The 72089-nt window shown below is 41.3% G+C and overlaps 1 protein-coding gene across 3 annotated transcripts; it reads left to right on the forward strand.

Moving 5' to 3' along the window:
• The first annotated feature begins 16868 nt into the window (after window positions 1–16868).
• On the forward strand, window positions 16869–54665 carry Uap1 (UDP-N-acetylglucosamine pyrophosphorylase 1). 3 transcript variants are annotated; one of them, XM_036202462.1, is made up of 11 exons: window positions 16869–17135; window positions 24654–24976; window positions 33947–34151; window positions 36638–36813; window positions 37146–37318; window positions 43609–43802; window positions 44286–44426; window positions 45253–45441; window positions 46504–46554; window positions 52248–52314; window positions 54100–54665. In XM_036202462.1, exons 2-11 carry the CDS (start codon window positions 24697–24699, stop codon window positions 54190–54192), a joined length of 1569 nt encoding a protein of 522 aa, XP_036058355.1. In that variant the 5' UTR covers window positions 16869–17135; window positions 24654–24696; the 3' UTR covers window positions 54193–54665. The 3 variants fall into 3 exon arrangements, with proteins under 3 accessions (XP_036058355.1, XP_036058356.1, XP_036058357.1); XM_036202463.1 differs by having other exon boundaries at window positions 46507–46554; XM_036202464.1 differs by lacking the exon at window positions 46504–46554.
• The last annotated feature ends 17424 nt before the right edge of the window (window positions 54666–72089 follow it).

The raw sequence follows: 72089 nt of genomic DNA on the forward strand, positions 1-72089 counted from the left end.
GTGGCCCCTTCTGCCCAGTCTGTGTCAGCTCCTGGGGGGGATGGCTCCTCCTCTTCTTGGAGTGAAAGTGATGGAGGAGGGTGGGTACTCCATTCCCAGTTCAGCACCCCTCCCACTGATCAGCCAATGATTTCTCACTGAGTTCACTCCAATGATGAGGACAGGCCTAGACTAAAAAGAATAATTACCCTGCCCAACCCTGCACCCCCGTGGGTTCAAAGGTTAAAGAAACAAAACAAACGTTAAATATCGTTATTAATGTAGTTGCTCTTTGCAAAGTGCATGACCTGATTATTAAAACATTTGGTCTTTCCTAGGTTCATCTTCTATAAATTATGTCCAAGATCTTCCCATAAAGAATAGGAAGCAGCCGGGCAGTGTTGGCGCATGCCTTTAATCCCAGCACTCGGGAGGCAGAGGCAGGTGGATCTTTGTGAGTTCGAGGCCAGCCTGGTGTACAGCGCGAGATCCAGGAAAGGCACAAAGTTACACAGAGAAACCCTGTCTTGAAACACCCCCCCCCCCAAAAAAAAAAAAAAGAATAGGAAGCATGACCTCAAATTAAAATTCTTTTTTGTTCCAAGTTTGCTATCCTACCAGCAGCAATAATCTTTAAACAGACTGTGATGGTGAGTGTCTGTAACCTCAGCATCTGGGAGGCAGAGGCAGGAGGAGCACAAGTCTGAGGTCAGTTGAAGGTCAGTCTGAGAGATACAGCAAGTTCTAGGATACCCATGGTTACATAACAGACAATGTCTAAACACACACACACACACACACACACACACACACACACACACACACATACACACACAGGTGCACACAGATGGGATGGGGAGGGGTAGAGAGAAAAGAGGGAACAGGCAATATGCTAGATGTGTTTCATCTGTCTTTCCCTTGTTGGTGGCAATCTAAAATAGACCCGAATGTTAAACATGTAAATTTTTCTCTGGGGTGCTAGCAATTTAAAATATTTCTGAAGGTGAATTTTTTCCTGTGCTTTTAGAAACTTAAAAAAAAAAAAAAAGCCCTAGGTTGTCTTCGTTATTATCACCATCAGCATTGTCAGATTTCACTCTGTAGCCCAGGCTAGCATGGAACTTGGGGTTAGTCTCCTGCTTTAGCCTCCTACGTATTGAGATTACAAGCATGAGCCATGACTTGGGGCTTTCAAATTTCTATTTTTGAGAGTAATAGTACATAGACAATATGTCACACTCGAAACCCAGCAGATGCTCAGGAAATCTGAGTCCCCTGTGATCTCCAATGTAATTTCCAGCAGAGAAACAACAACAACAACAAAACCTAAAGTGAAATCCTCCAGAGGGATAGGCGTCTGTGACAGACCCAAGCAACTCATATAATCAAGCGTTCGCCAGTCAGTGGCTGCTGCTCTAAGGGTTCAAGCTTTTGAGCACACTTAATCTTCACACACCAGAGCAGTGCCAGTAGGGAGTCCTTCCTCCCAGACTGCTATAAAATCACACATGCATTTAAGAAAAAGCAGTTGTTTATAAGCAAAGACCAAAAGCAAACAACAAATTTCAGAGCATTTACTCTGAGAAACCACTGCACTGTTGACTGAGCCTGGAGCCTGTGGTGTTCTTACCAGGTGTGTGCCCCCACCTCTGCTTCTTCTACTGGTGTCCACTCCCCCCCACACACACACCCTTGCAGACTCACAGTGCAGAACACACGCTTCCCAGCTGGAGGGTGCTGGCTTATTTGGGTGGAAAGTAAGAAACATGTTTCAGCAAAAATATAAAAGTTTATCAGAGAGAAATGGGCGACCTTTATGTTTTGGAAAGCTACACTTTAAAAGCTGAAGGCAAGCTAAATATATTCCTGGATTTAGACATGTGTGAGAGAATTCTTTGCAGCAAGCTGGCTTTCAAGAAACACTGAGGGAAGCGCTTTAGGCTGAAGGAAGTGACCCAGATGGCGTTTTGAGTCCATAGGAAGAAAATCCAGAGCCCCAGAAATGCTAACTGTGTGTGTAAATAAGACGGAGAAATGCATTTTCAACTCTTCATTTCTATTTACTTATTTTTGAGACACAGTTGCATGTATCTTAGGCCCATTGTAAACTCACTGTGTAGCCATGCATGACCTTGAGTTTCCTGATCCCCCTAGGCCTACTTCCTGGGTGCTGGGATTAGAGTGAGCACCTCTACATTCAATGTGTGCAGTGCTAGCGATTGTCTCTGAAGCTCAGGGAGAGGAGATGGTACAGATAAATAGAATGTTCTTCCTGCACATTCAGACTCCACATAAAACTGGTTTGCCCAAGCCTGGTCCAATCCCGTAGTCACTAAATGATAATTGACTATTTGTCAGTAGGAGGATGTTGAAGTGCCAGGTGTTTTAGATGTAGATTTATTTTAGAATTCTCTCTTTTTTTTTTTTCTCTTGTAAGCATCATGCCATTTATTTCTCATCTCTTACCTCTTCTTTCTCCTCCTTCCTCACAACCCCCATTCCATGTGTTTGTGTGTAGCTAAGAAGTCACCCTTGGATGTCCTTTCCCGGGCACTAGTCACTTTGAATTTTGGGGTAGGGTCTCTCACTGTGACCTGGGTATTAGAATTCCTAGCCACCCCCCCCCCCCAGCTACATGACTGCATATGCTCTGTCCAGTAGCCAGGCAAGATGCTTAGTCATCCTAGGGCCTTAGGTCCTAATCCATGCACTTCATTGTCAACGTAATCTATGTGCATGTGTGGCATAGCTATGTAAGGCCATATGCTCATGTGCAAGGGGGAGGGCACCCATAAAAGCGGGTTCTACCTACTCCTTCCCTCTCTTCCTGTACAGTCATTCCACAGGCCTATGCACCCCTTCTGTTCCCTCCCCTTAATAAATTCTTATAGTGGGTTCTGTCGTGCCTCGTGGCTTCTCTCACACGGTAAACAGAGCCGCTTAATAAATAACACTGGGGCTTGATGATTAGGCCAGGCTGGTTGGCCACTGAGCCCCAGGACCTGCCTGTCTCTACTGCCTCAGGGCTGGATACAGGCCTGTATCACTCAGGCTGGAACAGCAAGTACTTGAATCACCTGAGCCACCTCCCCAGCACCCACACTGGTGCTTCTTGAGAGAAATCCTGGCATCATAGAATCACTTCAGAGGGACTTTAGCTTTGTTAGCAAAGTTATGAATTAGACTCAGTGTCTCATAACGTGTGTCTAAGAAATAATAGATGCACATCATTTAAGCCAATTCTGGAATAAAATAAACCTATTTTTTAAACCTCAAAAGTATTATTCTGTGCTTAACAAGTGGCAAGTCAATATAATTAATGATGAAACTCTGGAACCCTTCCTATCTCACAGCAGTAAATTACATTTAGGACACACTTTCTGATAATTTCTAGATGAACTGTGTAGATTTCTAGATTAACTGAGTGATGAAATACTATTAGTTAATTACTAGAAAATGGTATTTTCTGTTTTCCCTTTGATCTCAACTTTGATGGTGAGGAAAAGCTTGAGCACATTCTCTGTTGTCACCTGCTAACACCTTTTTCATGTACCTGTGCCCTCCACCAAGTGCCGCTCGAGAAGTTGCCTTTGTGTGTTTATGTTCTTTAGTAACTTATGAGGAAATTGCTACTTCTGTCTCTTAAACAGTGGCCTCCGGTCCTCTTTTAAGGTCAATAAAATAATTTAAAACACTTATTTAAATAACAGTAGTCATCTATGAATGAAAAAAAATAAAAAAGAAAGGATAGCACATGACTGCTCCTGGGTATAGTGGAGGAGAAAATTCATTATAAATATGTGGGAGAGCATAGTCAGAGGCAGAGATATCTGGGAAAGTCCAGAGTGGACAGGCTGAGCTGGGCCTTGTGGAGAGAGAGGGAGGGGAAGGGTGAGGGGTGAACCAGGTGCAGCAGCCAGGAGGCAAAAGGTACAAAAGGGGCGGGTAACCAAAATGTCTGGATGATACAGGGAAGAGCCTCTGGGGGAAGGGCGGCCCAGCCCCTGGCCTGGAGAGTTCATGGTAGGGGGTGAGGTATGCCAGCCATACCCTGTAATAGGCAGGGACTGAGGGATGCTGGGAGAGCCTGGCAGCCAGGTCCACTTTGATATGTTATATAGGCACCTCAGCCATTTGTCCCAGATTTGAAACTTAGTCTATAAACAAAATGTTGCCATTTTAGTGATTACAGTAGAACCAAATCCAACCTGACATTAATAGGACAGTTTCTATTGAGAAAAGAAAAAACAAAACAAAACACCCCCACCCCCGAAAAAAACAAACAAACTAAAAAACATTAAAAGAAACAATGGAATTCATAAAAACAGATTAAGAGGGAAATTCCTCACGTTGTAATTTAATGAGGATTCTGGTTAAGGGGAAGAAAGTTCGGATGTTAACTCCCCCATCCCACCTCCACTCCACCTTCCCTTCTTTATCTTGGGATAGGAGCTAGCTCAGGCCAACCTTCAAGCTTCCATCCTCCTGCCTCAGCCTCCTGCCTGCTAAGATTACAGACATGTGACATCATATCTGGTTTGTACCTCCTTTTCAATGAAAGGATTTAATCTTTTTTTGTTGGATTCAATCTATTCTGTTTATAGTTTGCCATGCATTTATTTTACTTGCTGGTAATACAGTGCAACAAAATTTCTTTCTCTTTCAAAACAAGAATCTGGACAGCCTTACAGTTGAGAAAGCCTTGTCAGAAATGACTTCAATGAGGTGTTGGGAAAGGTCTGGGCTCACAGACAAAGCAGATCCCAAGTTGTCTTTTCTAAAGCTTGTTGGCTGGAGATGAGCTCAGCTGGGTCAGGGTGTGGTCTGTAAATACCAAGTCAGGTTTTCAAAAAAACATAGTGTTCCTCTCAGTCCCCAGGGGAAGACAGAGGGAGGGGTAGAATGCGGAAAATGATTTGTAAATACGTTCTTTTAAAGTACTTAGAATTTCTAGTCTTTAAGGAAAGAAACTGAAGTGTCCATACAAATCCTTATCTGTGGTAGGCCCATAGGGTTTTCCCTTGCTTTCTTTTTTCCTCTCCTGCTTCTCTTTTATATATTTAAAGTTCTATGTTTATAATGCATATGTGATAAAAAGAAATAGTTAGGCCTAACATGATGATACATGCCTGTAATCTTAGTACTTGAGGCAGGGGGATCGCCCCAAATTCACGGTCAGCTTGGTCTACCCAGTAAGTTCCAGAACAGCCATGGCTACATACTGAGACTATGTCTCAAACCTCCCCCCTGCAAAAATAAATCTGAAAAAAATTAAAGCAAAACAAAACAAACAAAAACCAAAAACAAAAAAAAATCTTCTACTTAGGGCCTTGGGGATGGTTAGATGATAAAATCCTTGCCTTGCAAGCATGAATATCTGAGTTCAATCCCCAGAACTCAGACAAAAAGCCAGGTATGGGGATAGAAGGTTGGATCAGTAAGAGCATTTGCTGCTCTTGCAGGGGGTTGGGGTCCTATCCTCTCATGGCAGCTCACAACCAGTTTTAACACCTATTCCTGAGGCTCACACACCCTGTTCTAGACACTGGGTGTCAAGTACACACATGGTACACATACATGTAGACAAAACACATAAAAGCAAAAATAAATTTAAGAGGAGGAGGAGATGTAGGCAGCATGATGGTATGGTCTTGGAGTCCTAGCATTGGGGAAGTGGGGACAGGAGGGTCACTGGGCTCATTGGCCAGCCAGTCTAGCCTGATTGGTAAATTCCAGGCCCATGAGAGAAAACCTGCCTCAAAAAGAGGTGGGAGGTAGTCCTGAGGATGATACCTGAGGTTGTCCTCTGACCTCTGCATGAATGAACATTCATATACCAGTAGTAGGATTGGACCATTAGGCACTTTATCATGAGCATTTGAAGAAAAAACATAGGCACAGATACAGTAATTGGGTAGATGATGGGAATGTTGTTCTGTATGCTGTGAATGTGTGTTGTTCTAATTGGTTGATAAATAAAGCTATTTGGCAGAATAAGGTTAGGCAGGACATTCCAACTAGAGAGAGAGAGGAAGTAGAAGACAGAACAGAGGAGACATTGCTAATTGCTGCCAGGAGAGGCAAGATGTAAAGTACTGGTAAGCTACAAGCCACTTGGCAAAGTAGAGATTTATAGAAATGAGTTAATTTAAGATGTAAAAGCTAGCTATAGAGAAGATTGAACCATTAGGCCATACAGTTTGAAAATAATATAAGCCTCTGTGTGTTTATTTGGGTCTGAGTGGCTACAGGACCAGGCAGGACACAAACTTCCAGCCACAGGTGGAGTGGTTGTGTCTGTGAAAGCTCTCTTCTGATCATTTCTCAATGAAAGGAAGAACAAGACTCTGTTAAGAGTCAGTATGTGGGAAATAATAGGAGTCTCAGGAAAAAATAGGAGTCACCTAAGAGAATGGCAGAATGAATGGACTAGAGTACTTGCAATGGTTATGGATTTAATTTTAAATGATATTTGTTTATTTATGTAGTCAGATTTTTCTTTGGGCTGCTAGCTCACAAATAACAACACAGAAACTTATTAATTATGAAAGCTTAGCCTTAGCTTAGGCTTGTTTTTAACTAGTTCTTATAACTTAAATTAACCCATTTCTATTAATCTACATTCTGTCAAATACTGCTCATCCTGCTTCCTCGTGTCTCCTCACTTCTCTTTCACACGCCTAGATTCTGCTTCCTACTTTTCTCGCTGTGCTGGGAAGTCCTGCCTATACCTACTGCTTAGCTCTTGGCTGTTCAGCTTTTTATTACACCAGTCACAGAAATACACCCACACAGTGTACAAATATCCAACATTTATCCCTTTTTGTCTATGTAAAAAGGAAAAATTTTAACTCTAACATAGTGAAACTATACAATAAGAACAATTATCAGGTAAAAATTACATTTACAATGTCCAGTCTATCTGTATCTGGAAAATTTAGAGAAATTATTCCATTATCTAACCTATGTTGGTGAGTCCAAAGGTTTTTTTTGTTGTTGTTGTTTTGTTTTTTGTTTTTTTTTTTGTTTGTTTGTTTGTTTTTTGTGGAGCTGAGGATCGAACCCAGGGGCTTAGGCTGGCTAGGCAAGTGCTCTACCACCGAGCTAAATCCCCAGCCCGAGTCCAAAGTACCTAGTATACTTTTTATCCTAACTTGTATTACCACTCCAAAACTATCTTTTAGACCTCAAAACATTTTCTCATATAAACAACTTAAGCTTTTATGTCTCTCAACCTTATATATTTTATACCTCTTTTGTGAGTTTCTTTTCTGAATTTGGTAAGGAGAAAAACTGTAAAACTTTAACTAACTCATCTTCAACCTCATCAGAGACCTGAGAATGATATAGTATTACCTGATTAAACAGGCAGTGAAGAACAAGCAACTTTCAAAACTAAGAAACGACAGAGACATCTGGCTGCCTGGACAGTTACCCCAAGGTTTCTCTGCAACATTGGGGCATCCATCTCTGGCCTACAGGCCTAGAATATCTGGCAGACTTATCAGTGAAGCAGGAATTTTGAAGGACTGTCCTACCTTGTATTGGCAAAATTTGGCAGTTGCCTTCTTTTGTGTCCTGCTTGTCCAGTTTGTCAGCAGTCAGGCAAGGGCAGTTTCTTGCCCAGTGGCTGACTTTGCCACAATAAAAAGCAAGTCCCATATGGAGGTTCTTCAGTGCTCATCATCCTTTTATGAAGTAAATTGATGCTGGCAGAAACAGATGTATCACACTATCATGAAAAGCCTTATGATATTAAAACATTTTAAATGCCATATTCTGTAGGTCTTTCAATTATTTGAAGACCACCTCTCTGTCTAAAATATATGTTTGATCTTGAAACATACCTAACATGACAAGTTTGATTACTATAAATGACTAATTACTAACATGTATTTCTTAATTATCCTTGATAGTTTGTAATAATAACTTTCAAGGACTAGAAATTTACATTACATTGTTAAATGAGCCGCATAGGTACAATACCTTAAACAAGAGTAAAAACATATACAGTATAACAAAAACAACCTTAAATTTGTGTCACTATACAAAAATCCATACCAGTGTAAAGTATTTGAGACTAGGGGTTGTTCAAAAGTAGACTCAACAATCCACCCTTTTATCCCATAATTTTTTACCGTATCTCCCCCTTTTCCCTTCAGACAGAGATCCCTTAATCCAATCTCCTTTGTTTAGGTTTTTTCTGACCATTACCAATACCAACTTGTAACCAACCCCCCTAAACAACAACAAACATCCATAACCCACTAAATGACCAAAACTCACCCACCCCATCTCTTGGGAATGTGGGCATCATGTTCTCTAGATTGTTTCCTGTTGTCTGGGAGCAATGGCATCTTTAAGGGACCCTGAGAAAATTGGGATAATGGTCAAGTCCTGGGAGAGCCTGCTGTATTATTTTTGTTTAGTCTCTGTGTGATGGGAAAATGTCTTATCTGAAGTCCTGGCTAGAGTAGTCTGTGAGACTGGACCATCTCAGGTAGCAGCTTTGAAGTTGTTCCGGATATAGAATATTGAGGAAACTACAACAGAGGCATTCTGAAAGGTTGGCCCACCTGGGCTATGCAGCACAAATTCTAATTGGTTTTAATAAAAACCCAGAGCCAGATATCAGGGTGAAAGCTCAAAGATCAGAGAATCCGAGTAAGCCACAGGCATCACCTTTTACCTTACCAACTCCTTAGCCTGAAAGAGAGAGAGTTCCTGTCTCCTCCTGCCTTATATTCCTTTCTCTGTCTAGCCATATCACTTCCTGTCTCAACCTTCCTAGTGCCTTGATTAAAGTTGTGTGATCCCAAGTGCTAGAATTAAAGGTGTGTGCCACCACTGCCTGGTTTTTCTTTTAGACTGGATTAATCTCATGTAGCCTAGTGTGACTTTGAACTCACAGAAATCCAGACAGATCTCTGCCTCTGCCCCTGATTGCTAGGATTAGACGTGTGTGCCACCACTGCCTGACCTTGCTAGGATTAGAGGTGTGTGCCACCACTGCTTGACTTCTATGGCTAACTGTGGCTGGCTCTGTCCTCTGATCATCAGGCAACCTTTATTTCCTAGATTACAAACAATATATCACCACAGGGCTACTTCTCTTTTTTAGTGTCTGGTCCTTTTTTTCTGATAACACAAACTTTTAAAGGTAATATATATATGCATTAACATAAGTGTGGAATGTGCAATGTGCACAAATAAGTTAAAGATGATTTTTTGTTTTATGTTTGAGCAGGTGAAAGTCATTTGTTAACTTTATAAGTTTGTTTGGACTGTACAACCAAACCTCTATCCATGCCATATGAAAGGATGGTATGTAATAGTAAGTCCAGCAGACTCTGTAGCCAACAAGACTTATCATGCCTTATCAAGTCTCAGAGCTGTTCCCATGTCAAAGGATCAGCATATGTATTACCTGCCTATCCTGTATTCTTTCTTGGCTTTGTCCTTCATGTCTGCAGCCAAGATCCTCAGGAGGTCTCCCTGTGTAGTTGGAGTTTTCCTGCCTGGCCCACAGTCAGGACAAATCTCTCTCACCCGCCAGGCCCATAGATGCTCAGAACCAACCAAGTAAGCACACAGAAACTTACATTGTTTACAAACTGTATGGCCGTGGCAGGCTTCTTGTTATCTACTTCTTCTATCTTAAATTAACCCATTTCTGTAAATCTATACTTTGCCACGTGACTCGTGGCTTACCATTACCTTACATCCTTCTTGCCATGGCGGAGGCTGGCGGTGTCTCCTCCCAGCCTTCCTGTTCCCAGCCTTCTCCTCTTCCTTGTCCCGCCTACCCTATCCTTCCTGCCTGGCTACTCGCCAATCAGCACTTTATTTAGACAGAGTGATATCCACAGTACTTCCCCTTTTCTTTTTTGTTAAAAAAGGAGGGTTAACTTTTACATAGTAAAATTACATATAACAATTATCAAGCAAGAATTATAGTAACTTGGTAACTTGGAGAAAGCAACTGATGACCTTAGGAAAATCCTAGCTGCAGCCCCCCCAAAAAATGTGCAACCCAATAGGAGCTGGGGACAGTGGTCATTTAGGGAAAGAAATGGGATGCAGTGCCAAGTTAAACGAGAGAGAGAGAGAGAGAGAGAGAGAGAGAGAGAGAGAGAGAGAGAGAGAGAGAGAGAGTTATTTCCTTCTACCATGTGGGGCCTGGGGATTGAACTCCAGTTGTCAGACTTGGTGGCAAGCACTTTACCTAATGAGAGATCAAGCTTGTCTCTGTTGTGAACTGAAATTCAGAAAGTCAGACCAGACAGCATGGTTGGATGGTTTTCTCCAGGCTGCTCTTGTAGTCATGTCTTCTGTTTGAAGATTGCTCACAAGGCTGCAATCAAGGTATCAGATCTGAGGCTTCCTACCCTGGAGTCTCCACCAGAGAGGAATGCACTATCGATCTGTTTCCTTGTGTTTTCAGGATTGAAAACTACAGGCTTGTTGTTTATATTTTCATTGGTAGTAGTGTTGTCTTGAGTTAGCATCCCACTATGTAGCCCAGGAATTGGAACTGAAGCTTGTGATCTTGCCTCCTGTGTGCAGCATGCCTGCACCTCATTTTTATTTATGTTGTCTGGAGGCTACTCTCGCATCTAGAAGTTATAAGCAATTCTTTGTCATGCAGTTCAATCCATAGCTATTGACTAGCAGAATAATGAAGGTAAGTCCACTAGAAAGAAGTCTTGCACAAAAGAACATGATCTTGGGACATTCCATCCCTTTTGCCATATCACATAATTCTGTTTATTTTATATTGCTATAACTTAGCACTACAGACTGGGTTGCTTGTAAATATAAATAAATAGAGGTTTGTTTAGCTCACAATTCTAGAGGCTAAGAGGTCCAAGATCAATGGGTAGGAACATTGCAGAGTCCCCAGGCAACAGGAGGTATCACAAAGCAAGAAGTGTGCACACAAGAGCAGAACCAAGCTTTTTATAACAGACTTGTTCTAAAACTAATCCATTAAGCCATTAAACTAGCTTTTTAAACCATTCCCGAGTCCTAATGATCTAACTTTGTGTGTGTGTGTGTGGGGGGGGGGGGTTTGGAGACAGGGTTTCTCTGTGTAACAGCCAAGCCTGTCCTGGAACTCAATTTGTAGACCAGGCTGGCCTCGAACTCACTGAGCTCATTGTCTCTGCCTCCGGAGTGCTAGGATTAAAGGCGTGTGTCACCATACCCAGTGAGTCCTCATGATTTAATCAACTCTTCTGTGTCCCATTTAGTTTTTTCATTAATACTCTATAATGGAGATTAAGTTTCAGTGAGTTTTGGTGGGAACATTCAAACCATAGCAATATCCCATCACCTTTTGCAAACTGTATTTATTAGAAAAGAGTCCTGTTCAAACTCAAAGAGAGGGGAGTAAACAAACTCTCTCCAAACTCATATTCCATTTCCTGACGCCCCGTGAAGTTCAGGAAATACTATTTTTCAAGCAAAGATTTGCAATTTTTATTGTGTTAGAAATTTCTCTTAAGTATTATAAAAATAATAATCCTCACAGCAACCCTAAGAGGTAGGTCTTATTATTATCCCTGATGGAGCCCGAAGATACTAAGTAACTTGTTAACAACGTTAAACTGGTGACTACAGACAGAACCACAATCCAAACTCATTCTGTCTGGCATTGGAGTTCCCGTTCTCATCTATTATGCTGAGTTGTCTAGAATAAGTCAAGTGAACAAGCCAATGCTGTGGGGGCACAGACGCTAATTAGACAATGACTCTGAGAATCCCAGTAAACCTTCCCTCTGAGTTTTCCTTTACAGTGTTTATGAAGCCAGCCTGGTCTGCAACTTGAGATACTCAGACTCTTCCTCCAAGCAAGCTTCAAAACCATACTTCTATAAGTTTAATCCTGACGTAAAGCCAACTGGCATTGCTTGAGACTTTCATTGTGACCTAGGTCTTGTCTTCCTTGACTAATATTAAGTGACACAGACCAAGAGAAGATATGGTGCCTAGAACAACAACAACAAAAAATCCTTAGGAATTTCTTGCTATGTCTGAGATTTTGTAGAGGGTAGTACAGATTTTTTTTTTAATAAAAATCCTTTCTTTATTTAAAGATATTACCTGTAGAGGCTGAAGAGATGGTTCAGCAGTAACAGCACAGGTACTCTTCCAAAGGACCCGAGTTCAATACCTATCACCCAAACAACAGCTTATAAACATCTGTAACTCCAGTCTCAGGGCATCTGATGCTCTCTTCTGGCCTCTGCAGGCACCAGGCATGAAAGTGGTGCATAGACATATATGTAGAAAAAAACATACATACACAGAAAATAAAGAGATATTACGTGAAACAATATAAAAGCAAATTTAGTAGGGATTCCTAAAGACAAAATATGAGACTAAAAGATATCTCCAGCAGAAATAACTTGTGATAACCTTATGTACATCATTCATGTTGAGCTGAGAAGCCTCCAAGGTAGAATGTACAATAAATCCAAACTACATTTTGAGAAACATTTACCTCTGAGAGACAGTATTCTGGACAGTTGTGTAGCAATGCAGAGGTGGGTGGCTGAACAGCCACTGCATCTGTGGGAAGGCAGGTTTGTAACAAAATAGATCTCTATTCTAGTCCCATCCACAGGCCAGATGTCATCCCCTGGAGACCACAGCACAATGAGGCTGTCTGCATTAGACGTTCCAGACTATAACTTCCCAAGCATAAGCATTCAGTGTTTGACCTGGAATTCACAATGTCCCATTGTTGAGACAAAAACATTTGATAGCAGAAGCTTAAAGAAGGAAGGATGTGCCTTGGCTCACAGTTTGAGGGGATGTGGTCTATCAAGGCAGGAGCAGCAGGTAGCTGATCATATTGTGTGTCCATAGTCAGGAAGCGGGGGGTAGGGGGGTGGGGGGGTTGGGAGGGGAGAGAAAGAGAGAGAGAGAAATGCTGCTTTTTGGCTGCCCTGACCCCTGTTATTCTGGTGGCACCCTGGCCTATGGAATGGTGCTTCCTACATTAAGGTTGAGTCTTCCAACTTAATCTAAAAAAAAAATCTCTCACCAAAAAAAAAAAAGCCCAGAGATTTCTTTCCATGGTGATTCTAAATCTTATCAAGTTGACAAAGAAGAATAACTATCACAGTATGAGCCACTTAGTTTTTAAGAGAAAAAAATATTGGAGCAATTTATTATGATGATTGAACTTTTTAATTATTGGATTATTTTCATACTCATTACTTGCAAAAGAATGCTGCTATTTAGTAATAGCTTGACTTTGAACATTACTTTTATGCCTTCCCATCAATTTAATCCTTAAGTAAATCACTTCACTTTTGACAAAGCTGTGTCTTTATTAAGGGACAGACCTGACGGCCAACACCACTGGATGGAATGCAGTCTCCTACCATACAAACCCTTGCCTCCTTGTGAGTCCTCCTCGGTCTTGCACTCCCCGGAGTCATCACACCAACACTCTTTTTTTACTTTCTAGTCTATTTCATTCAGTGACGTATGTGCTTCTGAGGTTAGAGTCAGTTATGAAGGACTGTGTATTTACCCACTCTTGTGTATCACTCCTAGCATCCTACATATTCTAGATAAACTGTCTAGCTCAAAATCCTAGAGGACTGTGTAAATGTTAGGAAGGCATAGAAAATACTGGATGAAAAAAATCTGACATTTAACAGGGTGTTTGCTTCATTTCACAATATTCCAAAAACACATCCTGAACTACAGGAAATTAAAGTGTGGGAGGAGTGGTGAGCTAAGCCCATATCATCTCCCAAGAGAATAAATTCCTTACGTCCTAGGAAACTGTCATAAGAAAGTCAAAATGCTAATCAGTTCACCACCCACTTGTCTGCTCCCTCCTGGAAACAGTGATGTCATAAGTGCTTAGGCCTGGCCCTGACCCAGTCTGAGCCTCGACTCTCCTGGTGCTTTGTGAATCTTGCTGGTAGAAATCTCTATGAACCAGCTGCAGCCATCATGTTCAGGACAAGGGAGGGAAGACTCCTCTGGTGTGGCAGCCCAAGTACCAGCATGCTTAAAAAAAAAATAGGTGGGTCATAATGGATTATGAGGAACCAGAAAATGTAGGCAGACTGACACATACCGGACACATCACTGGGAAAGTCAGTCAAGCCAAGTGGCTGTTTTTGTTGTTAAGTAACTTTTCACAAAATTGAAATAATTTACAATTTCGCAAAATATGTCCACCCAAAACAATGTAAACATTACCATAATCTCATTGTCTTCATATAAAAAAACATAAAACCTATTATTGATATATGACATTTTCAAATTTTAAATTGTTTCACAATAATGGTTCATTTAAAACATCTTTTTTCAGAAGGTATTAAGGAGGGTGGACACACACACACACACATACACACACACACACACACCTTCATCTATATTGATATACATGGAATGATATATATGGAAAATCAATGAAACTCCTTAATATGTATAACTAATATGCAATAACAATTACAATACATATTAAAGCATCTCACATCCCAATAATACTTTGTGTGTGTGTTTCTGGGGACTGAGCTTATATACCCTAGGGTAACTGCTCCTATCATTGAGCTGTGTCCCCAGCCTTATTCTGTTCTGCCGTTTTACCGTATAACTATTCTACTTCTCTCTTCTTCTTCCCGTTATCCTTTTCTTACTTAACATTTCTCATCCAACTACTGTAGGCTAGCACTTTCTCCTTTCCATTCCCAACTCTGTAAAACTTATATTATTTTTCTCAATTTTGTATGAATTGAAGTTCAGGGTGATCTTTTCTTTCCAGATCTCATAATTTCCATCTAACTATCGTCCACTCATTCATCTACCCACCCATCCATCTAATAGATGAAAGTATTACCCATTTCTTGTTATGTTTAACCGAGCTGAGCTCATATTACTAAAAATATGTAACTTTTGGGAAGTATTTTTTGGGGGGAGGGCTTTGAGAGACAGATTCTCTGTGTAGTTCTGGCTGTCCTGGAATTTACTCTGTAGACCGGGCTACCTTTGAACCCAAGGACCTACCTGCCTCTTCCTTCTGAGTGCTGGGATTAAAGTCTTGTGCCACTACTGCCCAACTAAGTATTCTGTTTTGATACTTCCAACTTCAGAGTGTATTGATGGATATAGCAACTCTTAGGTAGATATTTCCCTTCCCAATTAAAAAAAAATTATGGACAAATTTCCTTGTCTTAAAAAATTATTAGTATCAAGGGGGTAACAGGAGTTAGCAAAGGTATTAAGGTTGCCAAATGGAAAATATACAAAAGCCTCTATCACAGAGGCTGAGTACCAAAGAGCGGCCTTCAGAAGCACGAGGTTGTCCCTCACGAAACTATGGGCCTATTCTGGAGCTCTCTCGGAGCTCTGAGGCTCATTATTTGAGCATTTGCTGTTCCCCTCATGGCTCTCCATTTTGAAAAAGGAGCATCTGCACCCCCCCCTCTGCCCCCCACGTCTTACCGTACTCGAAGAAACACTCTTGATCCCCATGGTATCTATCCTAAGGTCTAGCATAGACTAACTCAATAAATGCAGTTTGAACAATATGGTCTTTATTATGCAACTGCCAGGCTGAGCTTAATAGTTCAATCAAAGGGACATGCCTATGTAAAGATCAAGGGATTCTGGGCAATGCCCACTGTGTACAGGGTCTGTGTTCTTCATTTAAGTGCTTTTAAAACGGGAAGTATGAAAACCAGAGAACACACCCCCATTGTTATTCTTGCTCTAAGAAAGTACATCTGGCACTATCAACATCATTGTAAGTGGCATTTACAGCTTCTTAGGTGACGTGGCATATGGCAGGATGCCATAGGGTGTGCAAGCGTAAGGCCAAGCAAATACTGCTAACATACCACACCCCTGTCCTTGATCCGTTTCCACAAAGCCGTGTTTAACTCTCTGGCCACCCATTCATCTATCCATATAACTTCTGGAGGTTAAAGATTTCCTTGAGTTGTCTGGGCAGTTGTCTAAATGCCCCAAAGCCACAAAAGTTCCTTATCAAATGAAAAACTATCCTTTAATTTACAAATGACACCCCTCGTTAAATGATAAAATTTCTAAATGTCATCAATTGAAAGTAAAGTCTGAATGAAAAATGAATAGGCAAGAATGACTAAGAAAACGTTCGAAAATCTAACCAAGGAAGGCTATCTACAAGATATGTTAGATTTAGGTGTTTTTGACATCTCAACAAATTGGACTCTCTTTTAGAACCTGCAAAACCCAACGTAACTTTAAATATGAATGCAACTTCGTAACATTGAGAACACTCGCTGCACGTGCACATCCGCTGCTGACGGTGTAACAGGGTATTGCACATTGACTCTTCCCTCTGAGGACCTCGAGTTATCCAATCCCTTTTGCTTGCTTTTGTTCTATCACTTGTGTCTGTGCAAAAGGCAACCCGGCTTCACACTCGTGAGACTCAGAAGACAATAATGAGAGAGGAAGCCTGAGGCACTGACTGGCATCCAGGTATCTGGAGAATCGGAGAGGAAACCAGCTAGCCTAAGGTCACAGGCCCGCCCCGGAGGGATCTCTGCCCAGAAACCGGCGGGTCTTTCCCAGCCACACGCGTGGGTGTTCGGAAATCCGTCAGCTGAAGACACCGTGCCCGCGCCCCCCTCCACCCGGGCACCGGGCACAACGACCCACCCCGAGGTGACTCCGAGGCCCCGCCTAGCAGCTTGTCCCCAGGGCAGCACCTCCGCCAGGCCTTATTACCCTCCCCCAGGCCGCGCGCGCAGAGGGTCCCGCCCCCCGCCAGTGCGTGAGGGGGCGGTACCTCAGACTGACAGGACTCCAAGCCATCCCATTGGTCAGAAGTCTGAGTGACGTAAGGCTCCGCCTTCCCTTCGCCAGGTGTCCGCCCCTTTGGCCAGCTCTAGGTAGTTGACGTGTCGGGCCGGCAGGCTTCCGCTCCGCCCAGTGGCCGCAGCTAGTCACTACGGCGAGAGGGGCGGGGTGGCTGGGGCCCGCGCTCCTCATCGCTGCCGCTAGCGGCCCGCCCCGCCGCCCCGGCCCCCCCCGGATGACGGTATATATTCCACGCGGGCGCGGGACGCCGGCGAGTAGTAAAGCCGAAGAAGCCGGAGCCGGAGCCGGAGCGGGGCGGAGCCGCCGGAGCGCCGAGGGAGGTAGGGCCCCCCTCCAACGCGCGGTCCCATGCCTAGCGCGCGGACCGTCCACGCGTCGCCGCACCGTGCACCGCGCCGGCTGTCCGCAGCTCCGGAGGGGCGTGGGCTGTGTCACGACGGGGCTGGGACGTGCAGAAGGACTCGGGGGGACCCGGGAGAGGAGTCTGGGGCGCTGATGGAGTCCCCGGCGCGTGTCAGCGCTGTTGCGAGTGGGCCCTCACCTGGATGGGGAAGAAGAACCACGAGGATCTCAAGCCCGGGCTCGGGAAGAGTTGTGCCGTACCTGGGGGTCCCCGATGGGAATAAGTGGGCGCTAGAACTGTCCGGGGAAAGAGTTGGGGTGTTTTGGACGAACGAGAGCAAGAATTGAGAGCTCAGACAAGGACAGGGGATCGCAATGGGGGATGTGGCTAGCTAGCACTGGACCGGCTTTCCACTTCCCTGCCTCGCTTGATATTGATAGTGGGAGAGGGTTCAGATTTCAAGGTTTCCCCTCTATTGGCCTGGTAGAAGAAGCATGGGCCTGGAGGGCTAGCTCACATATGCTCTTGAAGATTTTTTTAAAGTTTGGCCTGATGAAATCTGAAATCGGGTAGTAGTGATTATGCTAATATGTGTGTATTTATGTGAGGCAAAAGTTTAGGTACTTGGAGGTGAAGTTCACTGGGCGTGGACCCAAGGGTTTGCTAGGAACTGAAGGCATTTGTCTATTTCACAGTTTGTTGACTCACTTGGCTTGGGGGAAAAAGACTTCATAGTCTGTGCTGTTAGTTAGTGGTTAGGACTCAGTCTCCTTACTGTTTTTTTTTTTTGTTTTTTTTTTCTGTTCTTTCTTTTTTTGGGGGGAGGAGAGCGAGGTTGCAAGACAGGGTGTCTCAGTGTAGCCCCGGCTGTTCTGCAACTAGCTTTGTAGACCAGGCTGGCCTCGAACTCACAGAGATCCACCTGCCTGCCTCTGCTTCTTCCCAAGTGCTGGGATTAAAGTCATGTGCCACTACTGTTGGCTTGGTACCCTTTTTACAAAAGGGGTTTACTAACCCATTTTTTAGGACATTTAACAACAGAGGTGGGGGGAAAGGGGAGGAAATGGGAAATACTGGACTTCTTTAATATGGCATTTAAATTCTAATAAAGGCGTGTTTGATAACGGTTTGTCATTTGTGTTCATCCAGATGTGTTATTGGCATATGCCAAATTTAGTCATAATTTCTAATGTAGATTTTTAGCTCTTAGATATTTGTTGTCAGTTCAGTATAAAAATCCATATCTTGCCGGGCATTGGTGGTGCATGCCCTTAATCCCAGCACTTGGGAGGCAGAGGCAGGAGGATCTTTGTGAGTTCGAGGCCAGCCTGGTCTCCAAAGCGAGTTCCAGGAAAGGCGCAAAGCTACACAGAGAAACCCTGTCTTGAAAAAAAAAAAAAAAAAATCCATGTCTTTATTTCTTTTCTCTGTTGCTGTATACCATTTACTTACCCAGCCCTCTTACCAGTATTAGTAGGAAATATGGTACTATACTGATGGTTATAGCTGTATCAGATAAACATAAATCATGCTTGTGAGTGTTACATAACATGTGAATGAGCTGATAGGATTTGATAACCTTTGTAGACTGCTGGTGTTCTGGGCTCAGATATCAAAGTTTACCATGAGTTGTTTTATTTGCATAAATACATTTTTTTAAGCACCTAAAGGGGAAGGGTGTTGAGTGACTGTTGTTGTTTTCAAGACAAGATTTCTCTGTGTAGCCTTGGCTGTCCTAGAACTTGCCCTGTAGACCAAGCTGGACTTGAACTCACAGAGATTGGCTTGCTTCTGCCTCCCAAGTTCTGGGATTAAAGACTCGCCCAGCTTTGAATGACTTTGAAGGAACAGTTCTACTTAACATTTGTCATAGTATGTTTGTATATGTACTTAGTAGACAGAGCCCTCTTTGTTTTCGACCCTTAAGGATATATGAAAAAGGCTGGGTTGTCTCATGAGGAGATGCATACATCAGGAAGTGAAATTATTTGCACAGGGTCAAATGTTGGTGGGGAGGGGCGACTAAAGGGAGGAGCCAAGAACTAGGACCCCTTCTTTGGTTACACGTGTCTCCACTGATCTTCTGACTACAACATGCTCCTTCAAGTCTTGACAAAAACATGGCTGTACATGAGACCCCAGCAATCATTCTTTGGAAAATAATACAAATCTACCTCTCCCCTACTGTCTTATTTTTTTATTTAATTATTTTTTAAAAAAATATTCTTTGAGAATTCTAAACATGTACCAACTATCTTATTACATGCTTTTAAAAAAATAAGTGGTATGACTCTTGAAACTTAGACATCAATTGAAATACTTTTTTTTTTTTTTTTCTTTTGAGACAGGATTTCTCTGTGTAGCCCTGGCTGTACTGGAACTCATTCTATAGACCAGGCTGCCCTTGAACTCACAGAGATCCACCTGCCTCTGCCTGGGATTAAAGGTGTGTGCCACCACCACCTGGCTGAAAAGCAACTTTTATGTGTAACCTATTCACATAGTGAGGGGGGGACTGGGGACCAACACAACTCACTGTAGTTTTGTACCACAAACAGCAAACCATGCCGGGCCCATAGATTGTGCTATGAGTGAAAAATTTCTAATGAAGCCATTGCCCTTGTAATGGAGCAGGATATTTTGCTACGTACTTGGTGATTATTACAAGTAAACTTGTAAAAGTTTACTGTGAAACAGTTGGTGTTTCGTTAGCAACAGCCCATTCATCTTGTGTTTCCTATGGGTCTTGTTTCCATCAAGAAGCCAAGCAGAGTGATCGACCTACCCATGTTTGTGCTCACTGTGTTGTGATGTTCATGTGATGAAATCACTGAAGGATTTGATTCTCCGAATCTGTCCCCTTGTAGAAGACTGCAGTAGCCTTTAGACAACTGCTGCCATCCATGTCCTGATCTTCTTGGAATGTATTATTCTGGGAGGTACCTTTTTTTTTTTTTTTTTAATTTTTTTATTGCTCCTATTGAGTAGATCTTTTCTTGTGTCTGATAAACTTTTTAGCTTTGTCCAACTCACATAATAGCTCTCTCATGTTCAATGGGTTGGGACTTAGTGCTGTGGAGTGCAGATTTCATGTCTTTAACAGTAGCATTTTATAGACACTTTTAAAAGTGCTTTCCAATCATAGTAAGTCACAAATACCCTTAACTTTAGAGGTAAGCACTCCTCTTTTTGTTTGTTTGTTTGTTTCTATGCCTTTGAGACAGGGTTGTGCTTTGTAGCTTGGACACATCCTCACTCTATAGCCTAAAGGACCCTCAGATTCTCCATCTTGCTTCATCCTCACAAATGCTAAGATTATGTCATTCACTATTCCATCTGGCTAAGAACTGTCTCTTCCATTTTGTAGACATGAAAAAATTAGGGCATTGGAAGGTTAATTAACCAGATCAAAATCACAAACTTGGACCATGGTAGAGTTGAGGTAAGAACCTACCCAGTCTGATTCTTAAACTCAGTGATGGTTGACATCAAATTCTAAAGCCTGTATTTAAGTGAGGCCTCTCCTTGGATTCTTTGTATCTCCTGCTTTTGTGAGGAGAAGGAAAGAAGATAGACTTGGAGGAGTCATATTAGGTGTGGTAGTGTGCATCTTTAATCCTAGCACCCAGGAGGTGGAGGTAGGCAGAGCTCAATGAGTTCAAGGCCAGCCTCGTCTATAAATCGAGTTCCAGGACAGCCAGAGATGATATACAAAGAAACCCTGTCTTGAAAAATAAAACAAAAAATTCTCATCAGAAGGTATTAGTAATATAGCCTGAGGAAAATTATATAACTTCTTTGAGCCTCATTTTTTCATTGATTGTGAAGATTATTTAAGTTAGGCCTCAGCATTGAATGAAAAACTTATTCCCATTTTATAGATACCAGTGTTGAAAGTATTTATGACTTAGTGTAAGCAATAAAATTAGGAGAATATCTGTTGGCAGAAATTTCTGTCCCACCCGCCAGTTCCCAAATAACCAACACAGAGGCTTAGTATTAATTATAAATGCTTGGCTGATAGCTCAGACTTGTTACTACCTAGCTGTTACATTTAAATTAACCCATATTTCTTATCTATGCTTTGCCACATGACTCATGGTTACCTCATTTTCTACATGTCCTGCTTCCTCGGTGGCTAGCTGGCATCTCTCTGACTCTGCCCTTCTTTTTCCCATCATTCTCCTAGTTTGGTTGCCTTGCCTATAATTCCTACCTGGCTACCAGCTTTTTTTTTTTTTTTTTTCTTGAGACAGGGTTTCTCTGTGTAGCTTTGCGCCTTTCCTGGAACTCACTTGGTAGCCCAGGCTGGCCTCGAACTCACAGAGATCCACCTAGCTCTGCCTCCCGAGTGCTGGGATTAAAGGCGTGCGCCACCACTGCCTGGCCCAGCTTTTTATTAAACCAGTCTGTATGTCAAATCTTCATAGTGTACAAAAGGATTATTCCACAGCAAATGTCTGACTGTTCCCAAGTTATTCTAGGTATGCCTAGTACAAGGGGTGGCTCTGGTGTGGCAGCATGGTTTGTTTTCATGTTGCAAGACTTCTGATGGTTGCAGGAGATGCAGGTGACTTGGGTCTCCCAGATGTCTGCCACCTTCTTCCTGTAGGGTTGAGTCCTTTGACTTTTTGTGTCTGGAGTTTCAGTGGGTGAGCCTGCACCTGCTGCCTTTTATCGCAGTAGCCATAGTGCCTTGGTGGACACAAGGTGTGGGCTCTCTCCCGAGTTTGTAAACTGTGTTTGTTGCTAAATGGTTGTGATGAGGTAGAAACTGTTTATCGGTAAGGGACCTGAGGCATGGGGAAGTTCAGTGATGCAGATGGACTGTGGAATGCTCTGCACTACTTTTCACTGTCCTATAAAAGCAGAATAGGTTGCTTGTTTGATGCCTCCTTCCCTCCAACCCCTGTATCTAAGCAGTTGGAATGCAATGGTTCTTCATAGTGAGCCTCAAATTTATCCCTTTCATTCTCTGCCCCCTGCCAACTAGTCTGGTTCATACTCTTGTTTTTTCTCTAGTCTTTCTTTTTTTAGTTAGCGTACAAAATAATGGATTTCATTATGGCATTTTTAGATGTATCATTATACCTAATTCATGTTTGTTTCCCTTCTGCCTTCGTAGTCCCCTTTTCTCCAGTAGTCTCCCTTCAGTGTTCATGTTGTATATACATATAAATAGATATCTACTTAAGTCTAGATTCTGCATAAAGAGACATATATGTTTGGTCTTTCATCCCTATATTCTACTCCCTTTAGACCTTTAGTGCATGTGTGTATGTGTGTGTGTTTTAGGTCTAGGTTCTGCATCTGAGAGAAAAATGCAATATTTGTCTGAATTTAGCTCTCTTCACTGATGGTCTTTAGTTCTATCCATTTTCTGGAAAATGACATTGCAATATTTATGACTGAATAAAATCCCATTGGTCTAGATAGCATATTTCCTTTATCAGTGTGTATGTTGATGGGTGTCTAAGATGGTTCTCTACCTTGGCTATTCTGACAGAGCAGCAAGAACTGTGGATGTGCAGGTAGGTATCCCTGCATGCTGACTTAGATACCCAGAAGTGCTGACAGCTAGGTCCTGTTTTAGTTCTACTTTTAGTTTTTGAGAAACCTCCATCCTGATTTCTATAGCATCATACAGGGTTTTTTTACATTTAATCTTGTCTGTGTGTGTGCATGTGCATGCGTGTGTGTGCACACCCACACACATGCCACAGAGAATGTGTGGAGACTAGAGAACATCTTAGGGCAGCCAGCTGTCTCTTCTCACCACGTGAGTCCTGGGGATAGACCTCAGGTCCTCCGACTTGGAGGCAAGTGCCTTTACCTGCTGAGCCACTTCTGTTTGCTTTTTGATGATAGCCATTCTAATTGGGTCCTCTTGCTTTTCATATCCACAGTTGTGTTTTAGCTTGCTTTCCTTCTTCTGGCTGTCTTTCTTTGCCGTGTATTCTCTACCATTGCTTCTTTCTCTCATCTTTTTTTTTTTTTTCCCTGAGACAGGGTTTCTCAGTGTAATAGTCCTGGCTGTCCTGGAACTCACTTTGTAGACCAGGCTGGTCTCAAGCTCACAGAGATCCTCCTACCTCTGTGTGTGTGCTACCACCACCTGCTCTTTCTCTCATCTTTTAAAGCACGTTGTGACAGTGCCCTGTGTACCATTCCACTGTTGACTTCCTCTTGCTTTCTCTTTGATCTACAGTCCATTGCTTGGTTTTCTATGGGATAGCGATGCCCTGTACCGTATCTCGTCCCTGTGCTTAAGCCTTCCCTTCCCGACCCTGTTTGTCTTCTTCATGCTCATTCCCTAGGGCCATCAAGGTCCCCCCTTTTTCCTACTCTTATCTGTACAGTGTGTTTGACCCTGGAGATACAACTAGATCGTGAACTTTTTCTAGCCAGTATCTATCTCAGATCTTGCATTCATCAGTACTAGGTGTGTGGTAGACTAAATATTTCTTCATTCTCATACTTTTTAGCACTGTGCAGTTTAAGAGTTTGCCTTGTGCCAGGAGGTGCTGATGTACACCTTTAATCCCAGTACTCGGGAGGCAGAGGCAGGCAGATCTCAGTGAGTTCGAGACCAGCCTGGACTACAGAGTGAGATACAGGGCAGGCATCAAAACTACATAGAGAAACCCTGTCTCGACACCTCTCCCCCAAAAAGCAATTGCCTTGTGATCATAGAATACTCACGTTCGTGACTAACAGGCTTCTTCCCTGATTGTTAAGTGTGCATCACTTTTCTTTGCAGTTAGAGATAATGCACATGCTCTCACTGTTTTCCTGTGTGAGGTGCAATTGGAATGCACTTTTCATGGTTATAGGTAGTCCCCTAACCACCCCACTGAAGATTGCTGTACTCTGAATACTATAGTTACTTTGATCATCGAGGCCAAGGAGAAGAGTTGAAATATGAAGTGGTAGCTTAGTGTTCTAAGGTAGTGCAGCAGCAATGATGTGAAGGGTGACAGTGAGTAAGATGCCTGGGATCACGTGCCGCTCCACGGGCCATGCTGAGTGTTGTGCTAGAGTCTCCTCGATGTGAGTAGTGATGACAATTCCAGGTAATGGAGAGTGGTGGGAAGTTAGATGAGACCTGGCAGTAAAGTACTTCATAGAGTACTGTCACACAGTGCTAATTATTGTCTTCTAAGTCTGAGCGTTCACAGATATTGAGTGTCAGGAAGGCAGAAGCTCATTTCTAAATCTTGAGTTCTTAAAAACATAGGCATACATAGCTTAATGATGGGGCTGTGGTCTGAGAAATGTGTTATTAGTCTATTTCATTACTAAGCAGGCATCACAGCATATATAACCTAATGCAGCTAGGATGGGGTGATATGATCTCAGGGGACCACTGTCAAACAAATGGTCTTGTTGACCAAAATGTCATTATGCTGTGCATGATTTTTTAGTAGAAAAATCCCTGCGGTTTGGAGTTGGACTTCTGCCTGTCCTTAAGTCCTCTTCTCTTTTTGGTTCACAGCTCTTACCACTCGGTTTTTACAAAGCTTCACTACCAGACCACTATGAATGTGAATGACCTCAAACTTAGGTTGTCCAAAGCCGGGCAAGAGCACCTGCTGCAGTTTTGGAATGAGCTGGAGGAAGCCCAGCAGGTAGACCTTTATATGGAGCTCCAGGCCATGAACTTTGAAGAGCTGAACTTATTTTTCCAGAAGGCTAACGGAGGATTTGATCATTCCTCTCACCAAGAAAAGGTGGATGCACGGATGGAGCCTGTGCCCCGAGAGGTGCTGGGCAGTGCCACCAGAGATCAAGACCAGCTGCAGGCCTGGGAGAGTGAAGGTACTGAGCATGGCTCGTGTCTTACACAGACCTTGTGAGATACGCTGAAATTACTCAAGTTGCTGCCTCGTATAGCTAACACTGTGCCTGTCAACACTAGAAGCCAGGTGACCCGCTGGCAAGTGACAAACAGCCTTGCCGAGGCGGCCGCAGTGTCTGCCATTGCTGATCTGTGATCCGCTTGAATTATTGATGCTTGGCTTCAAAGCTCTTCTCATACTAGTCTTTACTTGGCCTCAGTCTCTTTTTGTCTTTAATTCTGTTCCTTTGCAGGCTTATTTCCCCTGAAATTTTGTGGCACAAGTTAAATGTTCCAATTTAAGCTGCTTTCATCTGAACCTGCCTTAAACTGGCTCATGCCTGAATTTCCAGTTTTTTTTCCTTCTCTGTTACTCCCCAGTCCTATTGCTGCACGTGTTTTAGCTGAGGCAAATAATTCACCTTCCCTGGGTATTCTGTTATGCATTTCCTCCTGTATTTATGTTTATCTTTAGCTTGGTCTGGCCTGTGCTTTTCTTTGCTTAGTGGGTCACCTTGAAGGTCATGGAGTTATGCAGGCATTGGTTCTGCTGCTGTGGACTTTGTTTCATTTGTATGGTACTATAGATTGAACTCAGGGTCTTCTGCATGCTGGGAAAAGACTCTGCCACCGAGCTACATCTCCAGACAGGGTCTCAGTAGTTGCTTGCTGGTTTTGACTCACTCTGAAGGCCAGGAAGGCTTTGAATTTGAGGCCCTTCTGCCTCAGCCTCCCAAGTAGCTGGAGTTACAGGCCCAAGTCTTGCTGCACTCATTCTTTAAAATTGTTTTCTTTATTTTTATTTTATATGTATGAGTGTTTTGCCTTCATGTATTCCTGTACACCACTTGTGTGCAGAATCTTCAGAGGCCAAGAGGAGGGCATCAGATCCCGAGACTGAAGTTTCAGATGGTTGTGAGTTATTGTATAGGTGCTGGGAATTGAACTCAGGACCTCCGTAAGAGCAATCAATGTTCTAAACCACTGAGCCATCACTCCAGCTTCCTTACTCATGCTTTAAGATTCACATATTTGCTATTTTCAGTGCTTTCTTCCTTGTACCATGTTGGACTTAGTTGTTTACGCTTGCCTTTGCTCCCACCTTTAATAATAGCTGTTTGCATTTATCTTCCTCATTATGTCATACATTTTTGAAGAATAGCCACGTCCTGACTGTCGATGTATGTCAGACATCGTTTAGGAGGAAAAGTCTCAGTTATACATTGATCAGTGTTGTGTGTTAAATTTTTCCAAAGATGTCTTGTTCAAAATGTATAATTTATTCTCATGTCTAGTACTAATTTATACTCTTGAGAATGGCAGACTAGCTCAACTGTAGCCTTTTGGTAGAGTTGAAAGCTTTGTTTTTGTAATCTCGTACTCTTCTGTAATAAGAAGTTTGCTAAGTGTTATACCCTGGGCCCATGCATTATTACTTTTGCATAACTCTGATGAAATACCAGACAAGTCAGTTTAAAGGAAGAACTGTATACTTTGGGTGACGGTTTCAAAGAGTTCTCTCCATCCTGATCAGGAAGGCTTGTTGGAGCAGAGCAGTTCACATCATGGCTGACCTGGAAACGAAGAGAGAAGAAGGCCAGTGCTTCACTGGTTCCTTCTTTCCCTTTTATTCTGTTGGGCCCCACGCATAGGACAGTGTCATTCTCATGCACAGTGAGACTTCTTTCCCTGTATTTAATCTTCCCTGGAAATACCTTCCAGATGTACCCAGAATTGTCCCAGTCTCTTAGGTGATTCAAGACCAGTCAGATGGACAGTGAAGACATACCAGTGTGGCAGGTTTTCTCAGCTCCCAGCCTCCAAATCATGACACAGAGACTTACTAGTTATGAATGCTCGGCCTCAGTTTAGGATTGTTTCTGGCTAGCTTTTAAAACTTAAATTAACCTGTTTCTCTTCATCTATCTTTTGCCTCGGGGCTTCTTACCTCTCTTTCATTCTGTATGTCCTATTTTCCTGCTTCCTCCCTGGCTGGCTGGCACCCCCTGGCTGCTCATTCTCTTTCTCCTCTGTTCTTCCTCTACCTTGATTCTTCTTCCTACTTACTCTCTCTGCCCACCAACCCTGCTTATCCCTCTACTGTCTAGCCATTCAGCTTTTTATTAGACCAATCAGGTGCCTTAGGCAGGCAAGGTGAAACAGCAACATATTTTTACATAGTTAAACAAATGCAGCATAAACAAATGCAGCACATCTTCACATAGTTAAGCAAATAGTTTATTCCACAACAGACCAACACAACCTTTGAGTGTTTGTCTATACTTCTTATTAAATCTCTGCCTTGTTTTCTTAACTGAATGAACAAATGAGACTAATCTACTTTATTATAGAAATGAATATGAAAATATCAGAAATTGCCTGTAACTATATCAGATTTTTACTTTCTTATATTACCTAGTTGTGTACATGTTTACTTTTTAAAAATAACTTACTTGTTTTTATTTTATATGCATTGGTGTTTTTGCCTTCATGTATGTCTGTGTGAGGGTATTGGATCCTTTGGAACTGGAGTCACATACAGTTATGAGCTGCCATGTGGTTGCTGGGAATTGAATTCAGGTCCTCTGGAAGAACAGTCAGTGCTCGTAACCGCTGAGCCATCTCTCCAGCCCCATGTTTGCTTTTATAGATGTGAATAATGTTATAGCTGCAGCTTTATGTCGGTGGCTGGTTTTGCCATTGACTCCTTGAAAGAGGAAGATAACTGGCATCATTGGCATTCACTATACCTCTGTCTCCCTCTAGGCTGACAGATGTGCTGGTTTTTAAACTGTGTTCTGAAGAGTTCCAGGGAGTTCAGTCTAGGAGAGCTGTTTCGTTTAGGGAAGAGGAAGCAGATTCTAACTAGGCAGGTCTCTAACCTTTCACATCTCTCCTAGTAGTTGTACTTCCTTCTGTTCTGTGTATTGAATCGTTCTGTGAGGCTTTGTTAAAAAAGATTCAAAGGTTAAAAAGAGCCGCTTGGGAAAGATTGGTCGTTTGTTCAGAGGATGCCTTTCAGATCTGAAATGCTCAGGCCTGCCTAACCTGGTAGCCTCTTGCAGTGCCTAACCTAGCCTCTTACAGAGAGCAGTGCCTAACCTGGTAGCCTCTTACAGAGAGCAATGCCTAACCTGGTAGCCTCTTACAGAGAGCTGTGCCTAACCTGGTAGCCTCTTACAGAGAGCAATGCCTAACCTGGTAGCCTCTTACAGAGAGCTGTGCCTAACCTAGCTTCTTACCGAGAATTGGGCAGGGCCACTAAGGAGCGCGGGGAGCCTTTGGCTGATGTTGGACTTACACTGGCTTAGGAATCACTAACTGCCCTCCTCTCAGATTTCAGAAAGGCAACTCCTCCAGGCTAGAAGTGTCAAGGCTTCTCTCCTATCCCAGCTGCCCACCGGTTTTCCTTAGCACTTGAGGAGGGTGGAGCCTTAGCATTGACACTTAATGAATCTTACATAATGGCTACATGCAACGTCAGGGCATCCTTCAGTTTGAGTCTTCTTCAGCTTTTAATGGAGTGTGTAGAACTAATCTACATTTATGATTTCTAATTTAAAGTATAATTCACAGTTGTTAGAACCATGTATGGCCCAAGAGGGAGCAGAGCAAACTTCCTTGGTTGGCTCTGTATCCAGGAACAGTATTTATTTGTGGCTTAACAGCAGGGTGGAGATTTATAACTGACTTTGTATCCTTCTCATTTAGCCAGAAATTGTTGTGTGTTTGCGCATTCGTAGCAAAAGAGAGTTCTGCAGTTACTAATCAGAGGGAAGAGATTTCCATTGTGAAGACTATAGCACTGTGTTTTATATCCTCTGAAGAATCTCCTAATGTCTCAAGGACAATTTTGTTTTCTTCATGATGATGGAAAAAGTATTTTATAGTAGTTTCAAAATGTCAGTTTAATGAAATGATATTGAACATTTGAAACCAAAGGCTGAAAGTCAACTCTTAGGGGTTAATATGTAATCTCCTTGTTGAAGAGAGATCTTAGTTTAATTTGAGTTTTAAAGTTTTCTGGCTACACATAGATTGTGTAACATAGAACTACTGAGAACTGTTGAGATCTTGAAAGAGAAGCAATTAGAAGCTTTGAGAAGAATGCCATTTTAGTAAAGATAAACTAGGAAAAATATGACTGCTTAATATAAAATATCCTTTATTTAAAATGCACATTTAATTAAATACAGGTTAATCTCCCACTATTATACTAATAACTATTCAGTGTTACCCCTTTTCTTGCCATGTGGCATTTTCCTAAGAATTATAGTGGTGCTGGGAATGGATGCTAGGACCTTGCTGCATCCCCATACCTGCAGTGGTGTTCTTCACTGTGTATTGAAGTGTGGTAGAAAGGTAACTGTCTTGTGGAGGAGAAATGTATTCATAACACTGTCTCCTAATTTTTCTTAAATCTAGTATAATAATGTTTAAATAGATTTGTTTTATTTTGAAAGTAATAGATACTTATCTTAAAGAAATCAGAAAATACTAAAACTGTCAAAGATAAAATACAAATTTCTGCCATTCCGTAATCAAGAGAAAAATAATCACTAGTAATTTTGTATAATATTTTCTTTTACATTTACACATAGGATATCTTTTTGTAGAACTTTATATGGACTGATTATGAAATAGTTGAAGTATATTATGAACATATTTTGAGATAAATATATAGTGAATACCTACATATGTTACTTTGACTAAAAATTAATATTTTTTGATTTATGTTTCCTCCCTTTTATTTCCTTTTTTCTTTGTTATATTTTAAAGCAAATCCCAAATATATTGTTTTTATCATCATAGTTCAATATATGATTTTAAATATGTATACAATGCCAAACATATGGTCTCTCCAACCCATACTAATCACAATGCCTTTTTGTTTAATGCCAAGGGAAATTCATGGTAATGCCTTAGTTTATAAAATAAGTTCAGATAGAATGTTCTTGATTAGTCTACTTTTTGTGCTTAGAACATTTTCAGAAACAGTTTCAGTTGTAACATGGTAATTATATATGCCTATAGTCCTAATGCATGGATGTGGAAGCAGGAAGATGAATAGTTCAAGTCCATTTTGGGCTGTAAAGGGAGTTCGAGGCCAGCATGAGCTGTGTGAAGACCTTGTCTCGGAACAACCAAGCCAAGTTCCTTGTGTTTCAGCATTATTTCTGACTAGCTGTCTTGGGTAATTTTCCTTTATTTCCATTAGTTGAGTTGCCTGTTGATGCCCCTTGGCTTCTCCTGGAGTGCTCAAAATTTAAATGGTAGTTCTACTGTGCTTTGTTTCAGAAGTCCCCGTGATACCTTCCTTGTTGTAGGCACCTGTCCAGGTTAGAGCACTGGAGAGGAACTCGTCCAACCAGGAAGTTATGCAGGAAGTGTCTGACCTTTACAGTCACTGTAAACCCTGTTTCTTGTAATGTTGTCAAGAAGAGTGCTCAGGGCTCCTGGGCTCACAGGGCATGGATCTTCAAAGAAAGATGTTCTCTAGACCTGGAACTGTCTCACACTCTCTTAATATTTTTTTCTGTGTTAAAATCCTTCCTGTACGAAAGTCTAACTGTTGGTTCCTATTATGAAGACATAAAAATGAGAGTAAAGGGATGTGATTTTTCAGACTTTTCATATTTCCAAAGAATCTTGAGGACATATATATATATTTTTTTATTTTTATTTATTTTTATTTTTATTTTTATTTTTTTGAAACAAGTTTTTGCTGTGGTGACTAAGCTGGTCTTAAAGTCCTGCTTCTGCATCCAAGTGCTGGGATTACAAGTGTGAAGCACCATTCGCAGCCTGCTTTAGGATGTGAAAAATTCGTAGTTTCCTGTTACTTGGCCAAGTACATTTATGGTCAGTTAGTTTTTTTTCAAGTGATGCCCATATGAAATATATGCTGTTGCCACATAGTTTGAAATAATGTATCATTGCTTTATACCTAGAGGAACTCACTGAATTTTATTTGACTACTTAATTTCCAGCAGTATTTTCTCTGTCATTATAAGAAAGATATTAATTTTAGCACTGCATACTTACGATAAGCACTGAAGCATTACTGTAGTTACAAGGCTGGAAAAGCTGATCCCTTCAGCTAGGGCACTCCCCATTGGATTCTGTGAACAACTACATGCATGCATTTGATTTGGAACTGTCCTGAACTTGATTCTCCGTAGACTGCTTTTTCTCCTTCCATTTTGTTCTGTCCACTCAAAGGCTAGATTCAAGAGCATGACAAATACAGAAACCCTTTATGTAAGTGATTTTATATGTGTGTGGTATATGCACATAAGTATGTGAGTGTCTGAACCCATGCACGCACATGCAGAGGCCGGGACATCCAAGCATCTTCTGCTAATGCGCTCCACCTTATTGCCTTGAGAGAGAGTCCCTTTATGAAGTTCACCTTTTCCACTAGGGAGGCTGGCTGGCTGGCTAGGCTGCTTGGCCAGTAGCCCTTAGGATCCATGTCTCCTCCAGTCCTGGGGTTACAGGCGTGCAGTCATACTTAGCTTTTAATGTGCATGCTAGAGATTTGAATTCAGGCCCTTCTGCATACAGAGCTGCCCTTGTGGCCAGCGGGGTGTCAACGGGGCCACCAACCTGTGGGAGAGAATGAAAGGACAGGGCAACACAAAGAGACAGCAGCAAGACAGTATTCTGATCAAGCCGCCAATCTTTATTGTTCTCCACATGGTTTATATAGCATAAGGGGGGAAGGGGCAGGAAGGAGGGAAAGGGAAAGGGGGCGTGTAGAATGTGGAAGGGGTGCAAGACATGTGAGGCAGATAGTGCACCTGCGAGATATCGGCTAAGGTCACTGGTCAGGGGCAGTATATTCTGTTGCTAGGCTGACTGACCCTGGAATGCTCTTTACCTTCGGTTGTCATGGCACCTGACTGTGGGATGTTCTCTTATCTTGGGAGGCCTCTGGTTACTGCTCTGGGAAGGGGCTTATGAGTTGTTCTTTGGTTTAGCTAGTACTTTCTATGGTTCATGTTTGGTTCCTGACATCTTGGTCCCTAACACAGAGCAAATTCTCTCCCCACTGAGTCATCTCTCTCATCCATAGAAAACCTTTTTATTAAATTACAATATGTGGATTATATTATCTCTATAATCATATATCATTATATTATAATAGTGGTTGTTAAATGGAGGCAAGTTGCACATAAAAACATTTCAATCTGGAATGTGCAACTGGTGATCACAATCCTGGTTGTCTCTCCCATGATGACCAGACTGGGCACACATCCATCCACAGATGGAAAGAGCTGAAAAGAGTGTCTGTGGGGCTGGAGAGATGGCTCAGTGGTTAAGAGCACTTGACTGCTCTTCCAGAGGACCTGGGTTCAATTCCCAGCACCCACATGGCAGCTCACATCTCTCTGTTACTCCAGTTCCAGGGGACCAGACACCCATGGCAAAACAGCAATGCACATACAATAAAAATTAAAAAAAGAAGAAGAAGAAGAAGAGTGGCAAGCCGGGTCTAGGAAACACGTGCTGATTACTGGAGTATAGGATGAGGTTACTGTGGGCTGTTACTGTAAAAACATTACAGCTGAAACAGAGCAGAGCGGTAGTTTAGGGACATGGTCAAGGCGGGAGAACTTCATGGGGACACTTTGATAACTGGTTGCAGCTGAAGAGACATAAAAGCAGTGACGATGGCATCAGGTGAGCTGGTGTTAAAGGTGGAGCTGCCTGTGGGGGCTTAGGGGGCTTTGGGGTGAAGTAGCTGAGGGAAGTAATGTTCTTTCAGACTAAAAGTGAAAATGGAAAAAGACACATTAACAGGAAGGCAACCCAAAATGTATACCGGGTGTGGAGAATACATGGTGCAAAAAGAACAAAGCCTTTGTCTGAGATGTGTGTGCGGAAAAGGTGTTCAGAAGTAGGTCTGATTCTGGACACCTGGAGGTCCAGACTGCAGTTCTCTGTCTCCAGTTCCGATCTGTCACAAGGACTGACCTCATCAGACATGCGGCTGTCGATGAACTTTCCCCACTGAAGTTACCCCATTTAGTTTTCTTAATTTCAGCTTCTTATAAGGTACAGTTAAATTATATAGAAATAATAACAGAAATTATCTTGGTTTAAGCAAGCAAGAAAGAAAATTAAATCTTAGCTAGCTAAGGGTACTTTAAGGGTGAAAGTTATGGAAACATAATATGCTTAAAATAATTTTAAAAAATAGCTGGTAGCTGCTGAAGGAGGTCCTTGGACTGTAGTTATTAAAGAAAAATTGTGGACTCAGAACTGGAGGGCACTTAGTGTTTAAATTCTTACCACACCTAGTATATTATCTATGTGAAAACCTAATATTCAAAATACATAAAGTATAAAGTTAGCAAATTAGATAAAACTCATCCTACCTGTGGATTTGAAAACAATGATATAATCATCCATTGGTATTTTGGGGTGGTTCATTCTAGCCATTCCTCACTCCCATCCCCAAATCTGTTAATGTTTATGTCCCTTGTTTTTGCATATAACCTACATATGTCCTTCCCCTTATTATAAATAACTTCCAGGGTATTCATAATGTCTAGTGTAGTGTACATACTCTGCACATGACTGGTTGTCACACTGTGTCACTTAGGAAAGAAGATAGTATACATGCTTAGTACAAACACAATTTTTTCTTTTGATTTAAAAAAATTATTTTAGGATTATGTGTGTGTGTGTGTGTATGTGCGCGCGCCCATGGGGGCCAGAGGCATTGGAACCCCATTGGAGTTGGAGTTACAGGGCAGTTGTGAGCCACCTGGGAACTGAACTTGGGTCTTCTAGAAGATCAGCTGAACTCCAGCTCTAGAAAAATACCTTAATTTTAATATTTTATTGAAGCCTGTCTAGTTTTTGGTGTTTGAATGGGTTACCTAAACTTAATTCTGTATGTTGAATTGGAAGTTTTGTGATCCAAGTGTTTTCTTTTCCAGGACTTGCCCAGATTTCTCAGAACAAAGTAGCAGTTCTTCTTCTAGCTGGTGGGCAGGGGACAAGACTTGGAGTTGCGTATCCCAAGGGCATGTATGATGTTGGCTTGCCATCCCACAAGACACTTTTTCAGATTCAAGCAGAACGTATTCTGAAGCTCCAGCAGTTAGCTGAAAAAAAGTGTGGCAACAAGTGTGTCATCCCATGGTAAGCCAAGTCTCATGTTGAAACATCTCTTTTATAACATTCAGAACATACATGAACTTACCAGGAGACACACTTCCTGTTACCAGTGGTTTTCTTTGGAAGTGTAATTCTCTGTGTATGTATATAGTAATATATGTTATAGATATCTACATGACCTCAATGGCTTTACGAGGCAATATATCCTCTTTAATTTTTATACCCCCTAACTGAGCACCTACAAATTCCTTTCAGAACCCAGTAAACCCTCAGTTCAGAAATGTCCTACTGATGAATAGCCTGTATGGAAGAGGCTTTCTGATTGAAAACCAGTTTCTGAAATCTGAAGGTGTTTCTCTATTGTTTCTGGCATTGCTATGATTCCTTACCATTTTCTTTGTTTCCTCTCTCCAGCTTTTGGGGCTGCTTCTTTATAGTGTCTGAAATTTCATGATAAGCTGGTATGGGTCTGTTCTGGGTGCCTGTTAGGCTTTTTCAGGTCTGTAAGTACAGATTATCTGGTTCTTCCTCCCCTCCCCACCTCTTCGATTCTCTGCTGTGGTCACACCTCTACTCCTATGCAGTATGCAGGGCCTCTGTTTTGGTCACTGCCTCCTGAGCACCATGACAAGCAATTCTGGGCAGCCTTTCACTTCTCTGATCACTTTCTCACAGCAGTTTTGGAGGGTAGCATGTTTTGAGGGGGAAGCAGCTGTGCATTTGGCATCCCTCAGGGCCCTGATCTCATGACTTCAGTCCCATATGACCAACGAAACTGCTGGTTATTCTGTCTCCCAGCAACAGCCTCTGGTGCTAGTGCAGACTCCCTAGCCATACCAGCATCAGAAAAGATGTCAGGACAAAGCAGCTGCTGCTCACCCCAATTTCCCTTTGGAAGATCCTCCATCCCTTCCCTCCCTACCCCCCCCCCCCCCCCCCGTGGGGCGGGGCGGGTTTCAGGTCTGAATCCAGCTGCTCTGTGGCTCTCTGAACCCTTTGAAGACATGGTTTTTGGAATAATTTTCCAAGATGTTCAAATTCTTCTCAATACAAGTATTGGGATGCTGTGAACTCCATCCCCCATCTTGATTCCTGTGGGGGTTTTGAGGGACATCTGTGTCCTGTGCAGCCAAGCTTGTTATTTACAACCGTGGTTTCAACTTGTTTGATTTTTCCTTTCTCTCTTTCCTCTTTTTTTGTTTTGGAGCTGAGGATCGAACCCAGGGCCTTACGCTTGCTAGGCAAGTGCTCTACCACTGAGCTAAATCCCCAGCCCACTCTCTTTCCTCTTTTTACAGTGTTCCATTTCTGTTGTTATGCAGAGCGGTTTCTCACCTTTTATCTTTATATAAAACAAAGAATTGTGGCCCAGCTTATTACAAAGATCAAAATGTCCAGAATGACTTGTTTAGCAGACCTACTTAGTTTTATGTATGGGTGTTTTGCCTTCTTGTGTGTCTGTGCTCTACACACTTGCAGTACCTGCAGAGGCCAGAAGGCCTCAGGTCCTCTGGAAATGGAGTTATAGTGGTTAACTACCAAGTGAGGGCTGGGAACCAAACTTGAGTCCTCTGTAAGAGCAAGTGCTCTTAAACTGTGAGTCATCTCTCCAGCCCTGTTCTTCATCATTTTATTTATTCAGTGATTACTAATTGGGTTACTGTTTCTAAGTGCTACTAAGCACTTAGTATTGATCACTTACTGAAACAAAAATCCCAACTTTTATGTAGTTTATATTCTGATAAGGCCCTGAACTACTACAGTTTCTGATTGTAGTTTTAGATAGGCTTTTTCCTCGGCTACTCTATCATAAATTCAGTTAAAAGACGTCTTTTAATTTTTTTAATGTATATAAGTGTTTTGCCTGCATGTATGTCTGAGTACCCTTATGTGTGCCCAATGCCCAGGGATACAGGAAGAGGCACTCGGTTCCTAGAACTGGAGTTAGAAACAATGTGAGCCACCATGTGGATTCTGAGAATTGAACAGTGTCTCTGAAGAGCAGATAGTGGTCTTAACTGTTGAGCCATCTCTCAAGAACCTGAATTCAAGTTTTGTGGCAATAAGATGTATAACTTTAACTTCTATGATTGTAACTGGCTGGTGATCAGAGTCTGGGGTCTATTTCGGATTTTAATAAGAACTGTAAGAGAATGTTAGCCTGTAGTATTGCCGTTATCTTTTTCCCTCTATTTAGAATAAAACTTTTAATTTAGCATATACTTTCACAGAGTTCTAAATGCTTACATATGCCTCTGGATACAGCTTCTCTGCTTCTGGAAGCATGTTTGATATTGTTAGAGGCTGATTTTGTCATAAGGATTGCTACAATTTCTGGAAGAAATACAATAGCTAATTAATGTGTCTTAGCCAGAAAAAAGATGAAGTGAGTCAAATAAAGAAGCAGGCGCTCTCACAAATTCTCCATAGCTTAGGAAGTAGATTACACTTTCTTTTGCCCTAATTTATACAGTATCATTGCTTAGGAAAATTGGCTTTTCTTTTGTTAGGTATATAATGACCAGTGGGAGAACAATGGAATCTACGAAGGAGTTCTTCACAAAGCACAAGTACTTTGGTTTGAAAAAGGAGAACGTGGTCTTTTTTCAACAGGGAATGCTGCCTGCTATGACTTTTGATGGGAAAATTATTTTGGAAGAGAAAAACAAAGTCTCTATGGCTCCAGGTTTGTAATCATCTGTATTTAATGGTGACTTATTTTATTAGCAATGGGACAAATTATTAACTTTTGATTTCCTTTTGAATGTGATGATTTGGCTGTTAAAAATATCAAGTTCCCCCCTTCAAATTGACAGTGATTTAAAGAGTTGAAAATGTCTATTGATGAAATGGATTGACCCATTTTTACACTTGTGACTATCTACCCCTGAGCAGCTTTCTGTATATTCATTCTCTTCCCGTGTTATGAAATACATCCCAGTTTGTAAATATTGAAGTCTTCTGGTTCCCTTCACAGTGGGTCATGGTATGCTACTAGTGGGTTGTTTTATTTTTCAGATGGGAATGGTGGTCTCTACCGGGCTCTTGCAGCCCAAAACATTGTAGAGGACATGGAGCAGAGAGGCATTTGGAGTATTCATGTCTATTGTGTGGATAACATACTGGTAAAAGTGGCAGACCCACGGTTCATTGGATTCTGCGTTCAGAAGGGAGCAGACTGTGGGGCAAAGGTAATGTGAATGGTCTTTCTCTGTCAGTCTTTTTAAGGTGATCTGAGTGATTTAGAACCATTCATCCTTCTAGGGTATCCTCTGAACCATTCCATTTGTTTCCTTCACATGACAGCACTTGGTTCTAGAAGTAATGCAGGCTTATCATGAGTAAAAATTTAAAGTGTGTGAGGATGACTTTGAATTTTTGAGACAGCGAATGATGGTTATTACTATACCTGTGATAGACTCATTAATATCAAGCCATGTTTAAGCATCCTAACCTGTGTTTCTTCTGCTGGAGTCAGTAAGGGGTGTGTGGAAGAAAAAGCAGGTGTAGACTTGAATAAGGTATTTAACAAGGGCTTTCATGATTTTTTTTGTGAATAAGATAGAAATGATGGTGATTATGATTATGAATAAAGACATTTAGAGGTAATAAATTACTGCTGGAATGACCATAAACACAGGATGCAGGGTGGTTTGTAGTGCTGTATAAAGTAACGGCTTTAATGTGTGTGTGTGTGTGTGTGTGTGTGTGTGTGTGTGTGTGTGTTATAGATGAGGCTAGGAATAAGACACTCAGAAGAGAACTCAGAAGATTTAAAAATAATGATATAAACACTGTTTTAAATGAATAATACTCTCAATAAATAAAGTACAACACAATCATGTTAAATCCCACAGAGACTGACAAACTGATTGCAGGGTTTAGAGTAAGCATGGGAAGATGGTCAAGATACAACACAGGTTCATGTAACATAATGTCCTACAGAGCCATTTGTTTTGGTACAAATAACAGGAGGCTTTTTTTTCCAGTGTATGGTTCACCAATATGGTGTGTATATGGATAGCATTTGCTCTATTCACCTACTGAAGGGTGTCTAGGTTGATCCTATGTCTTAGCTGTTGTGAGCAATGAAGCAATAACCCAGGAGCACAGGGATAACCTTGAAATGCTGACTTCAGTTCTTTTGGACCTGTGTTCAGTGGTGGCATAGCTAGGGCACATAATGAATTTATTTTTGGTTTTTATAAGAAATTTCATATTGCCTTGCATAGCTTCTGTTTAGAATTTATGTTCCCACCAACAGTGTGTAAGAATTTCCTTTTCTAGGTCCTGGAGAGATAGCTAGTGGTTATGACCTGGGTTCAGTTCTCAGAACCCACACATCAGTTCACAACTATCTGTGACTCCAGTTCCTGGGGATCCAATGCCCTCCTCTGGCCTCTCTGGGTACTGCATACATACATGCTGGCAAAATATCCATAAACATAAAATAAAATATTTTTTTAAAGTTACCTTTTCTATGTATCCTCACTGACATGTTTTCTTTTTGTGACGATGTCCATTTTAACTGGATGATCATAAGGTAATAACAGAGGTGTAAATGCTAATGACCCCAATTTGATCATTACATTATATATATGTTTATTGAATTATACTGTATTGTATAAACATATACAATCATAGTAATTTAAAAATGAAATAATACATTGAAAAACATAGAGCATTTCAAATTGTAGTAAGAATGAATGATGAAACTGGCTAAGTAAAACTCATCTCTCCTTAAAAAAATCATGCCCAAATCGCTCCCAAATGGATGCACATTAAATATAAACATTAAACCATAAAGATGTTAAAATGTAGAATGTGTGTATGATTTTGATGTAAAAATAGAAACGTGCTCTGACGAAGACAAAGTGAATCACGTATGAACTGAAATATCTGTTAAAAATGAAACCTCAAGAGACACACCATAATCTTTGGTTAGAGATTTCCTATTATAAAAAAATGTAATTTCTCACCACATTAGTCTAAAAATATAATAATAAAAAATCATATTCAGAAGCTTCAATTTTAGCAAAACAAGTTTTGAGAGGTTATAGCGATAGGTCTGATAAGACATTTTCTTTTTTGAGACCAGGTGTGGCTGTTAGCCAAGGCTCCCCTTCCTAAGGGGCTGGAATTATAGCAAAGAACCAGACAAGACTCTAGCTCTGAAGAGAATAATTGATTTAGTTCATCTGTTTCAGGCATCTGTCTAATCAAATACCAGTAGCACATGCCATGTGTTTTAATAGCTACTGAACTGTAATGGAAACATAGCATATCGCATGTAAGCAAAACAGTGCAATTCTGACTTTGTTCCACTTGGTGTCACTCTTCTTTCTGAAATAGAAATCTTTACCGCTGTATGCTTCCGAGTCACTTCTAGTCTACCAGAGTAGACTAGAAGGGGCGTCAGAGATGACCTCCTTAGCCCATTTGATCAGACACTTTCTGAGTCCCAGATGAAGGGCCCTTGATGGTGTCTGCAGGAGCAGGACTAGAATTCATGTCTCCCAACTCTTTCTCTCACTTCCATTCAAAGACAGGCCCCTGTGGAGAATAGTCCTGTGTTTCCTGGCAGCTCAGAGACTGCCACTGTGTGCTGACTTTGTGAGTGCACCGTTTACAGAGAGATGTGAGTGCTGCCTCTCCGTTAGCTGAGGCTGCTGCCTAAGTCCAGCTGTGGTCTTCTATAGACTCCCCACCTAGTTTGGGGTCTGTCATTTAAGATCATAATCACTCAGTAAACAGAAAGGAATTCAGAAGGAACCAAGCTAAGACTAGGTTGACATATTTTAAAAAACTTAAGAATTGCTAACAAATACTGCTTTCTCCTACCTTTGTTTTGAGATATAAATTCACCTCTGATTACCAGGTGCTGGGATTGTACATATATGCCATTTGGCTAGCTTCCTCCTCCTCCTCCTCTTCCTCCTCCTCCTCCTCCTTCTTCTCAATATTCTTTTTGTTATTTTTTTATTATTTCAAAACAGTTTTGTTTTTTTTGTTTTTTTTTGTTTTTTTTGGTTTTTCAAGACAGGATTTCTCTGTGTAGCTTTGCGTCTTTCCTGGAACTCACTTGGTAGCCCAGGCTGGCCTCGAACTCACAGAGATCCGCCTGCCTCTGCCTCCTGAGTGCTGGGATTACAGGCATGCGCCACCACCGCCTGTCTTTAAAAACAGTTTTTAAGTTTAAATATATTTTGATCATATTCCTCCCCTCCCCCAAGTCTTTCCAGATCCTCTCCTCCCTACACACCCAACTTTAAGTTCTTTCTAAAACAAAAACCAAAAAAACCCCAAAGTCAAGAAAACAAAATAAAATACCACCCAAAAAGAATACAAAGAAACCATCAACCTGTAACCAAATAAAAGCCCCCCTCATTAAAAAAAAAATCCCTGTGAAATCATGATATGTTGGTCAACTATTCCTGAGCATGAGTATCAACCCTGGAGTGGTTGATATACCCAGTGTCACTCTGTTGGAGAAAACTGATTTTCCCTCTTCTAGCAGGTATAAATGAGAGGACAGTTCAGTTGTTAACCTTTACTCTAGTGGCTAGGTTTTCATTAATGAGTTCATTCATTCATTCGTTCACTTACTCATTTTTTTTATAATTAAAACAAAATAAAATAAAGCAAAAACTGTCACACTGAAGTTGGATAAGACAAACCAACAGAAGGAAAAGAGCCCAAGAGAAGGCACAAGAATCAGAGACCCACTTGTTTGCACACTCAGGAATCCCATGAAAACACTAAACTGGAGGCCATAATTTATATGCAGAGGTCCTGGTGCAGACCCCTGCAGACCCTGTGCAGGCTGCTTCAGTCTCTGAGCTCAGATGAGCTTTGAGCTTGCTGATCTGGAAGGCTTTCTTTTCCAGGTGTTCTCATCCCCTCTGGCTCTTAGACTCCTTCTTCCTCCTCTTCCACGGGGTTACCTGAGGGCTGAAGGGAGGGATTTGATGGAATGTCTCATTTATGGCTGAGTGTCCCAAGGTCTTTCACTCTTGGCATAATGTCTGCCTGTGGGTCTCTGTATTTTTTCCCATCTGGTGCAGGAGGAAGCTTCTCTGATGATGGCTGAGCAAGGTGCTGATCTATGAGTGTAGCAAAATATGATTAGGAGTTATTTTATCACTATATCTTTTTTCCTCTTTTAGTATTATTTGATGTTACTCTAGGTTCCTGGGCTATCTAATCTCAGAGTCCTGCTTACCCCAGCAGTGTCGATTATGGGTTCCATCTCATGCATTGGTCCTTAAGTCAAATCAGTTATTGGTTGGTTACTCCCACAAGCTGTGTGCCACCATTGCCCTAGTGTATGGTAGTAAATTATTTGTGGTACTTTGTAACTTCTTTCTTTATCTTGATACATTAAATATTCTTTTTTTTTTTTTTTTGTCAAGACAGGGTTTCTCCGTGTAGTTTTGGAGCCTGTCCTGGATCTCGCTCTGTAGACCAGGCTGGCCTCGAACTCACAGAGAGCCTGGATCTGCCTCCCGAGTGCTGGGATTAAAGGAGTGCACCACTGCCACCCGGCTAAATATTCTTTTATGGAGTGACAAACTTAAAGAATGAAGTAGTTTACAGAAAAGCACAAACACAAAGAGTTAGGAACATTTTTAATGGATGCCATTTTTGTGAAGTAATTACAGTAATTATGTTATCTTGGATTCTTGCTTTTCAGAACATTATAAACTATTGATCAACTCTCTTAATTTTTATACCATAGATTTTTTCAATAGAATACAACTTCCAACATTATGCAGTTGACAAACACTTAGTTTTGTAATTTAGAGTTTTATACTAATAATGTGAACAGTGCAAATGAATATGATTTTTTTTTTTTTTTTAGAGCTGAGGACCGAACCCAGGGCCTTATGCTTGCTAGGCAAGCGCTCTACCACTGAGCTAAATCCCCAACCCCTGAATATGATTATTTTTGTTTCTCATGGCTCGTTGGGTGTGGGAGATAGTGGTGACTGGAAAGTCAGCCTCACATGCATTTAAAAACTGGAAGTCCTCTGCCTGGTAAGGCATCGATTGGAGAGTAGAGGGAGTGAGGGTGGTGATAGGTTGATTAACAGGAATTACAAACAGGCTTTAATCGCTTTAAATCATGTTGCTGTATGTTTCCTTCCATTTTAATCTACCTCCTTGATTAAAACTTTCTTCCCAGTCAGTACTGTGGCCCTTTCCGGGTGACAAACAGTTGACTGCACAGGCACTTACATGAGGGGGACCCCTGCCTGTGCCTCTAAAGGCTGTGTAAATGAAGTCCTCATTGGTGGCTTTAGTTCCCTGAGGAGACCAGGACTGGCCCTGTGTATTCTAAGAAGCTTACTGGTAATATTTCATGTAGACTTAGGGTATACTTTTCAGATGGGGACAGATTTTTAAACACTCTGCCACACACTGTGTTATAAACAGTGCTGTCAAGTTTTTTTTTGTTGTTTTTTTGTTTTTTGTTTTTTTAACGTGATCCTTGGATGGGCTATTCATGACTTCATCTGAACACTTCATTATAATTAATTAGGTATCAACTTTGTAGTCCAGGCTGGCTTGATGCAGTCCCGTCTTAGCTCCTTGTGTGCTTCTATTCCAGCAGTACAATCCACCACACTCAGTATGAATTTTCATTTTATGTTAGTGGAGTTAGTCCTTAGTTTTCTTCCAGGTATGTGTCTCAGGTCAGACTCACCTGAGGGATTTTAAGAATTGCATGTTATCTTTGCCCTCGGATTTGATAGATAGACCCTCTCCTCTGTCAGCCTAGAGAGCCAGTATTCAGTGAGCAAATCATTGGCTTTCATAACATTTAAAGGCTTAGACTCTTGTTCTTCAAATGAAATCCAGCATGAAGTGAAGCTTCATGAAGTATGAGTAGTCTTCAGACTGAAGTGGGAGTGGGAGCCAGGTGATCTGCCTGTTTCCACCTTCCTGCTTCCTATCCAGGTTTCTGAAAAATAAGGAAAGTGCTTCATTGTTGACTGAAAACTCAAGAAACAGAATTCCAGTGAAGCGATGATCTGGCAGTTTAAAGTGAGAGAGAATGCCTTCCCTGCATTTTTTGTGTTAGGATTCCCAGATAAATTAATTTATTTTCCAAGTACCTAAGTGTGATTAAGAATAAGTTAAATTAGAAATGCAAGGTATTTGGGGAAACCAGCTCTTCATCTATTTTTTCCTTGTCCTGGATTCCCCTGGGCCGGATGTAGGTAGTGGTGTTTTTGTTCTGTCTTTGGTTTGTGGTAAGTAGGAAGGACACAGTGTCCCTGGTTTCTGGTTGGAGAGAAGTCTGTCAAAGAATATAGTTATTATTTTTTTTTTTTTTTTGAAAAAGCTAAAGCTTTCTCTTGGATTGAATTTAAAACAATGTAAACAAAATGTAAAGGTAGCCTTTTCATATGGCATGTCTCCAAAAGAACCATTAATTAAATCTCTTCCTTTACTGCTTTCTTCTTTTGATGGGCAGGTGGTAGAGAAAACAAACCCCACAGAACCAGTTGGAGTGGTCTGCCGCGTGGACGGAGTATACCAGGTGGTAGAATACAGTGAGATTTCTCTGGCCACAGCTCAAAAACGAAGCTCAGATGGACGACTGCTGTTCAATGCAGGGAACATTGCCAATCATTTCTTCACTGTGCCATTCCTGAAAGATGTTGTCAAGTAAGAATAAAATAGGGGCCCTAATTTTTTTTAAATTGTTGTTAATTAGGAACTGGACCTTTGGGGAGGTAGGTAGAAACCCCAAGTCCTGCTCCACAAAAGTCATTTTCTTTCTTGAGGATGCACGTCCTCAGAGAGAAAACACTTCACGTGTGACTGCTTTACATGAGCTGTGTCGGGTGCTGGGTTTGGGTGGGAGGCTTTCCCTGGTGCATGATCCCCTGCCTCCCAGAGAGCCTCCTGCCTCTGGTGCTGGGACTGCACACTGCCATGGCCAGCTGGGCTTTTGTTTAATGTAAAAATCGACTGAAATGTCCTAGGAGGAATCTAGGTGTTTACACATGAGCTGTAACTTATTAAATGTCTTCACTCGGAAAACCTCAGGGTTACTGGTTGATATATTTGTGCCTGAGTATTTTCAGATTTGGTCTTCTGGTTTTAAATTGGAAAATGATCATAACTTCCCCCCTCTTTATTTCTTAGTGTCTATGAACCTCAGTTGCAGCACCATGTGGCTCAAAAGAAGATTCCATATGTGGATTCCCAGGGACACTTAATTAAGCCAGACAAGCCAAATGGAATAAAGATGGAAAAATTTGTCTTTGACATCTTCCAGTTTGCAAAGTATGCTTTGACTAGCACCAGTAAGATCAAGTATATGCCTTGAAATGTTGCTTTTTTTACTGTTAGCCAAGAAGCCATGCTCGGGGAATCACTTGAGAGTGTCTGTTTCATCCAGACATCTTGATGACGAGAGCATAGTCTAAAGTCATTCTCCAGTCTTCTAAAGCTACCACGCCAGGTGTGCTGTGGTCTGAGTTGCCTGAAAGCAGAATATTCAAAATAATCAACTGCCGCTATTTAGGTCTGTTGCAAAGCCATTAAAGTTGTTTGTTTTTCACTCAGAGACTAAAGAGATTAATATAGTTGACCAACTTTGTTTAGCATAACTGACCTATAATTGCGTGACTCTTTAGACTATATAAAGATCACATGTTTGATGATACATCTTTTAGAATTTGGCCAATATGAAAATGCAGTGAACAGATTAGTTGTAGAAGATTGTTCTTACACAACCATGTGTCTTCCTTTTCACTCTGTTGTTTTCAGACAGGGTTTGTGTAGGCCAGGCTACTAGCCAGGGTGTGCTTGAACTCCTGATCTCCGTGTCTCTTAATCTGCCCTCCAAATAGATGTTGATATGATCTTTGTACATGAATTTTTTTCTTTCTCATCCTAAAATGAGTGTTGTGGAAAGGTGTTTTCATTTTTCAATGGAGAAAAAAGTTCCATTTCTCTTTGGATTAGTAATAAGCACTATTTGTGTTACTTAGAATTGGCTGAAGAAGCCTAGTCACTGAGTCCCAAAGGCTAGGCATGCTGGGAAGGATCAGAGGCTGTGTGGATGGTTGTATTCCCTATGAATGAAGTCTCTGTGGCTCCACTCCAGGAAGTTTGTGGTGTATGAAGTATTACGGGAAGACGAGTTCTCTCCTCTCAAAAATGCGGACAGTCAGAATGGGAAGGACAACCCGACCACTGCGAGGCATGCCTTGATGTCCCTTCATCACTGCTGGGTCCTCAATGCGGGGGGACACTTCATAGATGAAAATGGCTCACGCCTCCCAGCAATTCCCCGGTAAGTCCCTCACTGTCTTTGCTTTGGTGTGTATGTACTGCTTTGAACTTCTTCCTCTTCTGTCTGATGTATCCCTAGATCTTTTCTTGTTTATTTACTTATTTTTAAAGTATCACTGTGTGAGTAATTACTGATGTAAGGTGACCACAGCTTTGCCCATTACGGTGGGAATGTCAGCCTCACTTCTCTTTAAGAGGAAGCTCTGGAAGAGCTCTCAGTTTTTGGTTGGTTTGTTTTGAGCATCCTCATTGTGTCAATGAAATAATTTCTACTGAATAATGGTCAGATGATATTTTTGTATGTTATGTGGCTAATGCTATTAGCAGCACACTGTACCACAGGCAAGGTGTTTAGCCACAGAAGTTGTTTCTACTGCCCTGCTTATTTTTGAGACCTGCCAGAACTTTCTCACCTACAAGTTGTCTGGAACATTCTCTTATAATGACCTAGAGAAGGTGCCATGAAGGGAAGGGAATGCCCATTACTTTCTGTGATACACAAACTTCAGAAATGTTTTGGGTTTCAGAGGATAAGAAAAACTGTACTTGGAGCTATTCTAATTTTAGATAAAGGACTTTTAACCTAAATCCTTTATCTTAGTCACTGTGAGTTTATAAAACTCACTGGCACCTAGAATGTCCCTTTATAAAACTTTTGTGTTTTTGTACTTAGGTGAATTATTTTGTCATTTAATTTTTGTTCTTAAGAGGTAAAATTCTTGCTGCATGCACTGAAGTGTTAGAAAGCTCAAACATTGGACCACTGGTGCACTATCCCATGACGGATTCTACAAGAAGAAATGGTGCTGATTGTCTCTTAGTCAAGGCCACTTACAGTAGGCTCTGCCTTGTCAATAAGCTTACTCTGTGACATGTCACATTATTCTCATGCTCATCTTTGGTTATTGAGTTTGGTTTTTTTAATTTAGTTTTTTAACTGTTTATAGTGCCACATTTATGATTTACCATAAGGGCATGCCATCTGGTTAAGTATATTTTGCAGCTCCACTTCATTGTTATTATTTGTTTTCATTCCCATTAATGCTTATTTATTCCTACATAGCAGTGCTACAAATGGAAAGTCTGAGACCATCACAGCTGATGTCAATCACAAGTAAATATACCAGCCTGCGTGCAGTGCATGGTGATGGGGCTGTGCTTCTCTCCCTACTAACTGGCATCGTAGTTTAGTGTTCTTCTGTCTTTTGGGGTTCTGGAGGGTGGATGATTGAAGCTCTGGTGTGGGTGCGCTGCTTTCCTGGTGGCAGGTATCTATCTGGATAACACTAACTCAGAATCGGTGCATGCAGGACTTGGGGAGCATGCTTTACTAAAGAATCAGAGCATGGGTGTTTGAGCCCATAATGACATGTTTACAGGTGTTGGGACCCAGGGCAGGTTACAGGCAGGGAGAACAAAGTTGGATCCTAGTATATCCCTTCTTGGATAAGGTAGATGAAAATAGCATTCTGTAATGAGTTTTACTGAATTCAATGTATATGCTCTTAATATGGAGGTTGACTGCTCCTGACACTGAACAGCTTCTAATATGGAGAAGACATCTTTTATTTTATTTGTACATTTTTTTTTTTTTTTGGCTCTGTTATTGTTTTGAGAAAGGGTCTTGGTTTGTAGCCAAGGCTGGCCTAGAACTCTATTCTCCTGTCTGCCTTCAAGTGCTGGGATGATGGCCACATACCACCATATGTGGCTAGGGTCACTGTGTTTTCATCATTGTGAGTTAATTTGATTCTAAAGCATATATATTTTCTTCTTTATCAGCAGTCCGTTTTATAGCTAGAAATAGTATAACCTCTCTCATCTGGTTACTGAAAAGATTTTGTATTGTTGTTTTTGTATTATTTTTGCCATTATCTTTATAGCTAAAAGGTCAGCTGATATTTTTGCTGCCCTTTAAAAGTCCCTGGATTTAGAGGCTGGAGAAAAGACGCAGTGGTTAAGAGCATTGGTTATTCTTGCAGAGAACCTGGATTTCAATTCTCAGTAGCCACAAGGCAGGACACAGCGATCCATAACTCCAGTCCCAGGAGCTCTCACATCTCCTGGGCTCCTTGGGTGCTGAGCACCAGCAATGCACGTGGTGCACAGACATACATGCAGACAAACTACCTGTACACATAAAATACAAATTAAAAACAAATACATTTAAAAGTTACACTGGATTTGGTTTGGATTTTAAGATTTTCAGGTAATTTTGGAACAAGGTCTAGGGCAAAGAATCTAGAGGTGGAAATTGTCTCAGAATGGAGCCACTCTTGATGACACTTTCCATCCATGTGTCTTTTTGTCATGCTACCCATTGCCCAGGGGACAAGGCCTGCAGACAAGAAAGGGATCTCATCTTATAGATCTGTCTGTTTTTCTCCAGGAGTCATAGATAACTGTTGTCACTTACACCATGGGAGCTGGGGCACAGAGCCTTTTATCATTTTCTGTTGAATCCATTATTTTTAATATGTAGACAAGCTACTTCAATAATTTAGGAAATATGCCTTTGATTCTGAGTTTCCTTATTGAACCATAATGTTACCTTAAAAATGAAACAGTTTTTTAATGATATAGCTAAAAGCAACATTATTCTATTTTTTTGTTAAGATCCAGAAACATTCTTATTTGGATTGTTTTCTTTACCATTTCTTGTTCTTTTTTTATTTTGAGACAGGATTTCTCTGTGTAGCACTGGCTGTCCTGGAACTTGCTTTGTAGACCAGGCTGTCCTTGAACTCACAGAGATCTGCCTGTATCTACCTCTGGAGTACTGGGATTAAAGGCGTGTGCCACTGTGCCCAGCTCTTTAGTGTTTCTTCCCATTACCTTTTTTGTAGAATAATCAAACCAAATGACATCATGGATTCATAAGAAATTCCTACTAAAAATCTTCAGTGTCAAAGGATGCAAATGAGATGGAGAAGGCCATTGAGATGGCTCAGTGGGTAAAGGTACTTGCCACAAAAGTCTGATGTCCTAAATTTGATTCCTGAAACCCACATAAAGGCTTCCGCAAAGTTGTCCTCTGACCACCACATATACACTGTGGGAAGCCTACCCATGTACGTGTTCTCTCTCTCTCTCTCTCTCTCTCTCTGTCACACACACACACACACACACACACACACACACACACACACACCCCAAAAATAAATAAAAATGAAGAAAGAGTTATGAAAAGGAACTACTTCATGTGGAGAGAGAATCACTTTGAAGAGTGGAAACAAGGATGTGGAGTCTTTGGCAAAAAGTGATGTTTTTACATTTCATCTTCACTTACCATTAGCTACTAAGAAGTTGCTTGGTGAGGCAATTAGGGACCAGTTTGTTATTGGGCTGTTTCACCTGTAAGCTGAGAGTCTGTGTTTGGTGATTGCCACTTCTGTCTTCCTCCTTCAGGACCTCTAAACTTGGCTATCGAAGTCCGTTTTCCTGGTTTCTTCCCATTTGGATTCAAAGGCTACCACTGCATGTCTGGAACAGAAGTTAGATATTCAGACTAGTTATCTATTTGTTTCTTGGGTTCAAACTACATTCTCATCATGAGAACTGAATACTTCAGGGGATGAACTGGAACTGGGCTCTATGCATCTTATCAACGTGATAGGTCTTCATTTCCCTTCTTGGTTTAGTATAACTGTGCTTCCCCAGAGGCCCCTTGTCATAAGAATGTGACACACATGTGGGGAGACCTATGTCTCATTTCTTGATACTAGACTGCCATTTACCTGTGGAGTTTGTTTGGTCATATATCCAGCAAGCTCACAGGCTGCAGCTGCTGTCAGTGTCCTGGGTTCTAAAGCACCATATCTAGGAGAAATAGTCATTTCTGACAGCCTATTGGAATTCAAGGCACATAGCCATAGAAATGAAGAGATGGTATCAGGCAGTGTGCATGTGGCATAAGCTCTACTTAGTCTTGGAGACAGGGTTTCTAGATATCACTATATTTAATTTATCAATGAACAGCAGCAGTCACTCTGAAATGAATAGACATGGCAAGGGAATGTTGGTGCTTGTGTTGAACTTTGGAGGATGGGTATGATTTTTACAGTCAGAGGGACCATAGTTGGGATAACTTGGATTAATCCAAAGGAAGTTCTCCATTAATCCATAGCACCTCATCCTGTGTGGCAGTCTCAGGATGCAGGACATTGGAGCAGGCCAGAGTTCCTTGGGTGCCTTCAGCTGAGAGAAAGACTGGCCTCCAACTAGCCTTAGGAACTCTCTGATTTTATTTATGTTACCACAGTTTGAGAACTCATTCTTGGAAGAGGAGAGATCTTTAGCTTGAGGATTCAGAGAGATTGGGTTTTGTGTGTACTGTCTATTGTTGCTGACTGTTTTCTGTTTCTAAGAGAGAAGCTCTTGCTATGCAGCCCTTGTTGGCTTCAAACTCTTAGTGATCTACTTTCCTCAGCCTCTTCAAGTGCTGGGATTATAGGCATGTTCCATATGGCTGGCTGACTCCCTCCCTCCCTCCCTCCCTCCCTCTCTCTCTCTTCCTCCCTTCCTCCCTCCCTTCCTTCCTTCCTTCTTCCCTTCCTCCTTCCCTCCCTCTCTCCTTTTTTAAAAAAGTCTTTAAAAATTTTTTTTAATCTTTTAAAAATTAAATATACTTGCATAATTTTCCTTTTTCCTTTCCCTTCAAGCCCTCCCATATCTCACATCCCCCTTTGGTTTCTCTCATAATCATGGCCTCTTGTTAATATATATCAAGACATATAAATCATATGTCTATTATTTCAGGGCGGACCTCTTGGTGTTAGATAGCCAATTAGAGGGCTCATTCTTGGGGGAGACTATTTCTGCTCTCAGCATTCCTTTGTTTTCTGTAGTTTTTGTTCTAGGGGTGGGGCCAGGTGAGATTTATCCCTTTCATGTTAGCATGTCTACTGGTATTGTTCTTCAGCTCTTGTTTAGGCAGCCATATTGTTGAGGAATCATGCATGCAGCTCCCTGTCATTTCTAGCCCACATTGTTGAGGATTCATGCGTGCAGCTCCCTGTCCTTTGTAGGAAATGCACTCTCACAGCAGTTCTCCAGTCTGGGTCTTACAGTCTTTCTGCCCCCTCTTCTGAGGTGTTCTTTTGGTGGTGGATTTCTATTATAGACCTCTTAATTGAGGCAGGGCACCCCATGATCACGTTTTCTCTGTATTTTGACCAGTTGTGTCCTATAATGCCTTCCTTCTGTTGCATAGAGAGCTTTGGTGAGGGACGAGAGCTATACTTATCTGTGAGTACAGGATGGATATTTAGAATATAGCTAGGAATTATGGTGGTTTAGTAAAATGGTGGTAGTTACGTCTCCTCTAAGGTTCATGTCTTCACTATCCCTGGATGATTGGCTACTTTTCCAGTACCAGGTATAATTTACCCCCTGTTAAGTGGACAATCAGTCCAGTTAGAGAAATACTGATTACCATCAAGAGTGCCATTATCACACCCTTATGTAGTCCAGGCTGGCCTTGAACTTCTGATCTCCTCCTGCCTTCACCTCCAGAGTGCTGGGACTACAAACATGCAGCACTGTGCTTGATGTATGCAGTGCTGCGATTGAACCCAGAACCTCCTGCATGGTAGGCATATCAGTCTACCAGATGAGCTATGTTCTGAACCTACTGTTGGCAAGATTCTTGAGATAACAAATAGCACAGCTCTCTAAGGACTGACTATAAGGAAAACACTATTGACTTATGTTAGATTATCTACAAATTCAGAATTCCAAATGTCTAGATATCAGATTGTGACCTAGAATTGACAGATGATGACTTTGTCCTTGACTTTGCCTTGGTACTTTCTTTATTACTATTATTATTATTATTATTAACTTTATTTTATTTTTCTATTATCAGCTTGATACAGTACAAATTCTTATCCTAATAGTGAAATGTTTCACTGAGGCTTGCCCAGTGATTGAGTAAAACCAAAACTTATTATAAGCCACAGTCATCCTAGGGTCCCCTTGGCTATGTAGCCTCCCTGGTTCTGTGGGTTGCAGTCTGATTGTTCTTTGCTTTATATATAGAATCCACTTAAGAGCGAGTTACATACCATGTTTGTCCTTCTGGGTTTTAAAGTATTAAGGCACTTTCTGCCTTAATACTTTAAAAGAGATTTTTGGTAGCATAAGTATTTTGAGACATATTAATAAATTAACTGAGCTAATAGATTGTATAAGAAAATCTTGTCCTTATCATTGAACAGGGAATGAAATATTTTCTATCCATGCTGTCCAGTTTGGTTGTCATTACCTACTTGTGGCTCCTAAGCACTTGAAATGTAATTATTATGACTGATAACTGAAGGTTGAAATTCTAACTAATTTGAATATTTTCATTTTAAGTAGCACTGTGGCCACTGTGTGGACAGTGCAGCTCTAGAGTATTTGTCAACATTAGCATCTGACTTGCAAGTTTGTGCTTTATTTAATTGAGAATTAAAATAAATATGAAGGATTCAAGAGACCTAGCAGTGGGCCTGGCACATAGTATATGTCTAATCAGTAGTCCCTTTTTAAATTAACTTTCTGAAATTGGAAATGAGATTATGTAAGAGGGTAGTTTATAAAGAGCTGGAAGTGGTTATAGGTACTTGGTCAAGTAGTTTGTATCTGACCATGAAAATGTGTTAACCTTCGAGGAATTTAGTGGAGAATAGGGTCCAGGGTGGGCTCCATTCTTTAACTAGAATTTTGTTACTTGCAAGCTTCTCAAAGGAAAACTATGGTCTTTATTCTCATAGTAGCAGGTAACACGGGAAGCAGAATCTTAACATGCATATGTATTTTTCTTAGCTTGAAAGATGCCAACGATGTCCCAATCCAGTGTGAAATCTCTCCTCTTGTCTCCTATGCTGGAGAAGTAAGTTTGCTTCACTTTCCCTTCTGTTCTGTTACAAAGTACTGTGTGTCTCCAAACAGCTAAATGTTTGCACTAGCAAGAAGTGCAGAGTATTTGAAAAGGTGGATATGTTGATTAGCTCATGTGGATCGTGCCACAGTATATACCTGTGAATATGTATTGTTATTTACCAGTTTAAAGAAAACTCTACAAAAGTAGGGTGGATTGTGCCACAGTATATACCCGTGAATACGTATTGTTATTTACCAGTTTAAAGAAAACTCCACAAAAGCAGGGATTGCTTTCGGTTGCAGTAGAGTTGTTTTCAGAGCATGCACTGTTTTCCTGCGGAGCTCCTCCAGGAGTGAGCAGGAGGAGCTGTGTCTCTTCTGAATTCTTGATAACTTCTGCTGTAGCGTTCATCTCTACCAGTGGTTCTCAACCTGTGAGTCGTGACCTCTTTGGGGGTTGTATATCAGATACTTACATTACGATTTATAACAGCAGAAAAATTACACTTATGAAGTAGCAATGAAAATCATTTTCTGGTTGGGGTCACCACAACATGAGGAACTGTATTAAAGGGTCGCAGCATTAGGAAGGTTGAGAACCGCTGGTCTAGTCCTAAATGAACTACTGCCATTAGCAGAAGTATATAATGTATAGTATGTTTCACCTGCCCATTAGCCTCTGTAGGCTTTTAAAATGAACCAAGTGTTGTGTAATCATTTGGCTGCCTTTTCTACTGCAGGGTCAGTTCCCCAGATATCTGTCTGTCTGCTTTGTTTCTACTTAGCACTGACTCCTACAGACTTGTGGAGTTGAAGTGCCCCGCTGTTCTGGTTACAGACGTTTTCCTGGAGTTTCTCTTTACTTACTTTAGTAGCAGAGGTAGCTATCTTGCTTAGAAAATTAACTGTTTTTACTGATGATTGTGGGAATGAACGATTAGCATCTTACTAAATGTAGAAATGTAATCACTGGGCTAGTATGTTCTGAGCTCTGGGTTTCATTCATACTAGTGAAAAAATAAAAAATAAAACAGCACAAACCAAAAAGAAAGAAATTTGAATAACTTTTATTTGGTATTTATCTTATGCTTCCATAAATCAGTTATTAAGTCTAGTCTACAAAATATGTACAGTGGACTTTAAAATTTTTCTCTTCAACCAACTTTTGGCATTCATACTTTAAATCTTTAGTGCGCCCACCAGGCCAGTGTCGAGGGACAAAGACCTGCTTATAGCAGCAAGCTTTCTTTTGGGCCACCAACCAGCTCTCAAATCATAACTTGGAGACTCATTATTAGTTAGGGATGCTTGGCCTTATCCTATGCTTATCCCGCTAACTTTACAACTTAAATTAGACTGTTTCTCTTCATCTTTGTTTTGCCTGGGATGTTTTACCTTTTTTTCCACTCTATATGTCCTGCTTTCACTGTTTCCTCAAGTGCCTGGCTGGCCCTGGGTGTCTCCCTCTTGCTCTCTCGTTCTCTTCCCCTTCTTTCTTAGATTCCTCCTCCTACTTATTCTCTCTGCCTACCAACCCTGCCTATCCCTCTTCTGCCTAGCTATTGGCCATTCAGCTTTTTATTAGACCAATCAGATGCCTTAGGCAGGCAAGGTGAAACAGCAACACATTTTTATATTGTTAAACAAATGCAACAAAGATGAATGTAACACATCTTTACATAGTTAAAGTAATGTTCTGCAACATAAACAAATGTAATGCATCTTTATGTAGTTAAAGTAATGTTCTGTAACACCTGCTACTTTTCTGACTGCTTCATTTCAATCCTTCTTTAAGGGGCTAGAAGGTTATGTGGCAGATAAAGAGTTCCATGCACCTTTAATCATCGATGAGAATGGAGTTCATGAGCTGGTGAAGAATGGCATATGAATCCTACAGTGAGCTCTGCCCCATGAGGAACCTTTGTTTTTGATAGACCAACTGTGAACCTGTGGGACCTCCCTCTCCTGGAAGACTGAAGTTTGGATATTCATAGAGTTTCATTTTGCTTGCTGGTGTCTGATAAACAATACAAACTTCCCAGATGTCTGGACTTCAGACAGCATTGTCATGATTCTCAACTCATTGAAGGTCTTATTTATATTTTCTAACTATATGAGTTCTTCAAGCCAAGGCTCACATTGGCTATCCAGAAGCTTCCTCAGCTTGACTCTGTTTGGGATGTTGAGCGTGACTTCATCTGGAGCTAGAGGCATTTGGTTTTGAAGTTGTACATAGCGATAATAAGTCATTGTACATCTCCAAAGGTTTCTATGGTACTGAACTTTTATTTTATCGAGCATTAAAGTTTTTTAAGGAAATAACTGGACAACAAAATAAAATTATCTTCTTGTCTCTGGGAATTATTTGTACCTTGAGAAAATTCTATTAGCAAAACAAAAAACTTGGGAGAACTTTAGAGATAATGCATAAAAACAAACAGATGCATTCACAGCTTTGTGCAACAGGACTTTGGATGTTGTCTTCTGTCACTTTATAGTTTAGTTTCTCTCTACTACAGATGTCCCCCCCAGCCCACTGGAAAGAGCACTGGGCCATGTCTGGAGACATTTTTGGTACCTGGCTGGGCGGGAGGGATGGATGATACTACTAATACCAACAAGATCCCTTGTTAAATGCACAGAGTATCTCCCATAGGAGGACTCATCCAACCAGCATGCCAGGATTCAAGGTTGAAAAACATGTTGCTTACTTTAGTGTCCCTCAGTATTTTGTAGCACCTAAAACTTAGCAAATTCATCACTGCAATTCCGATTTTCTTTTTTTAATTAGAAGATTGAAAAATAAAGGCAAATGTGAATCTTTAATAAGTCATAGTTGTTGATAAAGGTTCTCTGTGTCTAAAAATTCACTTTGCATGAAAATTCTGAGCATCAGATGGGCGTGGGGGTACAAACCTGTAATCCCAGCACTTAGGAGGCAGAGGCAGGCAGAGCTCTGTGGGTTGGAGGCCAGCCTGGTCTACAAAGCTGTTCCAGAGAGAAACCCTGTCTCAAAAACAAAACAAAACAAAACAAAACAAACCCTAACAATTAACATCTAGAAATTGTATCTAGAGACTAACATATTTTATGTTCCAATAATAAGCTACCATAAGATGGACCCTGTGTGAACCCTTAAATGTTATTTTGTTATAGTTTTAGTTTTTCTAGACAGGGTTGCTTTGTGTAACAGCTCTGGCTGTCCTAGAACTCACTCTGTAGACCAGGCTGGCCTCAAACTCACAGAGATCAACCTGCCTCTGCCTCTCTTAAGTGCTGGGGTTAAAGGCGTATACCACCATCATCCAGTGTTAATTGTCATTTTTTTACAGAGCTTATGCATTTTTTTTAAACTAAGGTCTAAATAGTATATCTAGTATATTTTCTGTTTCATCAACAGCCCAATTTTGCTATTATCTATTGAGCTTTTCAAGAGATTTATGGAACAAAATGAAAATGGATTGAGTTTTTGCACCCAAGTGTGGGATCCATTCTCAGTTTTTCTGAGATTGATTTGTCATTTATTTGTGTCTTTTTAGTTTACCAGTCATCCCAGGGACAAGGCGGCATAGAACATGTTTATTAGAGAGGAACGATATCAAGTAAGGAAACATCAGATAGCCTCTGAGACATGAAATTATGAGGAAAAGCACCACTTACCACAAGCAATTCTTGGTTAAATCCTGCTTCAACTTCAGAAAATGCAGAACCGGATTAAGTGTTTCTAGAACAGGAGTTGGAACCATTCGGCGGCAGCCCAGGATTTATGGGAGAATTAATAATTACTTCAGTCCACACAGCTCTCACTATGATAATGTGATTGGTAGTGACAATGCACATACACGCTTGGGGCTGTGTTCTGTGGCATCTGCTGGAAGATGAACAAAAGACTTGTCAATCTTGACCTCCATCGCCAGGCTTGGGGGTTTCTAGCCATGGGGGGTTTTATTTCTAGCCCCAGTTTATTCTAGCATTTCCTCTTGACGACTCATTGCTGCAGAGTCTGGTCTCAGTTCTGCTGGAGAAGAGGCGAGAAAAAACATGCATAACCTAGAGTAAAATACAGCCATTCCATTAGCTTCGGATTCTGATTTCTACTGCTTGAGACAGGCGTTTTTGCAGTTCAGTCTGTTGACGCAAGGCTATTTTTACCTCAAAGGTCTTAAGAGAGAATTTATACGGGAGCCGAATATGAGTGATCATAGCCCAGAAATACAGATTTAGATGACCCCAAATTTCATGTTCCAATGTAGAAGTATTTATGATGTTTTTATTGTAACAACAAAGAAAGTTGTAAATCAAGGTGCTTTTCAAATACTCTGGAGATTAAAATGAATCAGAGACATCTCAGTTATAAGCCTTATGCAACCTCTTGGTTGGTTAGACTAGAGTTTTGTTAGGTTAATACTTTCCAAAGGTTTTTTTTTTTTTTTTTTTTTAAATCTGTTAGTCACAGGATGTTAGATCTAAAACAGGGATAGGTGAAGAATGATCTAGGCGGCTAAAGATAATTGTAACTATGTTCTGGACCTGCAACATTCCAACCCTCCCACACCATTGAAGTTCTAATTAGCCAGTTAGCCTGCACACAGCTGGCTTCCCAGGAGTTCTGGTTCACACCTCTGCAGACCCATTTTTGGTTCTTGTTTGTTTTAGACATGGTTTCTTTATGTTACTGCTCTGTCTTGGAACTCACTCTGTAGACAAGGCTGACTCACAGAGATCCTCCTGCCTCTGCCTCCTGAGTGCTGGGATTAAAGGTGTGTACCACCACCACCACCACCACCTGACTTGCAGCCCCATTTTTTTTTTTTTTTTTTTGAAAAGCACACTGAGAAGTGATGCATAAGTCAGCCATTGAGGTCTAAGTGTGCATCACTTATCCAGCACAATAGAGGAATAAAAAAATATGGTACAAAGTACATTCTTTAACTGTTCATTTTTTCTGGGCAGTGGTGATGCACGCTTTAATTCCACCATACCGGAAGCAAAGGCAGGCAGATCTCTTTGAGTTTGAGGCTAGCCTGGTCTACAGAGTGAGTCCCAGGACAGCCAGGGCTGCACAGAGAAACCCTGTCTTGAAAAACAAAACATCATTTCATTGAAAGAGGAAATTCAAATAATACAGTGTGAAGATAATTCAGCGCTAAGAAGGATGTTCACCAGGAGCAAAGCGACTGGTCATCATCAACTGGCATTTGGCATCAAGGGTCCTTGAGAACTCTGTCATGTTAGGGTTCTCCAGGGAGACCGCTCCAGAGACTGACAGAGAGGAGGTGGATGAGCTGTCAAGGGTTATATATAGAGATGTCTCCTGACAGATTGGATCTTGACGTAAAAGCTAACGTCTGTGACCTGCTGGCTGTAAGCTTGAAGTCTTGAGGTAGCCAGTGATATAATTCCAAAATCAAGCTAGAGAACCAATGATGTGAGTCCCCCACAGAAAACTGGGAATATCCTAGGCCGGAGAGGATGGCTGTCCCAGCTCAAACAACAAATGCATGCTTCTTCAGCCTTTTTGGACTGTCAGGCTCCCATAGTTCCCATATGGATGAGGCTGATCTTTGCTGTGTACTGATTCAGAGTTTCAGACGCCAATGTCTTCCATTCCTCCTCCTTTCACCTCCCCAAGCATCTTTAGAGACATGCTGGAAAAGAATGTTTGACCAGTTCTCTAGGCTTTCTGTAGCCTAATGAAGTTAACACAAAATAACATCTACTCATCATTGTGGGAATATAGATGCTTAATAAGTTGGGCTTAGATCACTAAGTTCTAACAGGAAAATAAATGTATACCACCTACTGCTTAATATTTAAATAAACTTTTGAAGTTTACAACACAGAGGCCCCTGGGATGCTAATGCCTCTGTGTCAGCCTGCTCAGGTCTCTGGCCTGTACTATCATGGCTTGGCTAAATTTGTGTTTAAATTGTCTCCAATTTTTGGCTGAATTCTTTCATTCTGAGGACAACTGAGGAGAAATCTTCACCTTGTAACAATGATATTATTTCAAATATACAATGATCAAGAATTGGCAAAATGAATTCATGAGAGAAAAAACGGAATAGCAAAGTCCTGTAAAGGGATATCAGTTGAGCAAGGAGCACAGGGGACTGGCCGGGTTTTATAAATACTCTGTAGGTGGACTTTTTGGTCCTGCCAGCCAATTCCGAAATAACCACACTGAGACCATTAATTGTAGATGTAACCGTCTTGTTAAATAAGAAACACAGAGCCAATTGCAGAGTTAAAAGCCAAGAGGTCAGAGCAATAGATGAGAGCTGAAAACCTTACCCTTCACTGCTGTTGCTGTCTTTCCTCTCCACAAGAGCCCTACTTCCTGTGTCCTGTCTTTTATATAGATTTTCTGTTCTGCCTTCTCATTGGTTGTAAACCCAGCCACATGACCTCCTTGTCACTGCCTGTCTGTACAGACCTCCAGGTCTTCTGTGGTTGGTATTGAGATTAAAGGCGTGTGTCTCCATGCTGGCTGTATCTTTGAACACACAGAGATCTGCCTAGATCTGTCTCCCAAGTGCTGGAATTAAAGGCATGCACCACCACCACCCAGCTTCTGCTATGGCTTGCTCTGACCCCAAGGTAACTTTATTAATATAAAAATAAAATCACATTTCATTACAAATAAAATATCACCATAATTAATTATAAATGCTTGGCGAATAGCATATTTCTTATCTATGCTCTGCTACGTGACTCAGTACCTTTTCTGAGTATGGCAAGTTCATCTCCTGCTTCCTCTCCTTGCCCTTGCAACTCCTGAGATGGTGACTCTTCTTCATCCTCCCCTTTTGTCTGCCAGTCCCACCTAACCTCTACCTGTCCAGCTATTGGCCAGTCAGCTTTATTAAACCAATTATAGAGACATATATTCAGACAATGTAGAGGAATATTTCATAATAATATGTACTTGGGAAGTGGTCATGGAAACATACACAGAAAAAAAATCCTAAAGCCAAATGGTTAATATTTGTTTTTATTCTTTGAAGCTATGCCTCACTTAAGAAGAAAAATATCTTACCCCTCATGCATTTTTCTTTCAAGATGCATTATAGTTCATTGGTCAAAGATGGAGTCAAATAACTTAAAATTTTATTACTAGTATATGGAAGAGTAAAGATTAAAATCCAAGTCTTCTGGCTCTAAAACCTTGCCACACAGTCCAATCCAAACAGCATTCTGAAAATGTTGAGTACAGTCTAAAGAATTTCAAAGAGGAACAGGAGGAAACAGTTGTGTTTTACAAGAGTTTAACTCTGTATGCTGAAGAGGGAATGGGAAAGTCATAAGGGAAGGGATGAAAATTGAGTTTGGTGAACTTCACCGTCAATAGTTTGAGGAACAGGCAAGTTGGCAAGCTTTGGCTTTTGGTATCTTAGTTGGGAAGGATTATAGCACAAGAGAAAGGGCCAGACAATGTGGCCAGGGCTATACTTGGCCTATTGTGAGATAATGGGACTCTTGACAAGGTTATGTGACATCAGCCAAAGGCCAATTATTGTTCCTTGGCCTGGGTGACACTTCCTTGTTATCAGGAAAGTGTGTGTGTGTGTGTGTGTGTGTGTGTGTGTGTGTGTGTGTGTGTGTGTAACAGCAGAGCACTTCTGGGAATAATTAATAACATTTGAGGGAATCGGGCTGTATTCTGGCTATATTTAGGCGAATCTAATTGTTTCAAGGGAAAGATTCCTACACTCTCAGCACATGTCCATCTGCTCATAAAAGACATACTGAAGAGTAGTGCACTTGGCAGTCTGGACTTGGCACTAGTCAGAATAATGTCACTGTAGAAGAGTGGGCCTGAGAGCACATGATCCTACCCAAGCCCATTCATTGAACAAATGGGAAATGCTCAAATAGAAATCTCGTTAACTCAAATACAGGAGATTGGAAGAAAAACAATCAACCTACAATTTGTGTCTCGGGTTGCAGGGGAAAACTGAGACTACCCTTGAAGAGAAGAAACTGAGAGACTAGCTCCTTGTTTATTGGCCCATTCTCAACTCAAATGCATTTTCAAATGAGATCCAATTAAAGGTTAAGAGTCCTCCTTCAATTAGCATTTATTAATCAAAAGCTATTGGGAAGGGGCTTGTAACTTGATTGCTTGAACTTGGTAGATGATAACATTGTGTCATAATGTCTAGAAGATTGGACACATCTGTGTATAGGTTTTTTGGTTTTTTTTTTTTTTTTTTTTTAAAGAGAACTGTCTGGAATCCTCTACAATCTAGCTGTTGTCTTTTCCCTCATGACTTAATCTACTTTTAATATACCCAGCTGCCAGGAGGACTAGTGTAGAGAAAACTTGAGGTTAATAGGTTAATAATATGAGGGTATCATACCCAGTGTGGTGATGCACACCTGTAATTACAGCCCCTGAGAAATGGAGGCAGGAGGATCTCAAATACATAGTGAGCTTGGAGAGAGCCTGAAATACATGAAGCCCCGTCATGAACAAACATAAAATATGAGGGTAATATTCGAAGTCCTGAGCAGAATGTATTTGGCAGGCTTGGTTCTTCACGTCTTCTGACTGCTATAGACTATTTCCTGTGAGTCAGCGGTGTTTCTCCCCTTACTCCCCCGAAAGGGGAGGGGGAGTGGTTGTCTTGGCAGGCCTTGGATTTTTGTGGCTCTCGTGGAAGGGTTATGTCTGAGCAGCAGAGGGCAGTATAAACAAATGCTCAGATGAATAAATAGCCTTCAAGCCTTGGCTGGGCCTAGAACCCGTGGTCTCTGGCACTGTAGCAATGAATGTTATCATGAATCCTCCCAGAGCCCACCTCCGACCCCTAACCAACTTAACCCTCCCCCAACACCCCACTCCACAGGTGTGTCTTTGCGTCACTTCTCACAATTGCAGGGGACCAGAGTACTTAGTTTGAGTGCTTTGTTTTGCATATAACTAACTGAGGTTCTAAAAGAAGCATCCCTTAAGGATGCTCTTCCAGTTAGTAACAGTTCCGACAAGATGTTAGATCTGAGCCGGGGTCAGGATTTAGGCACCAACTGTTCACCAAGAGTAACTCAACTCTGAGTGGGGTTTAAATAGCGGAGACCATAGAAGAAGACGAAGGGTAGAGCTTCTGACAGAGAAATAGCAAGGATTATGCAAATTGGTGAGCTTTCCTTTTTAGAATTTCTTTTCTAGATTTCACTTCAGCAAAAGCCCTTTTCAGAGGAGGGTCAGGCTGGTGGTGTAGCTCAGTGGTAGAGTACCTAGACTGCACAGCCCTGGGTTTGAAGTCTAGCGTCCCCCCACACACTCAAAAAAAAGTTGTAGTAATTTTATTAAAACTAAAATATGACTTGTCATTTCATTGAATGTATCATTTTTTTGCATCCAGAAAATTAAATGATATCAGAGATTCTAATCCCTTGCCCTACCAAAGCTCTACTTTCGGAAGTCTTATTCTCTAGAAATGACTGACCACTTTAATTTTTTTAAAAAACGTATTATTATTATTGGGGCGGGGGAACAGGGTTTCTCTGTGTAGCTTTAGAGCCTGTTCTGGAACCCCCTTTATAGACCAGGCTGGCCTCAAACTCACAGAGATCTGCTTGTCTCTGCCTCCAGAGTGCTGGGATTAAAAGCATGTGCCACCCCCAGCTGCTGCTGCTGCTTCTCCTCCTCCTCCTCCTCCTCCTCCTCCTCATCCTCATCCTTCTGTGTGTGTGTGTGTGTGTGTGTGTGTGTGTGTGTGTGTGTGTGTGCCATGGCAAACATGTGGAGGTCAGAGGACAACTTTGTAGAGTTGGTTCTCTCCCTCCACCTTTATGTGGGTTCTGGGATTGAACTCAGTTTATTGGCCTTGTGCATCAAGTGCCTTTTCCTTCTGGACCACATTGTTGGCCCCCACTTTAAATTCTTATAGCTTTTCATTTTAGTATTATTATAGTTTGGTTCTTAAATACCACCCAAAGACCAAGCATTGACGCTTTGATCATTAGCTTTCGGTGATATTGGGAGGTAGGGAAAACTTTAGGAGGTAGGGCCTAGGGAAAAGAAGTTAGATCATTGAGAGCATGCCCTTGAATGGGATATTGGGACCTCAGCCCTTATCTCTTTCTCTCTTAGCTTGCTGGATGCAGTTAGGTGAGAAGCTTTGTTCTACCCTGTGCTCCCCTCCATGATGTTCTGTCTCATAGAGCCAAAGCAGACAAAAGCAGCCATGGACCAAAACCTCAGAACTGTGAGCCAAAGGAGATCTTCCTCCTAAGTTGTCCTTGTCATTTTATCACACCAGCAGAAAGCTAACTAACAGGTGTTTACATCAACGTGTACACACATTTGTATTCCAGGCATTTGGATTATGATTTATTAATTCATGGGTGATGAAAAGGAAGAAAAGGATATAGGAATGATGGAATAATAGGGTAGATTATTGAATTATAGATATTTATAATTCTATGAAATATAGTTATAGATATTATTCATTAACTTTCTGTGTGTTTTTAGATGAGGAGTTGGCTTCTTTTACACCTTTTCTTATTTATTACATCCCCTTTATTATCTTAGAATCTTCTTAAAATGGATATAGCATGAAATTCGACTAAGACAGTGTTAGCATATAAGTGATTATGATTATATAGATATGCTCCACAATCAAGCCAGTAATATAATATGATTATGATTTTTTACTTCTTAAAAGATTTAGTTATTACTTGAAAATTACGTGTGTATCTGTTTGTCTGTGTAGGGTTTTGGCTTCCTCCCCTGAGATGATGGGACATACCCCTGTCATTTTTCTGGAAGGATGCATAGCAGATACATTATTTGAATTTGTGCTTATTTCACAATATCTTTATTTAATTGAGATTCTGGGTGCAATATTTCAGGCTCAGAAAAGATTTGCTCTTTAGATTCAGGATTGCCCTTCAGAATTCAATATAATACTGATTTACCTCAGGGGCTCCGTGTACTGTTTCTCTATGAGCTTGGAACATCATTTTGTTTCATGGGGAAATTGACCAATATGAGGTGTTTTTATTAATTTTGCCAGCTTCTTGATACCTTTAGGGTTAAATTCGTGTCTTTTGATTTTGAAATAACCTGCACCGTTGCTCCAATTATTTCCTCTCCTTCCTTTTCCTCCTTCTTTCCTTTGGAGTTCCTGGGGGATGCTGGACCAACAGAACTCACCCTCTCATTCCCAACATTTTATTTATCTTTTCTTTTTTCTGATTTTTGAATACTTTCATTTTTAATTTCAAACACCCCCTTTTTTTCCCCTCTAGAACTTTTTTTTTTTAAAAAAAAAAAAAAAAAAGATTTATTTATTTATTATGTATTCAGTGTTCTGTCTGCATTGAAGCCTACAGGCCAGAAGAGGGCACCAGATCCCGCTACAGATAGTTAGGAGCCACCATGTAGTTGCTGGGGATTGAACTCAGGACCCTTGGAAGAGCAAGCAGCCAGTGCTCTTAACCTCTGAACCACCTTTCCAGCCCATCCTTTGGCACTTGTAATCTCGTTTATAATGTTGATTTAATTTCTAGTAGCTTTTTCTTAATCCATTATGATTCTTATGGACAAGACTGTTTTTGCTTCATGTGCATAGTGCCCAGCCCAGCTTTACTCAATAGCATTCCTTTCAGTGAAAGCTTGAGGTGTCTTCTGTGTACTTCTATTGTGATCACACCTCTTGTCTCCAGACTTCTGTTTTTCTGTTTGTTTGAATTAGTTGATTATGTATAAAATAATAAATATATTTGTTTTATTTATATAATTATTTGTATTTATGACATAGCTCCAAAGAAAAAATAGGAAGGTATATTCACTGAGGTGTGTGTCCTGGTCAACTTTACTGCAGGATTTTGAGGAATCTGGATGGCAATATCCTTGGGCAACAACGCACATATTCCACCAAACACTGTTTTCAAATTAGTGCCCTTTTTTTCCCCTGTTCTGTGCTTGGTTCTCCTGAGTTCTGATATGATCTGCTGACAATCTTCTTGCAAGTAGCTCTGACTTCTCCCGTGGCAGAGCAGGTAGGATTGGAGGTGTTGACTGCTTGGGATAAGGAGAAGAGTTTAACTTTTCTGCGTGTCTCTTCGACATTCTCTCTCTTCAGCCCTGAGCTTCATCCCTGTACTCTAGGATAGGTGGCATCTCAGTACTAATCCTTCTCAGGGAATTGCACGCTGCTTAGCAGGGGTATCTCCCAGTGTTGGCTCTTGGGCTTAAAAAACTTAAAATATATAGACTTTATGATGGTCACTCTTCATGGTCAATGTGAGTGGATTTTGGAATTACCTGGGAGACACACCTCTACCAAAAGTGACATTCCCAAAGAGGTTTAACCATTTGAAGAGAAGACCCACTCTGAATCTGGCAGCACCATTGTACCGCTATTTTCTTCCTTCAGTTCCTTGTGGGTCGCCCCCTCAAGATGGTTCCTTTCCAACTTTATGGCCTTTTCATGACTTTTTTTTTTTAAATAAAAATAACCAGATAACCCACTGAGTACAATTTGTGCTGTCCACATGTACACAGATTGGAGGCCATCCATTGGAGCACCTTACCAGCCATACACACAAATAAAAATGCCTCTCCCTCCACCAGCAGCTACCAGTGGCCAATAGCTTCTCAGCTAGGGTGGAGCCATGTCTCTACCACATCCATGCTGGAGTTTTGACAGCCTTGATCCTGTGTGGATAACCACAGCTAATGTGAGTTCATGTATCCAGCTGTTATGTCATGCGCAGAAGACAACAATTGCAAAGCATTCACATCCACCCTTCAGTTCCTACATTCTTTCCACCCTTGCTTCCGCAGTGTTCCCTGAACCTTGGGTGCAGACGTGACATAGATGTTTTGTTGAGAGCTGAACACTCACAATCATTTATTCTTAGCATTTTGACTAGTTATAAATCTCTGTGTTAATTGCTGTAAGCCACAACAAATAAAGAATAACAAAACCTGTGTTAACTGGTTTTGTGCATCAACTTGACACAAGCTAGAGACATCAGAGAGGAAGGAGCCTCAGTTGAGGAAATGCCTCCATGAGATCCAGCTGTAAGGCATTTTCTCATTTAGTGATCAACAGGGGAGGGCCCAGCCTATGGTGGGTGTTTCCATCCTTAGGCTGGTGGTCCTAGGTTCTATAAGAAAGCAGGCTGGCTGGGCGGTGGTGGCGCACGCCTTTAATCCCAGCACTAGGGAGGCAGAGGCAGGTGGATCTTTGTGAGTTCTAGGCCAGCCTGGTCTACGGAGCGAGATCCAGGAAAGGCACAAAGCTACACAGAGAAACCCTGTCTCGAAAAACAAAAGACAAAAACAAAGAAAGAAAGGAAGGAAGGAAGGAAGGAAGGAAGGAAGGAAGGAAGGAAGGAAGAACGAAAGGAAGAAAAAAGAAAAAAAAGAAAGAAAGCAGGCTGAGCAAGCCAGAGGAAGCAAGCTTGTAAGCAGCATCCCTCCATCATCTCCTACCTCTGGGATCCTGCCCTGTGACTTCCTTCAGTGATGAATAGCAATGCTGAAGTGTAAGCCAAATAAACCCTTTTCTCTCCAACTTGCTTTTTGGTCGTGGTGTTTTGTAGCAGCAATAGAAATGCTAATCAAGATAAAACCCAAAACCTTCTCTGACCAAGGTTGAGAGTAGCTCAGGTCTGTGAGTATAAAAAACAAATATTTAGAAGGCCATTTGATATCATGACTACTTATTTAGCAAAACAACAATAGTAGATTCCCCACACCTAGGGCCTATGGTCTCCCCAGCCATGAGCTTTTGACCAGGTTACAGTACTGGGGACAAATTCTTTCCTGTGGAATAGGCAGGCCTCACTATAGCAAAGTAATTTGATTACTCTGTAACAGTAATGCCACAGTTGCATCAGTGTACATACCTTTCCTAAGCAGGTCAGTGTTGTAGCCTGCAGGCCTAGTGCTGAGGAAGAAGATGGATAGCTTTTCTCCCCCATCTGCCTGCTTAGCATCTTCTGGTACTCTGAAAGCTAGCCAGCAGGGAGGGAGTTTCATGGTTAGTTCCACTTTGATTTCTCTATGTCCTGCAACCAAAATGCGTGGTTTCTTCAGTAATATGGTCATACCATCTGTATATATGCCCTGCTTCTCTTCAGATGGGTTCTGGGAATTGAATTCAAGTCTTCATGCTTTTTTCAAACACTTTACAAACTGAATTTTCTTGTCTATGAAATTTTAATTTTGGTTATTTGTAGTACCTTTCATTTCTAAAAGATTTATTTAATTATTTTAAAAATAGCTTCTTATTTATATGGCTTATTTGGTAAGACTTTGTTTTCAGAATTGCCTTTAGCTCAGTCTGTAGAGCATGAGACTCTTAATCTCAGGTTGTGGGTTCAAGTCCCGCATTGGGCAACAGATGAAGTAGGATCCTAATTAGTCTTAACAATACAAACCTAGAGTCAGATATCAACGGTGAAAGCTGATAGATCAGAGAAGCCAGTCACTAGAGACTTTGTAACTCTATGACATCTCAGACCGAATGGGGGAGATCCTGTCTCTACTAATCCTCAGACTGAATGGGGACAAGATCCTGTCTCCATCTGCCTTATATTCATGTCTCTATCTCCCTAGTGCTGAGATTAGTGTGCACCACCACTGTCTGGCTCTGTTTCTCTTTTAGACTGGTTCAATCTTGTATAGCCTAGGGTGGGCTTGAACTCCTGATCTTCCTGCTTCCTCCTCCCAAGTTCTAGGATTAAAGGTGTGTGCCACCACTGCCTGGCCTCTATGGTTTACTAGTGGCTAGCTCCACCCTTTGATTTTCAGGCAAAGCTTTATTTGTCAGAACACAAACAAAATATCACACAATAATCTTGACTGAGTTTTTTTTTCTTTATTTCTTGGAAAATATTTATGATATCTGCTTTAAGTCCTTGCTAGTAAGGACTTCCTTAGGGACTATTTTTTATCAATTACCTTTTTTCTCGTACATGGACTTATTTTTTTTTTGGTTGTGTGTAAGTCATTTAAAAAATGCTGGACAATTAATATAATGCAACATAATGATCCTGAAAGTCACATTCCCCTTTCCCTCCTTGTTATTAATTTAATAGTCTTCATTCTTTGCATGTGTGGCCACTGGTGTTCCCGGTAGGTTAACTTAGTGGCCAGCCATAAGCGAAATTTGTTGAGATAATTGGAACCAAATGTTTCTTTACTTTCTGCTGGTGATTCCATGAGTGTTGGGGTACACGCTCAATGCGCTGGCCAGCTGCTAATAGCTCCTTTCCTCTTCAATTCTTGCTTGTCCTGTATCTTATTGTTAGTCAGAGTTGAGAAGATATGGTTTTCAGGCATTTCCAGGCATACTTACAGGCTTGGTTTTGAGTCTTTTATTTTTTTTTGAGACATGGTGTCTCTGTGTAGCTCTGGATTTCCTGGAACTCACTCTGTACACCAGGCTGGCCTTGAACTCACAGAGATCCACTTACCTCTACCTCCCTGGGTGCTGGGATTAAAGGCATGCGTTGCTACTGCCTGGGGGTTTTGAGTCTTTTAGATTCCTAAGAAAATAGTGGGGAATTTTTCAATGTCCATTATAGCTATATCACTATCTAGTCATTTTTTTTTTTCTATTAAGTGTTTTGACCAGCTTCTTGTTTGTTTCAATGTGTGTTGCTGTCATAGGTCACTATAATGTTACACCATTGCCATTGCAAGTTTTTGATAAACATGTTAAAGATAGTTTCCTACGGAGTGAAATCTGAGTCAGGTCAAGGAAAGACAACTCTTGAGAATATAGAGTTTCCAGACAGCTGCCAGATGGGGAGGAAAATAGTGAGGATTACAGGTGATACCTTTCGAAAGCTGTCCCAACCTCCTGCTGACTCCAGAGGCATTAACGGGTTAGAGGCCAATGGGTAGCTCTTTTTCACAGAGTTAGTTTTGAGGCTGCTCATTTGAATCTTTTGTTTTAGTGGTTTGGGAGCAAACTTGGGGCTTTGTGCATGCTAAGCAAATGGTCTACCTCTGAGCAATATTTCCAGACCAAAGCTCTAGTACACATGTTTATATGTGTGTGTGTGTGTGTGTGTGTGTGTGTGTGTGTGTGTAGATGTGTGTTGAGGCCAGAGGTCCATGTTGAGTGTCTTTTTTGATTGGTCTCCACCTTGTTTTTGAGGCAGGGTCTCTCATTGAACCTAGAGCTAGTCAACTGTCTAGACTGGCTGGTCAGCAAGGGTCAGGATCCTCTAGACTATAGGTGCATGCGACTGTTCCCAGCTTTTATACAGATGCTGGGTATCTGAATTCAGGTCCCCATTCCTTCATGGCAGACACTTTCCCAACTGAGCCATCTCTTCAGCAGTATCCCCCCACTTCTTTTTCATACAGGGTCTCATATAGCCCAGGCTGGCCTTGAGCATGCTATATAGCCAAGGATGACGTTGACTTTCTGATCCCCCTGCAAGCTGAGATTATAGGCATGGACTTCTCTATCTGGTTTATAAGGCTACTGCCAAGCTGGGTGACAGAGTTAAGAATGGGCCAAGTTAGAACTTGCAAAGCTCCTTTTCCTTACCTAATTTTAGAGGCTTTTCGTTAACATCCCTTCAATTGTTACAAATGACTGGAAAGTTGATTTTAACCATTTCTGCAGCAACTCTTGTTTTGTGGAATATTTTTTTTTAGAGGTACTTACTACCCAGATGCAGATTCTTCCCACTTGCTGGCTTTTCACTGTGGACTCAACTGATAGGGCACAAGCACATGGATGTTGACTTTCTTGAAAATAGTTGAATTAACATCTCCACTTTTTCACGTTTTTCCATCTAAAATGCTAGCTACACCACAGCACAAAGAAAAGTTACTTTAGAGACACACTTCAAGGCCTGTGAGCATGTGCCTTATCTACAACAGAACACGTCTTGTGGCTGATCCAGTGACTTTGATTTCTAAGGAGGGACAAAGCTGATGTATAGCAACACACTCAGATACCAATGGATTAAACAATTTAAAGGGTACAAACATTGTTTTCCCTTGACGATCCCCTTAGACATACACAAGGCAGAATCACACAGGCCTTTTATATTTATTGGTGGGTAAACTCAAGCATTGAATTTCATGGTTTAGACCAAAATCATAGAACCAGTGCTTATCTAAGAAATGTGCTTGTTTGAGGCTTGCTGAGTGTACCAAAGGGGATGGTTAAGTGGGAGCCAGAGCGGTCCTACACCCTTGTAAGAACACAGAAGATGAATCCCAGAGGCTCCACTTTCTGCTGCTTTCAAAACTATGTCCCAGTGTAGTCTGTTCTTCGTTACAGTCAACAGATTCTCCGGGGAGAAAAAGCCATTCCATTAGAGAGCGGAAGTCCACCACGCTGTCAAACTGATAGACTGAGCAGAACAAAAACCCCTCAAGTATCAGTCAGCAGAGAGAGAGAGAGCAACTCTGTTTTCGATAGTTTCCCTCTTAATAGTTTTTCAGTGTTCAATTGAATTTTGATACTATCACATTCCCATCAAATATTTTTGTTTCTTTGGTCAATATTGGGTCTGTTCAGGTCCCCAAACCCAGAACACCAATTTTATTTTCATTTGATTCTTTTTCTCCCCTGAAAAGTGCAAATTAAGTCCTTTGATATTATTCCAGAAAAGCAGACTTCCTTTATTCCTTCCATCTCTCCTGTCCCAAATAATCACTCCTTTGTGAAGAAACAAACAATAGCAAGCCAGTGGTGAGCTGGACTCTTTCAGGTCCTATATTTAACCAGCAAGTTGTTTATTCAGAAACACAATCTGACCCACTGGGTAACCGAGATTTGTTTAGTATCTCTGAGAGCAAGTACAGCCAGCCCTCGTGGAAACCTCATCCGGCTTCCCATATACAACGGAGACCATTTAGTATAAAATAGGACACAGCAAAATTATATCATTTGATAAAGTTCCAAAGTGGAAAATTAAAAGTTTAGCATGTATTTTTATCATTCCACAGATTTTTTTTTTTTGGAGAGGGGGGTGTGGTTGTTTCTTTTTCTACTTCTAAATTTTTCTTTGAAGTGCAGTTTTTTTCATTATCCTTGAATATACATTTTGGAGAACATTCTGATTAGACAATATTGTGTTTCAGAATCAAATATTCTGTGGGTTGCATCTAGAAATATGGTCTTTTAAACTGATTCCAGAGCAGAAATCAAATAGTGGAAGGACTGGGGTTGAGGGCCGGGCGTCTGTGTGGTGAGCTGTGTTCCCTTTGCGTTAGCACCAGAGGTCTCCACTTATTTTCCTTATCACTCCTTGGTAAATTACTTCAGATTTGGCAAGTTACTTTAGACCAACGAACCAGGTCATCTTTATGACATTTTTTTCTGAGATGGATGCTGTACACTAGATTGGATATCAAGATACCTGCGTTCTGTGGCCGCTCGTAAAGGCCCTAGGTTCCATTCCCCACCCTACTCTGTTGTTAACCACGATAATCTAAAGCCATTAGTCCCTCACCCCTGCTTTTTTTTTTTTTTTTTTTGAGATAGGGCTTCACTATGTAGCCAGTATGGTCTCAAATCCTCCATCCTCTTGCCCTAGGCTCTGAAATGCTAGGGCTATAGGGATGTACCCCCATGTTGGTCCACGCCTCAGTTTCCTTTTCTATACTGTGCAAGAGAGACAATGCGAGGGAGAAAGGAGGAAGAAGGAGGAGCCGCACTCAATGAACTTCGAAACCTCTTCATGTTTTTTATGTTTTTCCGTAACCCAGGGAGGAAACCTTTCTGATTATTCAATAGAAACTTAAGTTACCCAGTGTTTGACTTTTCTGAATCTCCTGATCATGCTCATTCTATGCATTTCTATAGATCTTTAGTATACTTTAAGTACAGATGCACACACATGTGTGTAACATAAATTCCCCATTTTCAATGTTCTAGCTAGTTAACATTTATTTATTGGCGGTATGATTCCAGTGTATATCATATCAGTATGATACCGATGTTGTTGCAGCTACTTCAAAACATTGATGAGCCCAGTGAATTCTCACAGCAGCCATCCAGATCATGTGTCAGGGATATGAGGTACAAAGAGACTGGATGTCTTGCTCATAATCACACTGACAGCCCACAGCTGAACTGAAATCCACACTCACTAGGAACCGTGGTGGTGACCACTGCACCATGCTGCTGTACACGTAAGAGTTAGCCTTATGTTTCCTCTCAGCAGAGATTCATTCACACTATCAGCTTTCTATTCTTTGCCTTTTACTATAAACTCAAGTAAGACATCATTTTTCATCCACTGATCCCTGTTCCTCCCCACACTCATTTCTTAGCTCTGTGAACAAGCTTCTCATTCCCATTCTCTCTCTGTGTCGTTTTTCCAGACAGAGTTTCTTTGTGTAGCCCTGGCTGTTCTGGAACTTTCTCTGTAGACCAGGCTGGCCTCGAACTCAGAGATCTGCCTTCATCTTCCTCCTGAGTGCCGGGATTAAAGACGTGCACCACCACTTCTGTTCCCGTCCCCTTTAAGGACCCGAACACTTGGTTCAGGCTCTCTGTCTTTCGCATCCTTTAGCCATCTCTTGTGCCCAGAGGTAGACACTGCTGCTGTTCTTCTACTCTTTGTTGTCTGCTACCTGCCTTCGTCTCCTCCCTGTTTCTGCCACACACAGATCCTCGTCTTTGGGAGGCTATCATCATTTGTTTTGCTTTGAAGACGTGGCTTGCTTCTCCTGGCCTGGATGTTGTTGCTGGCTTGGTTCTCTCTGACTGGAATTCCAAATTACATTAATTTTTTTAAGGCTAGGAAAAATTACATTGTTCCATGAAGGCTTTGTGACTCATC

Source organism: Onychomys torridus, chromosome 11, assembly GCF_903995425.1.
Source record: "Onychomys torridus chromosome 11, mOncTor1.1, whole genome shotgun sequence".
In the NCBI taxonomy this organism is placed as follows: domain Eukaryota; kingdom Metazoa; phylum Chordata; class Mammalia; order Rodentia; family Cricetidae; genus Onychomys; species Onychomys torridus.

Excerpts from the sequence above, each read along its gene's own strand:
- Uap1 (XM_036202462.1), top strand. The coding sequence starts at position 24,697 with ATGAATGTGAATGACCTCAAACTTAGGTTGTCCAAAGCCGGGCAAGAG. Across the intron at positions 43,803-44,285 it reads TTCCTGAAAGATGTTGTCAA|TGTCTATGAACCTCAGTTGC; the intron begins GTAAGAATAAAA and ends TTTATTTCTTAG. Across the intron at positions 45,442-46,503 it reads CGCCTCCCAGCAATTCCCCG|CAGTGCTACAAATGGAAAGT; the intron begins GTAAGTCCCTCA and ends ATTCCTACATAG.